The sequence below is a fragment of the Microtus pennsylvanicus genome, chromosome 9 (assembly GCF_037038515.1).
Source record: "Microtus pennsylvanicus isolate mMicPen1 chromosome 9, mMicPen1.hap1, whole genome shotgun sequence".
In the NCBI taxonomy this organism is placed as follows: Eukaryota; Metazoa; Chordata; class Mammalia; order Rodentia; family Cricetidae; genus Microtus; species Microtus pennsylvanicus.
In genome coordinates, this window is record NC_134587.1 from 26959789 (window position 1) to 27031877 (window position 72089).

The 72089-nt window shown below is 40.3% G+C and overlaps 2 protein-coding genes across 8 annotated transcripts in view; both read right to left on the reverse strand.

The window, feature by feature from the left end:
* Positions 1-487: 487 nt before the first annotated feature.
* Rif1 (replication timing regulatory factor 1) lies at positions 488-52276 on the reverse strand. 7 transcript variants are annotated; one of them, XM_075985247.1, is made up of 36 exons: positions 52186-52276; positions 51533-51646; positions 50027-50105; positions 48265-48361; positions 46705-46832; positions 46528-46622; positions 44198-44387; positions 40585-40677; positions 39395-39533; positions 39115-39266; positions 37299-37425; positions 36329-36487; positions 36006-36116; positions 33805-33867; positions 33485-33585; positions 32067-32153; positions 30979-31052; positions 29786-29966; positions 28154-28261; positions 27684-27833; positions 21170-21269; positions 20362-20626; positions 18871-18913; positions 17604-17806; positions 15813-15912; positions 15373-15492; positions 14602-14753; positions 14134-14217; positions 14013-14055; positions 10431-13553; positions 7707-7853; positions 7366-7443; positions 7158-7276; positions 5283-5436; positions 3181-3289; positions 488-2879 (listed from the first exon to the last, which is right to left on the reverse strand). In XM_075985247.1, exons 2-36 carry the CDS (start codon positions 51634-51636, stop codon positions 2668-2670), a joined length of 7290 nt encoding a protein of 2429 aa, XP_075841362.1. In that variant the 5' UTR covers positions 51637-51646; positions 52186-52276; the 3' UTR covers positions 488-2667. The 7 variants fall into 7 exon arrangements, with proteins under 7 accessions (XP_075841362.1, XP_075841364.1, XP_075841360.1 ...); XM_075985249.1 differs by lacking the exon at positions 52186-52276 and adding an exon at positions 51921-52027 and having other exon boundaries at positions 32091-32153; XM_075985245.1 differs by lacking the exon at positions 52186-52276 and adding an exon at positions 51921-52027.
* A 16184-nt stretch (positions 52277-68460) lies between these two features.
* Positions 68461-72089, reverse strand: part of Tnfaip6 (TNF alpha induced protein 6) — a 16881-nt gene continuing 13252 nt past the window's right edge. The window contains exon 6 of the mRNA XM_075984412.1: positions 68461-69147. Within this exon, the coding sequence (XP_075840527.1) occupies positions 68984-69147 (164 nt within the window). The 3' untranslated portion in view covers positions 68461-68983. The remainder of the gene's footprint in view (positions 69148-72089) is intronic.

Here is a 72089-nt window from a genome sequence, read left to right on the forward strand (position 1 = left end):
TAATGACCCTTAAATATGTAAGTGGATTTCCAGCTACATTCAAGTTCCATTGAAAAAAGAATCCAAAAGGTATTGTCATTTAACAACTACTTTTAAACTTTAGATTTAAATCCTATTTTTAAACTGTTATTAATCTGATGAATTGGACTCATAACCCACTATTTGAAATACAAAGACCCTGCAGTGATGAGATTAATTTGCTGAAACAGAACAACACCTTCAATAATAAACTCAGTCCGAACATCAAAATCTACTATGTTCAGAAATGAAAAATTATTTTGCACACTACTAGCTTCTCTTTAAAAATAGATTTTAAAGGCTCAGTAGTTAACATGGATTTGGTTCCGAGCACCCACAGGGTAGTTTATACCTATATAACTTTGGTTTTCCCAGGAATCTGATGCCTTCTTTTGGCCATCATGAGCACCAAGCACACACATGGTACACATATACACATACAGGCAAAACATTCATGCACAGAAAATAGTAAATTTTTAAAATTACTTTTATTTGTTGTATGTGTTATGTGTGGGTCCTACCACATGGGTCTCAGGGTTTGTGGAAAGGACTGCATCTTCTGGGCCATCAAACCAGCTACAGACTTGTTTCAATACATACAACAATCAGGGCATCACACTGGAATGTCACTTTTTTATTATCCATTAGAAAAAAAAAACTGAAGAAAGGCTTCCATGTAAAAGTGAAACAATACATTGGAGTCGAATTCAGAATAATACCTTTTTTCTAGTTTAGGAATTAATGTGGAAATTTGCCCAAAAAAGTTAAGCCAAGAATACTGAAATAAACTGAATCAACCTTATTTTTTCTATAAACTGAACTAAGTATCAAATAATATTTTAAAACACAATCTCACTGGTCATCTGTGCTTCAAGCAAATCATCATTCTGGTCACATTCCTGCTGTTCTTTGAGCTCCCCAAGAACTCTGCTGTGCCTACACGTGAGTAGACAAGAGTTAAGGAATGCGGTTGTGAAATGAGCACTCCACCCACCCCACATACTCTTCTGGCTAATCAGTCCTGCTCACTGAACGTTCATCCACACCTCTTAATACTTAAATAGAACGACCGACAATGCAATCCACCATTATCAATGTTTTTAAAAGACAGTCTTTTCCTCATTAGTTATTGACTTAGGTCCTTAAAGTCCAACAGAAAAATATCTATTTATGATAATGAAAAATGTTACCAATTTTATTTACTAGGTCTCTGCTGGAAATAAAAGGAAACCTTAAAAAACAAAAGGAACTGGCTTTACAACTGCAATGTCCAAGCAGCATTTAAACTAAGTTTGAAACTAAGATCATCCACTGATTTTATTCAAAAAAACAAGCAAAACATAAAATATAGCCAGGTGTGGTAGCAAACACCTGCAACCCCAAAACTCTGGAAGCAGAAGCAGGAGGATCATAGAAGTTCAAGGCTAATCTGGGCTACACAGAGAAACCATATCTTCATAAACAAAAACAAAAAACCCAGGTGAAACAAATACGTGAAGCCAGGCACTAACTACTTGGTAAGATTTACCCACAGTTTAATTATATATCCTATTTTTTTAAGCCAGACAAAACATATATATAAAGGGCAGATTCAAATTTAGTTTTCAGCGTGTGTGATAAAACCAGGTTATGTCTATAGAGGTTTTATAGTACAACCTACAATGAAAATATCCAGGCTAACTCTCCATTAAGAAGAAACATATGAGGCACATTTTCTAGTGGCTGGGATCCTCTTCCAAACCAAAAGAAAAAAAAAAAGGTAGCGGCATGTAGTATTTTCTGGTTCTGATAATTTTAATTATTCTGGACACTTTAGAAAATAAACTCATGTTTTAACTAAATACAAAACTATCTGTTGCTTTATTTGTAGATACAGACGCCTACAAATATCCACAGTAAGTCATGAAGTACTTTTACTATCCAAATGGATATTTTGATATTAACTATATACAAATGTTTTTATTAAACAAAAAAAATGGTATTCACAAGAAGCTGCAGAAACTCATGCAATTAATGAAGGCTGAACTTTATAAATTAAAAAAGTCTTCTATACATAATGTACAAACAGTCATGCATTTAAGAATACTATACCTCATAAGAGCACATTTTCAGAGGCAAATGCTGTTGCTATTTGTCAATACCAAATGAATGGAATGTTAGTAAAAGAAGCATTGTTATTTTAACTACCAACAAGTTGAAAGGGTATTTCTTCAAGTAGTCTACATTATCTACACGTCTGAAGGAAATGCTCTCTTCTGTTTCACCAGACACAACAAATATAAATATTTTGGAAAAATATAAACACCTTTCAGTTCAATAAAGTGTAAATAAAACTTCTCTTCTTACTTAAAATATCTGTATTATGAGCTACACCAAAATATGCATGAGTTAAAGTATGAAAAAAAAGGTATGTATATCATTTGCTTTCAAGTTTCAGTAACATTTCTTAAAAAACTATGTATACTGGCCAAGAAAATACAGTAGGGAGTATCTTTACTAATGAACTTGTAAAATTGACCTAATAATTCATCATCTTCAGGATTTGATATCTTATCAACTTTGCAAAGTTTCTTTTTAAATGGTGCAGATTTCTAAAAGCCAAAAAATAAAAATCTGGTGGTGAAAAACTTTACAATTCTCTATAAAATACTAAGAACTTTCATGGGCTGGTGATCTCCAACGTGACTGTAGATTTCTTATTATAGAGTTTGCCATGGTACCAAGTTTCTCATGCATTTCAAATAGCTGGCTTCCAGAGTAACTGTAGAGATCTTCTGAATCCAGTTGAAGAGCAAGAGCACTAATCTGTGCCACAAGATTTTTAGGCAATGGGGTGTCTAAGGTCACAGGATCAACCAAATCTAGAAAAAAAGCAAAACACATTAAAGCTATACCAGTTTTTTAAAAAAATGATCTGTATCTCCAATCAAATTGAAAAGGAGAGAAAATAGGCTAAGGTATACATTTGCTCAAGAAAACAAAAAGCCAGAAAAGTCTACCTCAGATTGTTATTCTGTATATAACTGAACAAAATTTCAAAGTCCTTATTTACACCTTGACGGACAAACTTTTTTTTTTTTTAATGTAAAGACGTGAAGAAAGTTAAGGTTTTTTCAAGAATATTTGTTTTCCAAAAGAAGCTATCATACTTGGATAGCATACCTGAGGCAAGTCGTTCTTCATCAGTTGAGAGGGGCTTGCTTTCTACTCCATTTACTGCCCTTTCAGAAAGATCAAAAACTGGTATCTCTTCAAGTCCACGAGATTTCATCTTGATTATACATTAACATCAGTAAAAAAGAGAAATAAAAAACAAAACTTTTAACTGGAATGACATGAAAGCCCCACAGTCCATAATCCATAACCCACACTACTAACTACACAAAGATAGTATCACAGCAAACATGGTGGAGCAATTCTGTAATCCCAGCACTCTGGAAACAAATGCAGGTGCATCTGTAAGTTAGATGCCAACCAGGGATAAAGTCAGTCTTGACCCAAGTATTTCCTCAAAGAGCACAGAAACTTATATTAATTTCTTAAGAAACAGCAATAATTACCTAAGTTCAGGAATGTAGAAAAAAATAACTACGGCTAAATAATCAGTGGCTATACTTTATTTTCAAAGCTACCGACAATTCACTAGCAGAGCACTGCCCAGCATGAATGAGGTCCTGGTCAAGGGCCAAAACCAGAATGAAACTCTCAAGGTAGTCTCAGGTTTCAGGGAGCACTGCTCAAAGAAACTATTATTTAAAAAGTTGTCATGACTCCACAATCCTATTGAAAGGCACAAACAATGTGAAAACACCGCCACATAAAAACTTAGATATGAACTGTGGGAGGATTTCTTATGAAAACCAAAGAAGCAAACCAGAAGTCCATCAATTGAGGAACGAGTAAAGAAGATGTGGTATACCCATGGAATACAGATCAGCCATAAAGAGAGTAACATTCTGACATATTGTAGTAATAATAAACCTAGAAACTGAAGTGCACATGCACGCACACACACAAATTTATAAAAACTTCCTGAGATTGCAAATTACTCACATAGTGTCTGGGTTTTGCTTGCTTCTTTATACAGTTAACATGGTCAACAAAAATGTTTTTAAGTATCAGAAATACAAAAATCAAGTAATTTCAAGAATACAGTACATAGTACATATCCTAAATAGATGTTTGAGAATCTAAACTTTGTCCCAAGATAAATAAAATATGGATGGGAAGAATTATGAAAGTCATACACGTACTATGTTTTAAAAAGGGGGGGGGGAGCCGGAGAGATGGCTCAGCGGTTAAGAGCATTGCCTGCTCTTCCAAAGGTCATGAGTTCAATTCCCAGCAACCACATGGTGGCTCACAACCATCTGTAATGAGGTCTGGTGCCCTCTTCTGGCCTGCAGGCATACACACAGACAGAACATTGTATACATAATAAATAAATAAATATTTTTTTTAAAAAAAAGCTAGAGCTTGTCATCTCAATTACACACATACCAAAAAAAAAAAAGAAAGAGGAAAAAAAAAGAGCCGATGTGATGGTGAATGCCTTTAATCCCAGCAGAGGGAAGCGGATCTCTGTGAGTTCAATGGGAACCTGAGTGAGTTGCAGAACAGCCAAAGATATGCAGAGAAAACTTGTCTCGAAAACATAAAACAAAAGACCAATGCATAAATTTGCAATAGTCTTAGACACATTTGGATTTGAGCACCTACGTCTCAGGAATACTTTAGCCATGGAGCCACCAGTTGACAAAAATTAAAAAGGAGAAAAGATTTTTGAATAAAATTTAAAAGTGAGTCTAGGATACAGTACATAAAAACAGAATAAAAAAATAAAGCTCCCACTGAGGCACAGAAAGGGTTTTGAACAATAGTCTAAATGCAAGCTTTTATTACTTTGGTAGAGCTCTTTTTGCTGGGTTCTCTCTCTCGCTCTGTGACCCAGACTGTACTCAAGAAGGGTTGATCCAACTATCTCTGCTTCTTAGGTACTGAGATTAGAGAGCATAGTACCACTTCCAGATGAATCACTTATTAAAATATGACTCTTGGGCTGGACAGAGAGGTCAGCAGTTATGAGCACTGGCTGGTTTTTCAGAGAACATTGGTTTGTTTCTCAGAACCTCCAGGACTGCTCACAAACATCTGTAACTCCAGTTCCAAGGCATCTGGTGCCCTGTTCTGGCCTCTGTAAACACTGCACACATGCGGTACACAAGAACACACGTACGCAAAACACTCAAATAACAAGTTTTTACCTGTTGCTCGTGGTATACCCTGAGAGCCTTTTTTACATTAAACACCTTTGGAGAGCGAATAGGGAGAGTTTTTATTTCAGATGCGGTAAGAGTACTCAAATCACCAATTGTTTTTATATTCTTGGCTCTGATAAGTTGTCCTAGACCTCTTGCCCTTTTGAAGAAAAAAAAAAGAGAAAACATAATTATGCTTTTAACTGATATCTGTGAGCACTTCTCCATTTAAACTCAAAGAGTTTATTATTCATATAGTCCACCCAGCCCACACAAGCTGGGTGAACAAGCATCTGGGGAATTTAAAATGAAACTAGAATCTTAATGTGTACCTGGCTTAATAACTAATGGAAATCCAGTAATTCTCTGTAGTCTACATTTTAGTAACAGCACAGCTGTGTTCCACTGCTGCAGTGGAACAGAGGCAGGAATAGCAGGATGGGAAACTCGTTTTCACACCACAGCTTCCGGTCTATGGCTCAGACATTTCATCAACTGTAAGCTATTTCCATTTAACTTATCCTATCCTAGATCCTTTTTAATGTGACTTCCTTCTATGTACATGTCTGAAACAATTTTTTAGAGGAATATAAGGAATGTCTTAATTAGGAATTATGCAGTGGTTCAGACTAGTAATTTAAAAAATTACCATTTAACAAACAAGTTATGTGTAACAATTCTCTTAAGACTTAGCAGTCCGGGGCTAGAGAATGCTCAGTGGTTAAGAGCACTTGCTGCACTTCCGGAGGACCCAGATCAATTTCCAGTATCCACGTGTCAGCTCAATGGAGCAAATCTAGTTCTAACATATATAATACCCTCTTCAAGTCTCCTATGGTACCAGGATTACATAATATACAGACATACATGCAAGCAAAAAACTCATAGGTAAATTCAAAATGATATGAATTATATTTCTAAGACCTATAACAGGATATAATTGAAGCACAAACAAAAGACCTTCTCTACACGACAACTTCCTTAGCTATGCAATGTTTATACACTAACCTTTCTAAGCTTCTACTTTACGATGCTTCTGCTCCTCAGGTTTACAATGGGACAGAACCAGATATGTATACAAAACATGCCAACACCGTGGGAAATACTAAGCACTTATTCCTATTAGGATGCAATGCCTAGTTTTACTTCTATAGCAAAGTGTGAGAGTAAATGCCAATTAATTCTAAATGTGAGAAGCCTGACCATTAAGACATTAAGTCAGGCCTGGCAATTCAATCCTATGTAACAGCATGGAGGAAGGGGGACAAGAGGATCCATAATTAAAGGACACAGAACCTGTGTGTGAAGCATAGGGTTCATACAGGTAAAGCTCATGAAGGTATTTTATTTTTGTGACCCTCCACATAGTCTTTGAAATTTAGTCCTTGTGGGTCAACAATCCACAGGGTCACAAAGTTCTGGCTGACATCAAACTGTGTGCTGCTGTGTAACAGAGGATGCCCATGCCCTTGCCCTTGAAATTCCCTAAGAATTACAGAGGTCTCAGATCACCTCAAGCTCATGGACTGTGTCTCCAGGAATGCTCTTGAACTGGCCCTAACGTTCCTACACCAGCACTTCTGGCTTATGTAGTACTCAGGCTGAAACCCATACCTTCATTAATGCTAAGCAAGCACTCGCACCAACTGAGCCTCGACCCTAGCCCCAGATTACCCTCATCATTACTGCAAAAAACTAAAATGTCATCCCAAGCAGGCCAATGAACTGGTAATCCACCTGGCTCAGTTTTCCTTAGTAGTTGGACTACATCCTCAAACTGGAAGTCTTAGCAAAACTATGGCACAAAATAAAGTAGAAAAACAAAAACAACAACAAAAATCCCTTCACCTCAGAGTATGAACTATAAACTTGACCACTCACCACATGTTTGATGTAATCTGAGGTAAAATGATGTCGACTGATGCTGCACAGTTCACCAAAGCTGGGTAAACGCTCTCTGTTGTTGGGGATAGCATGGGTTCTTTGGCCATTTCTGTAATCTTAAAATAAATGTCCAAAGTCATTAAGCAGAGGTTACAAGACTGAACATGAAAGTATAAAGTTACATAAAAACTAAAACACTTCTTACTAAACACTTCTTTGAGCTCTTAAATCTAGAGCTCTGTGATCCTGGGGACAGAAATCCTTTGGCTGAAGTGGTATTATGCTAGATAGAAGAAAGTAGAGGGAAAAAAAATTCAGAACCCCAGACAACTAAAATGTTACAACTTAAATTGTACAACTAAAAGCCTCTGTAAATTTTTAGGAAATGAAAATGGAACAGGATAACCTAATGATTTACCTGTGGGATAGCTGACTGGCCTTAAGCCTCTACAGGAAAAGCAATCCATCAAAGCAAAGCAATCTTAAAATACACGTTTTATTTACAGACAGACATACATAACATATATTTTAAAGTCCATAGCTTACCTTAGAGTGTGAAGTAGGTGAAGTTTTAGCACTTTTTACTAAGGGAGAGCTATTTGAAGAATGAGGCCTAGCAACAGAGCAGCGCCTATCAATGTCATCTGCCAATCCTGCTTGGTATATTGGATCTGCAAACGAAACACGCCTAACCTGGAAGTACAAGTTTTCATTAAGAACAAACCAAATTTTCATTAAGAAAAACTTAATGTGTTGAGTTTTTGCAAAAGCAAAGCAAGACAGTGTTTCTAAGCTTACTTCACTAAAAGCCTCCTGCACAGTTGTTCCATCTTTTAGATACTGCTTAATACTGCAGATCATTCTAATTATACCCTCCACTATCTCTGCAGTGACAGAAGTTAAAAACGTGATGGTTCAAACCTTTTAATCCCAGCACTCAGGGGGCCTTAAAGGCAGGTAGATTTCTCTGAGTGTGAGGTCAGTCTGGTCTACATAGTGTAGACTTTCAAGTTTCAAGTCAGTTAGGGCTACATACTAAGACCCCACATTAAAAAAAAAAAAAATTCCAGGATTGGTGGTACTCATGTAAACTCAGCAACTGGGAGACTGAGGCAGGAGATCTCCAAAGGGAAGCCAGTCTGGGGCTACCTTTGCCTCAAAATCAAAACAAGGGCTAAAGAGACAGTTTAGTGGCTAAAAGTATTGCTGCATAATCATGACATCCAGAGTTCAAATCCAAGCACCAACATTAATGAGTCGTTCTACAAAAGTCTAACTCCGGCTCCAAGGGTCTTGATTTGCTCTCTTCTGGCCTCACCAGCACTGGCTTGTGCATAAACACACACACACACACACACACACACACACACACACACACACACACACACACACACACGGATTATTCCTTTATGCTGATGTGTCACTAAGACTGGTTTAATAAAAAGCAACACAGCCAGTAGCTAGAAAGGAGGTGTAGGTGGGATTTCTGAACAGGGAAAGCTCTGGGGAAGAAAGAGTTGACAGCGGCCAGATGTGGAATAACCAGGATGAGCGTAATAAAGATGAGGTTCATAAAGAACATAGATTTAAAAATATGGGTTAAATTGTAAGAGCTAGTTAGAAACAAGCCTAAATAAGGCTGAGCTTTCATAATAAGTTTGTGTCATCTTTCATGAGCTGATGGCCCTAAAAGGGAGGTCAGTCTACATGTACACACATACACAAAATCTGTAAGAATACTGTATAATTTGCATAGCCAATTGGTTTACAGACTACAGACAATAACAACTGGCTTTAGTCATTCTCCTATGATGAAGGAAGGTCATTGGCTAATAAAGGAACGGCCTTGGCCCATTTCATTGGTTAGAAGTTAGGTGGGAGGAGTAGACAGAACAAAACGCTGGGAGGAAGAGGAAGCGAGCTCAGACTCGACAGCTCTCCTCTTGGAAGCAGACGCCTTCAGAGAGACACCATGCTCCCAGCTCCCAGGCAGACGCAAGCAATGACGCAGCCCCGCCGCTCCTTATTACTACACTCCTAAACTTGTGAAAGTGTGTGTGTGCACATATACACACTGACCCATGACTATATGTAGAGATCAGAGAACAACTTTGAAGGGAAGGGGGTTGTTCCTCAGATCTTGTACAACTTATTTTTGTGAGATGGAGCCTCTCATTGGCCTAGAACTCCCTAATACACTAGGTTTACTGAGCAGCAGATCACATGCCACCAAAGCCCAGGATTTTTATCTTCAGTGTAGGTTCTGGGAATTGAACTCAGGTCCTCATGCTTGCCTTGCAAGCACTTTACCTATTTTCCTACCCCTGCTCTAAACTCTTTGAAAGCAATACAAGTATCGTGGTCACAAGGCAGCAATCTTAACTATTTTAACCTCACTGTGGCTAATTTATTTGGCTTCTCTAAAGGTCTACAATATGTTCACATTGAGCTACAAATTTTTATCAAAGAACTCATAATTATTAATATCATTCCATATCATCTAGGATTGATTTTCAAGAATGGGCAACATCTAAGTATCTACAATATCCTGTTTTGCCTTGGGCAATAAACCTGTCCTAAGGTATAATAAGACTTTAATCCCAGCACTCAGAAAGCAGAGGCAGGATGAAGATGTCTGGTCTACAGAGATGGTTCCAGAACAGACTGAGAAACCCTGTCAAAAAGACCTAAAACAAACAAAAAGAAAACATCACACTGTACTTTTAAGGTTTCAGCACCCACATCAAGCAGCTTACAACTCCCGATGCCTCTAGTTTTCATAGGCTCCTGCACTCCTGTGCAGACCCTAAAACATACATATAACATATACATAAGTATAAAAATAAACCTAAAAAAATGTGCCTGCTAGCCAATTTCCAAAAGACTATAACCCTAGCTAGTTGAGGGCCATATATGTATATGCATGGATTAGAGTGACCTTTAAGGCATGTTTAAGAACATATGAAGTAAGTGCTAAGCCTTTCAATCGACAGCAATCATGATGCCTAGCTCCTTAAAACTGGTTCCATATATTTTATCACAGAGAAAGGTACTAATAGGACCCATTCAGTATGCTAACAGTGGCCCACAAACACACCTGCATCAAGTTGAGTGTGGACAAAAGACTACTTGAAAGGCTTCCTGTCCTTTCCATAGCACATAACCAGTGAGTGACCACGACCCTTACACCCTTACCCTTTACTAGGTTTCACCCAGTGACCACATATTCCAAGCAAACGCTAGACTCATTACTGTCAGCAACATTCCTACCTTGTTAACTGGTGATGATAGCTCATCTTCGTGGGATCTTTTGAGTCCTCTCTTTAAGATGCTTGTGGACGGAGAAGCCAGTGGCGACCAGACACACCGTGCTTGCATACCACTAGGACTTTCAGTTGCTGATCCAAGGGAGGGATCCAGCTCTCCTAATTTTTCAGGAGAAGCATTACTACTTTCTGCTACCAGTTCAAAAGTCACTTCGGATGTCAGAGACCGTGGGAATTCCTCCACTTTCTCTGAAGTGAAACAAACTTTCTGCAGAATATCACTACCCATTACAGTCTGATTGTCACTTGATTTTGTCTCATCCAATTGATTAAGTTCAACTTTTGTTTCAGTTTTGTAATAAACAGTTCCTTCTTCAGAACTCTTATCAAGTGCGTCACAAACAAAGCTTTCAGTTCTGACATCTAGTCTTCCAACTGGTGCTTCTTCAGGTGCAGGGGTGCTAACAATCATGTCCCTATCCTCTTCCCCAGCGTTGTCAACTTCAGTCCTCAATTGAGCTATCACTGGTGCTTTGTAATTTTCCATTTCTTTGTTCATTTCCTCACATGAGCCTGAATCAGATTTAACACTATCCCCCTCTAGTTCTGCTCTCGCAGGATGCACAGTCTGAACAGTCCTTTTGCTTAAAGGTGTCATGTTATCACAAAGACTCATACCAGAATTAAAACCCTCAGGGGCTTTTCCTTCAGCATTCATTTCAGTTGTGACTGTTTCAAATTCATCTTTATCATCTTCCTCTGGTGCCATATCTACAGAAATATCCATTTGGGCACTCTCTTCAGAGACGGCAGTTCCAAATGTATCATTTCCTAGATCTAATTCCATAGCTTCAACACCCTCTGAACTGGATTCTGCTATTACTTTGGATACCCTCCCTAAGTCACTAACATCAAATTCTTTTTTCAGAATTGCTTCTGAACTTTCTACTTTGTTATCTAAAGAATATTTCTCTGAAATATCCTTGGAATCACTTAAGCATGGGTCTTCAGCATTAAACTCATTATATGACTTTTGGATTTCAGATAGTGTTTCACTAGAATCTGTACCATGAGGGTTTTCTTTTACCATTTCAGATGGCAGATTTTTTCTATCTTCTTCCAACCCAGTTTCAGATCTAATTAAATCACTAGTACCATTCTCTTCTTTAAGATCCAAATGAAAACTCATACCAGGATGTTCATCTACCAACTTTGTTTCAGCAAGCTCATTAGCTTCACAAGTTTCAGGTGTGGTTTCAGGTACTTGTGTATCTGTCGTCTTTGTCTCCATGCCTTTCATAGCACAACTTTCTGTGTTCTTTAACCCAATAAATGTCTTTTCCTGATATTGTGATTTTTCCCCACAGCAGTCACAACCCTTCGATCTCCTGACTCTCCTGCTTCTCTTGTGTTGACATTCAACTGCTTGGCTCCATTTCTCAGAAGGCACAGAAATGTCTGAGGTCTCCATTTTTGAGCAGTCTCCCACACCACTATCAGTATCTCGTAATCTCTTAATGGCATTCCTAGTCCTGAGATTTGATTCAGGCACAGGAGTAACTGCAAGCGAGTTACTTACGCATTTGCTAGTCTTACTTGTGTCCTCAGTTGTAACTGGCGGATCAGTAACTTGCAGTGAATCTGAAGACCCAATAGACTCCTGAAGAATCACTCTATTTGTACTTTCTTCAAAAACCTGAGCCGCTGTTTCTACATCAACTTCATGTGTCTCGTCTGCAGTTTTTTTTATACATTCATCTTTGACCACCTTTTCTTCTTGTTCTTCAGTATCAACACTGTCACTGCTTTTATTTTTCCATTTCCCAGATCGTTTCTTTCTAGAAATTTCTTCCTTTGCCTCCGAACTATCAGATTCTGAGTTTTCAACACTGGAAAGCAACCCCTGAGATGCTCTTCTAGTTTGGTAACGTGTACGTCCTCTCAAAGGTTTCTCAGATGACTTATCTACACTGTCCTGGGTACCACCTCCCTCGGAACTAATGTTCTCCTGGTTTGGCTTTCTTTTATTTTGATCAACTTCAGCATTACCACTGGGTTCCTCTAAAGTTTTATCATGTGAACCATTTCCCTTTTCAGTCAAATTTTCCTGTGTAAGGGATTCAGCAGTTAGTTTTTGCTTAGGCAACTTGTCATCTTTTATATGTAGAGGACTCTTCGAAATTGTTTTCTCTTCTTCCTTCCGTCTTTCCTTTTTTTGTTGAATGTTATCCTTCTCTTGGCTGTCCGTGGAAGACTCTACTATATCTGAACGCCTCCTTGAAGACCGTCTGAGGGTTTTTGGATTTGGAGCTACTGCAGCTTGACTATCTTCATTCACTATTTGATCTGCTGGTGCTGGAACTGGGAGTTTATTTTCTTTAGATCCCGTATTAATGCCTATGTTTTTCTCTTCTGTTGAGGCTTCTAATAAAGCATTTTCTACCACAGGTTTGGGATTTCTATCTTCATGCTCTAAGGTAGCACCAGAATGATGATTGTGATTATCTGACACACATTCTGCTTGACTGAGCAAATCAGAAGGGTTATTTTCTAATGCATGTTCCTCCTGTTCAGATCTCAGTGAAGGCTTAGACGTTTTATTAGTCAACTGCTCAACTTTACCCCACCTCCGGCCTGATTTCTTACCACCATTCACTAATTTTTCTGAATCAGATTTTGAGTGCATCATTTCTCTTTTCCTTGCTTTTAGTGACATATCAGTTTTAGTTGTGTTTTCTTGGTTGTTTCTCACTGTAATGGTGGATGACATGTTATTCAAAGGGGATGGGCTAAAAGGTCTATTTTCTGAACCATCAAATTTTTCCAGAGTAATAAAGGTTTGTCTCCGACTCACAGGCTGTGGAGGAGTTCCAGAAACGGTGGCATTAGAAACTGAACTACTGCTGACCACCAGTGAACTTTCTATACTAGAACGTTCAGCTGACACTATCTTTGATGAAATTAACATGTTTTCTGTCGCATCAATATCGGGGCTCAGTGCTTCTGAATTGGTTCCAGCAACAGAACAAGAGTCATTTGGTAAAGAAGCCTTTTCAGGATGTACACCCATACCAGAGTTTTCCACGGCATCTTGAGAGATGAAAACAGTGCTCTCCGTTTGTTCTTCCTAGAGAAAAACATACAAATAACAGTAAAACATTAGTTTTTTTTGGAAAATTTAAATATAATACAGTGGTAATAAAGATTTTCTTGGAAAACTTAAGCGTAAACTTTGGTAATTTAATATACTAACTTTTAAAATATTGCAAAAGTTTCAAAATCAGCAAAGAACTGTCAGACAGTGTTCAATTGAAGTTACAACTGAGGCCAGGATTACTGGGAGGCAGAGGCAGAAGTCTGAGAAGAACCACTCCACAGGAACTCCAGGCCATCCTGGACTTCAGTTCCAGAAGTTACACATATTTATGTGCGATTAATTCATTAGCGTACAGCTCAAAGTTAGGAGATTGTAATTTTATCAATGAAACAAAGATCTACAACAACCTTATAATTTACTAGACCTCAAAACAGAAGGATGACTGATTTTTGAAAAACACCAAAGCATCAAATGTTGCTTATACCTTACCTTGGCATCTTCTTTTGGTTTTTCAGTTAAAGTGTGGCTTTCCCTAAGATAAACAATTGTACAAATTAGATTATTTTTAATTAAGTAATTATGAAACTAGTCATAAAAGTTTTGTACTTACATAGATTCTTCTTGACTAAACTGAGCAGAAAATAAGGTGTCTTGTGAAACATCCAGATTATTATACAAGGCAGGAATATCACACCTAGAAAAAAAAATCTTATAAATAAAAATCTAAAAACCTGGTGATATTCCCGCTATCAAGTAAAAGTTATAATTCTACCAAAGTGTATTTAATAATCATATAAGGACAGATTTTTCTCCTTCAAAGCTTAGAAACAGTGGGCATATTACTGGAAAGATAAAATGCTATTAAATGCTACCATGTATAGTTCCATCATCTGCCATTAAAATTTAGTATGCTCTGGCTAGATCTGGCTAGATGTGGCCCAGTGGTAGAGCACTTAGCTACCATTACTAATGTCCTAAGATTTCCAAGGCACCCCCCAAAAAAACACACCTGACACAGACACATTATCTTAGTTCTCACAGAAGTGAGATAGAGGTCAAGATAAAAATGCCCACAAACCGTTTTGTCTTGAGAACTTCTTTCTGGTGCTCAGTCAAAATCCTTGACTTTGCCTCTTTTTCTTCAGGAGGTATGAACACAAAGTCAGTAGATTCTTCCTCTTCCAAAAGCTTATTACTCCTTAATTTTGGAGATGAAGATTCTAATTTCAGCTGTGGGTTTTTAAAAAGATGTGAGTTTCCAGATTATTTTCTAATTTTTCTGTCTTCTATCACTATGGTATTAATTCTGATTACACAGTTTGAAATTGACATACATCCTTCTGATCTGAAGATAAGGTTAAACTGAACATGAAATTCTATCTCAGACTACAACTGTTAAGACTAGAAGCACACAAAACAATATTCACAATAAGAAATGCCCTTGGCTTTCTCCTACCTCTAATATTCAGAAGATATAGTAGTAAGCCTTTTAGGAGGCAATTCTATGCAATTAGATATACAAGTTTTACTAGGCAACATAAAGTTCTAATCAAAGGATCAAAATTATTGTCATGCAATACTCTGTGCTGTTGATTCATCCTTTCAGCTCTCCTCAGGAAAGATGCCTACATATAATACTGAGAATGACCATGAGGATAAGCATCACACAGATCTGTCATTACTAAGAAGAAATCACTACAGGTTCTATCAGGCCTGTATTTAACATTATACCACAAACCCAAAATGTTATTTGGTCTTCCACAGCTCTTTCCTCCAAATAAGAGGGTTTGTGTCCTAAAGCTAGCCAACATTATTTAAAATTCCAGTAAATATACTTTTGAAAACATACTTTGGCCGACAGCTTTGTATTTTCTTTTCTATCCTTAGTCCGTGCCAAAAAGGAGTATCTTTTTCCACTTGATTTTCTTTCCATGCCACTTATCTTGACATTTAATTGTGAATTTTCTGTCTATTAAGAAAAAAAATGAACATATTAAGTATGTCTACTCTTTGCTTCTTTTCATTATCAAAATTTCGGTCTAATGATTATTCATTTAAACTGGTATAAAATTTCTTACTATCACTAGGTGGAGAACATAAACATATTCAGCACATTTTTCTCTTACAGCAGGATAGAGAATTTGACATGCTAAATTATGTTGAACAAATAGTAATAAGCTGTTTTCTCTGGTGAGAATACTTTAGACAAAACAAAAACCCCACAGTAAACCTCTGTTCAAATTCTTACTTAAACCAAACTACTCAAATTGAAGTAAAAAGTCAACTTACTGCATCTGAATATGGCCCACTGATTTCATCCATCATTTCAACGTTTTCCAAACCAGGCAACAGAAGCAAAACTTTTTGCTTGGCTTCTCTTAATATTGGTCTTTAAAAATAAGTACAAAGATATTAAGTAAAGTACACTCATAATGTTAAAAATACTAATTATGAATCAGGTTCTCATGAATCTCAGGCTGGCCTCCAACTTGTGATTTAGCTCTATAACCTTGAATTTCTTTCTGAATCCATCATGTAGAGTTTATGCTGTGCTGGCAATAAAGCCCACGGTTTCAGGTACACTAAGGAAATACAGTGCCAGTCCTATTTATAATTGTTATGTAGCAATTATACTTAGTTTATGTCTCTTACTTACACGTATACAACACTGAAAAACTAGAAAATATTTGAGTTTTTCCTCTATACTACCTTTCACAGCTTAACTTTCAAGCAAGGCATAGCAGGCTTTGTACCTTTAATTCCAGCATACTAGAAGGTGAGACAGATCACGAATGTTCAACAAGCTATGCTGTAAGTATGAAACCTTATCTCAAAATAAACTCAAAATGATAAAAACAAGCAAACAAACCCCCCACCCGCAAACCCATGAGAGTAGTGGACTGATGGCTTAATGGTTAAAAGCACTGATTGCTCTGACCCTGGTTCAATCTCCAGGTGGCCCCACCATTCATTAACTCCAGTTCCAGGAAATGCAATGCCCTCTTTAGTCTCCAAAACCACCAGGCATGCACACTGTATAAGAATATACTTGCTTGAAAAATACCCATACACAGTCTTAAAAAAATATATCAGAGTTTTCAAACATTAGGGATTAGTGAGGTGACTGCTCTTCCAAGGGACCTACCTAGCAGCAAGCAAGCAGTCTAACCCCAGTTCAAGAAAGACCCAATGAAAGACCTCTCTGGCCTCCACAATGATCAGACATGGAGTTGGTACACAGACCACATACGGAAAACATTCATATAAAACAATTTTTTCTCGGGGCTGGAGTGATGGCTCAGTGGTTAAGAGCATTGCCTGCTCTTCCAAAGGTCCTGAGTTCAATTCCCAGCAACCACATGGTGGCTCACAACCATCTGTAAAGAGGTCTGGCGCCCTCTTCTGGCCTTCAGGCATATACACTGACAGAATATTGTATACATAATAAATAAATATTTAAAAAAAAGAATGGGGAATAAATAAATATTTAAAAAAATAATTTTTTCTCAGTTTGGTTTTAGGATATGCTAGACATTGTGGCAAATGCCTTTAATCCCAGGACTCAGGAGGCAGGGACAAATGAATATGGGTTTGAAGACAGCCCATCTACATGAATTCTAGGACAGTCAGGGTTATATATAAATTTTTAAAAATTTAAAAGTTTTACTATGAGGCCGGGCAGTGGTGGCGCACGCCTTTAATCCCAGCACTTGGGAGGCAGAGGCAGGTGGATCTCTGGGAGTTCTAGGCCAGCCTGGTCTATAAGAGCTAGTTCCAGGAAGGGCACCAAAACTACAGAGAAACCCTGTCTTGAAAAAAAAAAGTTTTACTATACTATTACTACTCCCCATGTCTGGCTTTAACAACCTGCAACTCTCTGCCCTTGTTTATTTAAGGATTTTTCTGTTGCACATACTGGTTTCACAAAATGTGAAGTCTAATAAAAGTCAACCCAAGTTTAATGGTTACTACATAGTCTGGGAATACAATTAAACTGCACAGGTTGTACTAGAACCCAAAGACAGGTTTACATAATCATAATGGATTAAGCAGGTATAGGAAGTTGCAATGCTAACATACTTTAATTCCTCAGGATAAACCAGAGTTGTTGATTTAGCAAATGTAGCGTTCCACAACAGAGCACTCTGCTTTCGAATCTGTTTGTTCTTGTGAAGAAATATTATGCACAGAAGTGGAGAAAGTTGTCCAAGAAGTTCACTGTCATAGGCCCCAGGATAGTTGTGCTGTAGACAAGCAACAATTTCTCCTAATAGCTTTTCTAACTAGGAAAGAGAGGGAGAAGCAAAATGTATATTAAACACAATTTTGCGAGACATGTATTTCAATTTTAAAAATAGCAACCATCTTTAAGCAACACCGTGGGTACCATACATATATACTCCTCTTTAAAAACAATCAGGTAAATTTACTTTAAATACTAATACTGTAATTTGATTTGAAGTTATTTTTTAACATGTTTTCTTATTAATTGCAATAGCAATTAATAACTGCCTATGCAATTTATAAAATATTATAGCCAACCCTAACATAAAGAGTTAATACCTGAGGATTACATGAGCTCGAAATAGTCAATTCTAAAGAAAAAACCCAACTACTAAAGAATGTATCCATGCCCTATTATTTTATGACCATTAAAAATTGAAGCAATGGAAAGGGCAATGGTGGAGCAACTTTTAATCCCAGCACTTGGGTGGCAGAGGCAGGTGGATCGCTTTCAATTTGAGGCCAGCCTGGTCTACAGAGCAAGTTTGAGGACAGCCAGGTCTAGTACACAGAGAAATCCTGTCTCAAAATGACCCCACACAAAAAAAAAATGGAGCAATGGGGCTGGGAATTCAGTGGTTAACAGCACTCACAGTGTCAACTCCAGAGAGATGACACCTTTTCTGACCTCTAAGATAGCATACATTTATCCAAGGAGTGAAGGCACTTGACATTAAAGCTCATAGGCTTAATTTCAGTCCTGGATTCTACACGGTAGGAAGACAACCAACTCCTGCACATGTCCTCTGACTTCCACTCACACCACGGCATGCATTTAACATCAATTATGTTTAAGAAAGATAACTACAGGGGGCTGGAGAGATGGCTCAGCGGTTAAGAGCATTGCCTGCTCTTCCAAAGGTCCTGAGTTCAATTCCCAGCAACCACATGGTGGCTCACAACCATCTGGAATGAGGTCTGGCGCCCTCTTCTGGCCTGCAGACATACATACAGACATAATATTGTATGCATAATAAATATTAAAAAAAAAAAGAAAGATAACTACAGAAACTGTATGTTGTCCTTAGTGATAAAGTGTATTTTATGGACACTATCTACTTACCTTGTTGTTCAGACTACTACACACTTTAGGAACTTCATCAAGCCTGAGAAGACAGATATAAAATCGTTAATATTTCAAGATGCCATTGCTGCACTAGTTATCAAGCTCAGTCTCAAAGAGAAGACACAGAGCCACAAAAAAATAAGGAAAAACAGTCACACAGTAAAATATCCCAAGAATCAAATATCAAAAATGAAGTAAACATAACACATAGAAAACAAATCTTTAAAAGCACCTAGAACAGACTTCAAGTGCCTGTGATTAACTACCTGTCCAAGTCCTGTCATTTATGCATAGTTAGGTCTGTGTACACTAGGTTAGTGCTGTACTAAGCTATTTCAACAGAACCACACACACATTTAAGTGTGGGCAGGTGCCTGTGGAGGTCAGGGAAGAGGCAGAGGTCAAAAGAAGCAACAGTTGAAGTTAGGATTACCAGCAGTTTAAGCCTACCCAATGTGGATGCTGAAAGCTACACTCCAATCTTCAACACTCTTAACTGCTTCAGCCACTGCTCTGGCTTCTCCTTATATTCTAAAATAAAATGTTCTAAATCATTTAAATCATAATAATGATTTTAAAAAAATGTGGCCAGGTGGTGATGTACACTTTTGATCCAAGCTCTTGAGAGGCATAGGCGGCTGAAATCTCTTGACTTTGAGCCCAGCCTGGTCTACAAATTGAATTTCAGGATAGTAAACAGATCTTGTCTCAAAAACAAACAAAGAAAACAAAGAACCTTGGCTTAACAGACATTATGGTCAATACAAACAATGATATATGGGCAAATAATGCTTAAATGTTATGACAGACAAGGCTGGATATAGAACCAATGGAGTCCACTGATCAGAAACTGGGATTAAGAGAATGAGGTTTTCATGTATGTAACTACAGTGTATTATTCAATTGCATAGTATCAAGTAAAATAGATCTGTATTATGTATAATAAGCATGTTTGTGTAAATAAATATGAAAAATATCACATGTAAAATTGAAAATTGCAGGGAGAGAAAAAAGTCAAATGAAATAGTTCTAAGTCCTTTCTATTGGAAATTTTTACATTTTAGAATACATACAGATATATTCTAGGAATTTCATCCAGGACAAAAAAGCCAACACGAAAGCAAAAAATTACTTATTATACTTAAATTACACGTAATAGGCTGAGAAGACAGGCTCTGTTGGTTAAGTATTATCACACAAACATGAGGACCTGAGTGAATTTGGATCCCTAGAACCTGAATACAAAGCCAGATGAGGACACAGACTTGCAAACCTAGCACTAAAGAGGATATCCTGGTGCTTCCTAGAGTTTGCAGCTGGAATTAATGAGCTGAAAGTTAGTGAGAGGCCCTGTCTCAAAAAGCAAGGTAGGTAGTTAATAAAATGTGTTAAAATGCATAACACATTCAATAAACCATGTACACAAAAATCACACCAAAATTTAAAAAAAAATCATATACTTAACGTGAATAAGCTGAAAATACTTACTTTGAGTTTTCATACAGTAAAGCCAGAGGTCTTGTGAAAGTTGCAAATATTTCTCGGATCATAGAAGGCAAGGAAATGTGTCCAAATATATTAGAAAGCATGCTGATGACAGAGTTAACAATATTAACCAGCGTATCAGAATACGTTTCCTTGAAGCTCAGAGTGTGGAAAGAATGGATCACTCTCACAATTAGCTTAAATAAAGAAGCCAATTTCCCAAGGGGTTCCTTCTTCTTTCTGGACCATTCTGAAGATCTCTGTAGTGCTAAGACAAAATTGGATTGAGTTTGCAATATATCACTCACTTTTACATTTTGCATTCAAATGCTAACTACATCAAATACACATGTTCTTGTTATCTACATCCTCAGATAAGCCTTCAAATAATAAACTATTACCGAATAAATATCGCTAGACTAACATTAGAATTGAAAATCAGGTCAGGTGGTGGTGGCATACACCTTTAATCCCAGCACTTGGGAGGCAGAGGCAAGTGGATCTCTGTGAGTTCTAGGCCAGGCTGGTCTACAAGAGCTTAGTTCCAGGACAGGCACCAAAAGCTACAGAGATACCCTGTCTCGAAAAATCAAAAAAACTGGCAAATCTCAAATAATCCCACCAAAAAAGGAACTTCAAAGAAATTATAAAATACATTTTGGTTTCTGCTATCCCTCAGAATTCCACAACTATTTTACAATTACTAAATCATACAACTGAAATACAAAGAATCCCAGCCTTGAAAAACCAAACAAATTTTCCCTGAAATGCTATGAAATACTGTATAAACAATGGTAAAGAAAATACTTACATTTGATTTTGGGCTGATATTTAATATTATACGGTGAAAAGTCGATACAATCAACCATTACCATAATAATTTGAGAGATCCTATCCAAGAATAACAAATCCTAGGAAAAAATTAAGTACCACAATCAGAAACCCTTACTACAGGAATAGTATTCAAGTGCCAATTCACATACAAAAATTTTATTATGCTACAAATACATGGTCATTAAGTACTTCCCAGTTAGGTGTTCTATGGCAAACACTGTGCTTCTCAACACTCAGAGAAAATTATTGATCTTTACAGTACCAAAAATAAGTCATATCCACTAATAAATCCCATTTATTTATTTATTTGTTTGTTTGTTGACTGATTGGGATATATGCAAGGTCTTAGCCATAGCTCCACCTAAAACCCCACCCTCAAAACTAGAGTGCCAATTCAACTGTGGAGGTGCAGAAAAATAATACACCTACAGGAGGAGGTTCCAGGGTATCAAACAGCCACTTCCATTCTCCATGGGCACCAGCGCTAACACATGTGCTCTCTCACTCTCTCACATACACACACACACACACACACACACACACACACACACACACCCCTACATAATTCCAAGTCTTGAAAATTGATAACATTAAGCCCCATGAATACAAACCCAATGACAGCCGCTAACTAACGCTCAATAAGCTCCTCTACATTTCTTCCTCATCCTTAACAAAAGAAATAACAGAATCTAAAAATGTGAGGCAGAAAGACTGGTAGACAACACAGAGCTTTCCCCTCCCACAACATCTACAGCTACTACTTTTCCAGGCATGAGGTACACCTCCAACAAAAAATTTGAGTACAGAGAAGACAAAGGTATTCTCCACCAAGAGGATGAACTATCGACATTCAAAAGACTTCCATGGAATGCATGGGATTCAGAGAGTATCTCTTAAGCACTTTCAGAGATCCAAATATATCCATGAGAGACAGGATTCAATAGTGGGAACTGATACCAGGCTCAACAAAGCAATCTAGGTCCAATAAATCAAAAGTATTCACCATCATATCCAAATGTCCAAAAACTAAGAGGATATGGATTCACCAAACAAGCACTGTGCTTAATCGATGCCCTCATTAATTCAAAATGTTCAAAAATCTAACAACAGCCCGGTGTGATGTTGGCCCATGTTGGGGGCTGCAGACCCCTGGCCCCTTGACTTTCTTTGCCCGCCTCAAACTCTTTGTCTGCTGGAGTGAACAGAGTAAACAACTTATTTCCTATGCCTGCAGCTGCTTTGAGTAGGAAACCCTAATGAGTTCCGGTTTTGTAGCTGGGCAAGGCTATCAGTTAAGGATCCAGATATAAGCTTCCCTGGAGCACAATGAAGTTGTCATACTTAGCTTTCTTGTTTCAAGGATGTCTCCATGTCTCTGTGTGTCTCCAGCCTAGCTCCCAGCTTGCATAGAGCAGGCACTACAGGCCCACACCTTTAAACCCAGAACATAGGGGAACAGAGCCAGGTAGATCTCCTGAGTTCAAGGCGAGCTTGGACTACAGAGTAAGCTCCAGGTCAGGAGCTACACAAAGAAACCCTGTCTGAAAAATGCAAAACTCTAAGAAGGCTAGTGAGATGGCTCAGTGGGTAAAAGCGCTTACCACCAAAGCTAACAGTCTGAGTTTAATCCTAGGAACCATATAGTGGAAGGAGAACCGACTCCCACAGTTGCCCTCTGACTCAACAGGTACACTAACACGCATGCATGTGCTGTGTAGATTAGAACCGCTAATCAAAGTTATAAAACGGTAACAAACAAAACAGAAGAGTCAGGCACAGTAACCAAGGCTTGGAATGTCAGCAATATAAAGCCTTACCTATGTAAATTCTATTAAATTGGAATCCAGTCAGGGCTACAGTGTTTCCTTGTCTCAAAACACACACACAACTGAGGTTGGATGCACACACCTGTAACCCAGCACTGTGAGGAACAGAGTCAGGAAGATAGCTTGGGCTTGCTGGCTGACAGTCAAACAGGAAACTCCAGGTTCAGTAAGAGACTTAAGAGAATAAAATGGAATTATAGACCAAGACAGCTAAAACTCTCCTTTGACGTGTACATGCACATAGGTATCACACTCCACACCCCCATCCGACACTATGTCCTCATGTGAACCCACCAAGGAGAAGGGTTTAAGATGGCTCAGGAAATAAGAGCAATTGCCCCACAAAACTGACCCCAGAACCTATTGTGGAAGGGAAAGACCAACTCCCAAAGGTTGGCCTTGACTTCTACAACACAGGTTCCCATGTTCCCACCCTCATATTAATATTAATTTCTAAAATAAAATCAATGGAAGATTAATTAGGACAGTTGGTATGGTAGAGTCCCTGAATAGCGTGTATGAAGCCTGACCAAGTAAACCGGGTATGGTAAGTCACACCTGTAATAACAGCACTCATGAGGTGGAGAGAGAAATAATCCATAGGACAGACAGACAAGTGATCTCTAGTCTTTGACCCTCCAGCCCAGTTACCCAGTCCTCAGACCCTCAACCCCACACCCAAACTTCCATTCAAAGTAACTATAGATGCTAAGTCCCAGCACAGAAACAAAAAGGCAGAAGTCCAAGACAGCGTCTGTTCTCTAAAAATAAAATCTTATTTTAATGGATCCAAATAATAATCTGGAAGGGCTTCCAAAAAAATTTAAAACTGGTTATATTCCAAGAGAAAGAAAACAAAGATCAATGAAATGAAGCTGCCAATATAAGACATAAAAAAAAAATAATTCAATAAAAGGATATAATTTACTACTGCAGTGGTAGCTCACATCTTTAATCCCAGCACTTGGGAGGAAGAGGCAGGCAGATCTCTGAGAGTTCAAGGCCAGCCTGGCCTACAAGAGTTCCAGGACAGGTCACAAAGTTATACAGAGAAACTCTGTCTCGAAAAACAACAACAAAAGATAAAGATGTCAATTACTGAAGAAAAGCCAAGCTGAAATGGTGCTGGAAAAAGTTCTGTGAACCAATAAAAATCTCAGTGGAAAGCGTTACTAACAGACTACTTACTAATAAAGAAAACACAAGGTAGAGAATTTGGACTACTCAAATCCACAAATGTACTTTGGGACACCATGGAAAGACCTAGCTTTTGAGTTATGGCCATAAAAAGACTACTTTACCTAAGTCAGAGTATCATTTTCAATAATTATAAAGGAAAATTTTTTTGTTGTTGTTTTGGTTTGGTTTTGGTTTTTCGAGACAGGGTTTCTCTGTGGCTTTGGAGCCTATCCTGGAACTAGCTCTGTAGACCAGGCTGGTCTCGAACTCAGAGATCCGCCTGCCTCTGCCTCCCGAGTGCTGGGATTAAAGGCGTGCGCCACCATCGCCCAGCTAAAGGAAAATTTTCTACACCAAGAGAAAAGGATGCCCATCAGGCAAAAGCCTATAGAATTCCAAACAGAACCAAAAAATAAAATTGCCCATAACAGTTTAAATAATTCAGCTGGGCGCTGGTGGCATAACACGTTTAATCCCAGCACCTGGGAGGTGGAGACAGGCGGGTGGATCTGAGTTTGACGCCAGCCTCTTCTACAAAGCTGGTTCCAGGACAGCCAAGGCTATACAAAGAAACCCTGTCCTGGGGGAAAGGGACGTGGGAAGAGGGCAGAATAAAAGAAAGCATATTGAAAAGCTACTAAAGGGGCAATTCAAGTCTCAAACTAACACCTAATTATGTGACAGAAAAGCCCAAAGCCAGAAGTGCCTAGAAAGACACATTCCCAGTCAACAAAGACTATTATACCCAGCAAAACTCTAAAAATCAAAATGCTGGACATGGTAGCATCACTTTTAATCCCAGCACTGAGTAGACAGAAGCAGGATTTCTTTTATATTTTTTTTAAGATTTATTTATTTATTATTTATACAGCATTCTGCATGCCTGTATGCCAGAAGAGGGCACCAGATCTCATTATAGGTACCTGGGAGGCACCATGTGGTTGCTGGGAATTGAACTCATGACCTCTGGAAGAATAGCTAGTGCTCTTTACCTCTGAGCCATCTCTCCAGCCCGCAGGAGGATTTCTTTAGTGAAACTGCTATCACCCCTCCCTGAAATAAAAGATATAAAAACTTTTCATAATAAACACAGATTCAAGAAATTTCTGACCACAAAGTGAGTTCTACAAGGTAAATACTTCAATTTGAATACAACCAAGAGGTCTCAAGGAACAAAAAAGCAATACTTGGATAAAAAGATCAGAAAATGCCATACCAGAGCTGGAGAGATGGCTCAGTGGTTAAGAGCACTGTCTGCTCTTCCAAAGGTCCTGAGTTTAATTCCCAGCAACCACATGATGGTTCATAACCACCTGAAATGAGACCTGGTGCCCTCTTCTGGCCTGCAAGCATGCATGCATGCAGACCACTGTATACTTAATAAAAAAAAGAAAAAAGAAAAATGCCTTACCAAACAAATAAAAGGCCAGTACTCAGGAGGCAGAGGCAGGCGGATCTTTGAGTTCAAGGCCAGCCTAGTCTACCGAGCAAGTTCCCAGACAGCCAAAGCTACAGAGCTGCCCTGTCTCAAAATAAAAGGGCGGTGGGGGAGACGAGCAGAAATTAACATAAATCTTTCAAAACTCTGAACACCCGACTTTCTCAATTCTTCAACAAAGTGGTAAGACTAGGCCAGGAGAGGTGGCCCAGAGGCTAAGAACATTTGCAGCACAGCTCTTCTAGAGCAAGCACCCACAGGGAGGTAGGTTAGCAATCTAGCTCCAGGTCCAGTTCCTTCCTCTATGGGCAGTACATGCAGATAGTACAGACATACATGGAGGCAAAAAACACCTACTCACCTGCATTTAAGAAAGAGAAAAACTGAGGAGCACAGGGTGTTAAAAAAAATAGGATCCATCTCTGCTGCCTCTAAGAAACATACTTCACCAAAGACAGAAACAACTTTAAGGTAAAAGAGGTATTCCAAACAGATTTAGGAAACAAGTATATTCTAGTATCTGACGCGACTCAAACCAAAATAACTCAAATGAGATAAGGTCACTTCATAAAATACACCAAGAGGAAGGATAGTACAATCCTAAATATATGCACATACACAAGTATACCCATTTGATAAATGGGTATTTTTTAGATGTAAAACCACAGATAACCCCAACACTAAGATAATAATAGGTGACTTGAATAGAACACTCAGCAAAAGACAGGTCATCTAGACAAAAACTAAACAATCAAACTCCATACAGCAAATGGACTCAACACTACAGATTGACAAAAACACTGACGAATAACTCTTCTCGGCAGAGTCCACGATTTTCCTCCAAAACTGACCACCAATTAGATCACAAAGGAAGCCTCAACAGATAACAAAATTAAAATATCCTGTATTCTAAAGCTAGGTATCAGTAGCAAAACTATAAAAAAAAGAAAAGTGAAAATTGAAGAAAAATTTAACACACCAAATCTATGGGACATAACAGTCATGAGGAAAAGTATTAAAGACCTAATATCAAAATGTGAGATCATATTAATAACTTAATGATGCTCCAAAAGACCCAAGAAAAACAGGAACAATCCAAACCCCACAACAGTAAATAAGGATAATCAAAATCAGATAACAAACATCAACACAAAGAATCAAAAGGAAGAGCTTGAGCTTTGAAAATAATGACCAATGGCAGCTGGCTCTGCTGTAGAGTCTGCCTTTAATCCCAGCTATGGGACAGAAGCAACAATTATTGTATTGCCATTTCAGTAACTGCTTTCTAGTTGGATTTGACATGTACTTTACAAAGAGGTAATTTCATGCCTGGTCAAAAGTCCATGGCTGGTGAAGTCGTACAGGGGTTCGGGCCTGCTCACCAGAATGCCAAAGTCCTGAGGCATCAATCAAGTGGCAAAAGAGAACACAGTGAAGTTGCCAACCCAAGTGCTGCAGGACAGTTTGACTCAGCAATCACATCCCTCTCTAACAGTCAAAGCCCATAAACTTTCTCTCTGATGTCAGAAACAGGCAAAAGCTGTGCTTCTCCCCCAACCCCAAGAAAGCTGCAGGTTCTGGAATTTTGATCCATTCAAAAGGAAAAAAACTGTTCAATATGCTTTCCTTTCCATGCCAACTACTTCCACCCAGTAAATTCTACAAAGAAAGATAATTTCACATTATCTATAGCAAGAAAGGGAGACACACACAGAGCTCCATGCAGACACACTCAGCAGATTGCATTCTCCTTTTCACATAGGAATTTTAACTCAGGCCTAATCAAGATTCATACTTTGATGTAGAGAAAAGTTCGTAACTAATCTGTACGGAGGTGCGTACACAGACACTGTAGTTAAAATAAGGAGGCACACCCCAAGGTAAAGACTTGTGTTTCTCTAGATCAACTGGACCTCTAGTACAGAAGCTTTAGTAAACGACTTGTGTTTCTCTAGATCAACTGGACCTCTAGTACAGAAGCTTTAGTAAACTTCATTTTTTCATGTTATCTCCAATTTACAAAATATATAGTACAGGGGGAAACTCACTGAAAATACTTCGTCTTCCACACTGCAGAGTATTTTAGAAGAAAGCTCTTCACAGCACAAATTCTCTTCTGCTGTTGCCACCAAAGCAGCACAGCGTGCAAATGCTCTATATAATTCTGACCAAGTTTTAAGTAAAGTCTTCATGGTAGCCTAATAACAAAACAGAAGTTAGGTAAACCGACACCAGCATATTAAAAATAACAGGATTAATACATTTGAGACTGTGAAAAGTGAGACATCTAAGGTGTCAGAGGGACCTGTTATAACTCCCTATTATAGTCTATGTGAACAGTATCAGAAATTACCAAAGGTCAAAAGTCAAAAAAGCCTATTTCACCGTCTTTGCCTTCGCACAAGTATTCCTCCACCCCACAATACTAATTTCAAGAAAAATTAGAGTTGGTGCTAATCACATATAAAGGTAGTATTTCCAGAAAGGAAACCCTTACAGAAGCAATATACATTCTTACCATGGGAAATGTCTGAGCTGAAAAAATGTGGCTTATTGGTAAAGTCAATGCACCATAGATGGCACTAAAGTTATGTTCTAAGGCATCACCTTGATTAACTTCATTAGTCTGAAATACAAAATATGGAATTAGACATATTACCATCTAATTCAAATCCCACCAGGCCTTAGCCTAGATAAAGTATGACCTCAGTGAGATGAACTAAAACCCTATGCAGACTCAAGATGGGATCACATTCAAGTATGGTGAGGTCACATACAAACAAATAGCAATCCACCTGCCATGGCAGACGGCTGAAATTATGTGGATACTATTCCAGGTATGGTATGGACTGCTGGCTACCACTATTAACAGATGAAGGCCAGATTCTCTCAGGGCTCCAAAACTGAAAACCAGACTCCTAGTCTTCAGAATTCTGATAGTAGAGGTTTATTTATTTATTATTTATTATTGGAGCTAGAAGTAGAGCCCAGTGACCTGGAAAGGTAGTACTTTTTTTCTTGGGCTTCACTCTAGTATAATATAAAACAGTTAATTTAAAAAACAAACATTCTCTTGTTTTCACCACCTGTTCATGTGAATTTGTTCTCCAAAACTTTTGGAAACTGAGACATGGAAGAGAAACAGACAGGGACAGGGAGACTCTACGACCCCCAGAAAACAGTATATTGATTGTGGTGTTTTGAAAGAAAACCGCCCCTGAAAGGAGTGGTACTAGTGGGTGTGGCTTTGTTGGATTAGGTGTGGCCCTGTTAGAGGAAGTGTCACTGCAGGGGTGGGCTTTGAGGTCTCCTTTGCTCAAGCCTCCTTCAGTGAGGCACAGTCCACTTTCTGTTGCCTTCTAATCAAGATTGTAGTCAGCACCATGTCTGCCAGCATGCCGCCATGCTCCCCACCATGATAATAGACTTAAATCTCTGAAAATGTAAGCCACCCCAGTTAAAAACTTTTTTTTATGAGTGCTGTGGTCATGGTGTGCCTTCACAGCAATAAAAACCTTAACTGAGACACTGATTTTAAATTCTGAAACAACCCTAAGCTCCCAAGCTGTAAGTTATACTTCACACATGTTATCACAGCATTTAGAAAGCTGAGGAAAGAAGACTATGAGTCTGAGGCCAGCCTGTTCTAAAGAAAGCTGCTATAGAGGGACACCATCTAAACACACAGAACCTCAAATATTTCATAAGAAATTAGTCAGAGGGGGCTGGAGAGATGGCTCAGAGGTTAAGAGCATTGCCTGCTCTTCCCAAGGTTCTGAGTTCAATTCCCAGCAACCACATGGTGGCTCACAACCATCTGCAATGGGGTCTGATGCCCTCTCCTGGCCTGCAGGCATATACACAGACAGAACGTATACATAAAAAAATAAATATTTTTAAAAATTATTTCTTGGCTGTAAGGAAAGACTTTAAAAAAAAAGAAATTAGACAAATTAACTAATAAAAGCCCCTGCTACCATTCAAAAAAAATTAAGTATTTTTAATTTTTATTTAAACACATTACTTTCAAAATAGGGGGAAACTAACATGGTGGTAGCAGAGGCAGGGGACTGTGCCAAGCACAAGTTCAACCTGATCTACAAAGGTTAGTCCAGACCCCAGGGAGGGAGCCACAGCAGCTGTGCAGTACCTGATGAATCACATCAGTCAGAGGAGTGACTATAATACTCCACATTCTCCAGAGATGCTCCTTGTTTGCCAACTGCTTCGCATTCTGATTAATCACACTCAGTACAGAATCACTAAAAGCCAATGGCGAAGTTGGACCAGAAAGTACACATCCTACAAGTGTTTCCAGATTGAGAAAAAACCTAAAAAATTAGAACAATGTATCAGAATGAGTACTTCATCCAGAAAGACATTTATGCATTAGCAAAATTCTAAAATTAACAATTGAACACAAGAAATGGTGAAGTTGTCTGTTTTTTATTTATCTCCCGAGGCTCTAACACAACTACCAGCCTCTAATCACAACCAGCTACCCACGTATCCCAAATATCAAATTATGACACAAGAGCTAGAGAGAAAACTCAAGAGCACTTGTTTTTTCCAAAATCTGGGTCACAGTTTCCTGCCCCACACTGCCACCATCCATGATTCCACATCCAAGTGATTTGACATGGAATCTGGCCTCCAAAGGCAGTAAGTCATATACATGGTGCAGACACACATGCAGGCAAAACACACACATACACGCATACACACACAAATATCTTTTAACACAAGACCTGGTGACAAACCCCAGCATTGGGGAATCAGACACAAAAAGATCTACAATAAGATGGCCCTGGGCTACAAAGCCACATCACAAAACACAAAATGACCAACTGAGCTTAGTGGGTTATCTATCTGTAACCTAGCAATTAGGAGGTGGAGGCAGAACTGCCACAAGTTTAAGGCCAACTTTGGCTGTATATAGACAGGATGTTTAAATAAAGAAAAACTTTTTAATTCTAAAACCAATTTTAAACTCATTCATTATATAATCATCTTTCATGAAAAAGAAAAGAGGGAAAAACCAGGCAAGGGACTGGATTAGTTGTACAGTTTAATCCCAGCGGAGATAGGCAGATCTGAGCTCAAGCACAGCCTGTTCTACATAGCCAGGTTAAACATGATGCTAAATAAAAACACGGTCTAAATAAAAACGCTGAAAAACAAAAAGGCCACAGTGATTGATACACTTCTATCCTAGAAATTAGCAAGTGGAGAAAGGAGAAATCAGTTCAAGTCAGTCTCTTTACATAGTGATTCGAGGCCACCGTGATTGATACTCATGCAACCGTGACAGGACTTAAAATAAAAAGCAAGGTGCAAACTTACTTTTCATCTGCAACACCACATTCTAAAAGATTGTTGTTAAAAATTAACTGGATTAAGAACAAAGCTGGAGTTCCCTGAAAAGAAAACAAAGTCACAATTCCCAATAAAAAGAACAGTTTGTTTTCTACAAGCATTTAATATGATTTATTTTAGAATGAAAACTTTTAGCCTTAGAGTATGATGCCAACAGCAGTTTATTTCAAAAACTACACAGTGCAAGGCATAGCGGCACACACTTTTAATTGTAACAGCCAGTAAACTGAAGGGGAAGAATCTTGAGTTCAAGGCTAGTGTGGGATACCTAATGAGACTCTGTCTTCAAAACAAAACAAGCCAGGTATGACGATGGCACTATGTATGAGTTTGAGATTTAGAAGCAAGCCTGGTTTACAGAGCATGCCCTAGGCCAACTAGGGCTAAAAAGACAGTCTTAATTTTTTTCTTTTGAAAAAAAGATAGCTCTGTAGTTAAGAGTGTTCTGCTCTTACAAAGGACCAGGCTTCAGTTCCCAGTACCCTCATTAGGTGGATCACAACCACCTGTAAATTAGCTGCAGGAGAATCTAACACCTTCTCCTGGCATCTCAAAGTACTGCTATCCCACATTATTGAGATACAAAGAAGCTAATAAAATTAAATGAACAGTAAAGAAAAATTAAAAAAAAAAAAACCCAAATCCAATGCTATTCTCTGATCATAGTTCTCCCACGAGAAATCAAAGATGGTGAGGCATCAGATGACACACCCTAGAACTTGCTGGACTCAGAAAACCCATGTTTCAAACAACAAAGTATATTTCACACTACTAAGCTAATTATTATTAAGCTTTCAAATACTTTAGTAGTAGCCAGTAATATTACTCCATACAAACAAACGGAAAACATTCTTTCGAGTCCACTAATAAACCCAGGGAAGAAAAAAGGTCATCTGCTGGCACAATACCATCTTTTATTTTTCACAGCAATCTATTATTCTGCATAAAAGGTTTTTAACGTAACCAACCAACTTCAATTGTCATTTAAGAAATCTAAAGGAATTTTTGTTTTGCCAATCTTTATCATATCACTACACTACATTTAAGATACTTGCATTAAGAATATCCATATTAGCAACCTGATATGCTGGTGAACCTAATACTTTCTGAGGAAGTTCTTTAACTGTAATTTCCATGAGAACCTAAGAAAGAAAGATTTTACAATAGTTAGCGATAAAAACCTGTTCCTAAGTAAAAACTTTACATCATCTATGTTTCTAACTTAAGTAATCATCACTTGTAATTTATTATAGTATATTCCTAATATATATTTACATTGTGATTCATTACAGTATATTCATAGACTATTTTGTATAATATATTTACATTATATTCAAATTATTGTTTATGTTTACCTTATTTCAAACGTTCAAAGAGAAAATATGGAAGAACTACTTTTACAAGTTTTTGTTATAGAATAAAAAGCATATATGAACAAATATCCATAATTTAACTATTTTTCTAAAAATGGACCTTCATAGTAGTTCACTGTTATAAGAAACTCTGCAAGTTAGGTGGTGGTGGTGGTGCTCGCCTTTTAACACCAGCACTCAGGAGGCAGAGGAAGGTAAATCTCTGAGTTCGAGGGCAGCCTGGTCTATAGAGTTCCAGGACAGGCTCTAAAGCTACCCTGTCTCGAAAAACAAACAAAAAATCACATACACACCAAACAGGCCTAAAAGGCCTATTTAAACAGCTTGTTAGCTTAACTACAAGTCAATTCTCAGATTATAAATCCAAAGATGCTAGAGTCTCCTAAACTGTTCCAAGTCTTCCTGTGCTTGTAATAATATGAACTACAAGGTGTTAAGTGTCATTAATAGTTACCTTAGTAAAGACATTTTTAGCCAATTTTGGAAATACACTAAAGCTGACAATATTAATTTGTGCCTTGTCCAGACTGCTTTGTAAACATAAACTCATTTAACTATTTAAACTACTAAGTACACTTTTTACAAATACAAATTCAGAACTGATATGCCACATAAGCAAGGCAATTAATTGTCCAAATTCCCTTAGTTAGACAAAGATTCAACCTAATTTGTTCTAGAGTCCTTAATACCATCTACTATGCTATACCAGCACAGTGTATTTAACGATATTATTTGTTACACTATTATAAAAACTACGTTATTTTTTCCAACTTATTTTTTTCATTCCTACTATTGAAGTTTTTAAAGAATACTGAAAAACTGACAGTTTGCTATTGTTACCAAGCACCATAAACATTGAAATTTGTTCAGTTTAAGTTGCATGTCTCCCTTTAACAACACTGTAGATGTCTATAGCTGCTACTGCTACAGCTATTTACTATGCAGGCTTCAAATGACACTTGAATGGCAGTTACAATAAATACAGTTAAATTACTAGTCAATATTTGGTTTTATAGGTCTGTGCCAAACATTAACTAAACAGTATCAATATAAACTGAATCTCAGAATTAGACTTTAAGGCAATTTATAAATATATTTACCAGTGTTTTTGGTACAGGAAATACTTCTGACTTCACTATGTTTTCCAAAGATTTTAGTAAGAGAGTCAAAACTTCAGAACCTGATCTTTCTTTTCTGTTTCCTATGAAAGAATAAAAGAAAGGCTATAATTCCAAACATGTTTTAGATGAGTATATCTACTAAGAGCTATGAAAATTTCATTTTAATTAAACAATTTAAGCAACTTGTTAAAGGATTAAAAGATTAATTTCATAAACATAATACAAATAAGGTTTATACTGGCAAGTGAAGCACTGCACTTGCACCTGTGAAGGTCACTTAGCAATGTAATAGTACTTACCTGACTCAGTAACTGACTTCACCAAGCTAATTAGCGCCTTCCAGATAGCACTAACTACAGCATCTGTCAAGGAAACAAAATTTTTTCAGATAAGGTTCAGTTCCTAGTAACCCATGTCTAACTCCAGTTTCAAGGAATCTGATGTCCTCTTCTAACCTCCTTCAGCACCAGGCTCTAGTACACATATATACACAGGCAAAATACTCGTATATATAAAATAACTCTAAGAAAACAAGAAAGCAAAACCTATTCTGCGGTTCCTTATACTAACAGCAAAATGAGAATTTGACTATTTATAAAACCACCATTTCAATCTTTCTTTATAGAAATTAAGCCTTTTAAAAAAGGACGTGTTAACAATGGGCCTGTCCTATAACAAAGAATAAATGTTTTCACTTTTATCTGTATTTTCTAGGTTGAATGCCCATCACTTCTGCAAGAAGGAAAACAATGATTTAAATGGTAAGTCATGCCTGGTGTACACACTTATCCATTTCACTTAAGAGTAAGAGACAAGCCGGGCAGCGCACGCCTTTAATCCCAGCACTCAGGAGGCAGAAGCAGACGGATCTCAGTGAGTTCAAAGCCAACCTAGTCTACAAAAGCTAGTTTCAGGACAGGCTCCAAAGCTGCAGAGAAACCCTGTCTCGAAGTCAAAGACAAGAGGACTACCACTGGTTTCAGGTCAGATGATTTCCAAAGAATACAAATTTCCCCAGCCTAGACTCCATAGCTACACCTTTTATTAAATAAACAGTATCCTTTTATTTATTGAAAACAAAATAAATAAAAAGAACCAAAACAAAATAAAATGTCTCAGCAGGCACTTTTGCCAAATCTGATAACCTGAGTTTAATCCTGAGACACAACTGACATTAGTGGAGGAAAGAACTTCCAAAATTTGTCCCGTCTTTCACACATGTGCCGTGGAAAAGCCTTAATGCACACATACATGCATAATAGGAGAAAATATGCTTTATTTTACCTACTTATTTTTGGGTGACAGGCTTTATGTTTGAAAATTGGGTCTACCTTAAGTGAGTGACCCATTTTTCTCAGCTTCTCCAATGCTCGGATCATGTTTGCCACCATACTCATTTTGAAGCACGGTATCTTTGTTGTCTAGGGTGGCATCAAACGTTTGGCAGTCTTCCAAACCATAGAGGTCTTACCACCTCTATTATGCATTATCTATCTCTTAGTACAATCCAACTATTTTCTTTTCCTATGTAGTCTTGGGTGTCTGAAACATGCTAGATAGACAATGCAGGCATCAAATATCAGACTAGCCTGCCTCTCCCTCCCCAGTGCTGTCAGCCACTCCTGTCTCCCAGTTATAATGGTTTAACACAAGTTACTTCAAGGAAAAAAATAAGCTTTTCTGGTGCACAAATAAATATTTGGTTTTGTTTGTTATTTGAGACAGGATTTCTTTGTGTAACACTTGCTGTCCTCGAACTGGCTCTGTAGCCCAGGCTGGCCTTGAACTCAAGATCCAAATCCCTCGGCCTTAGGAGTGCTGTGTCGTAAAGGTGTGTCACACCAAAACTCAGTATTATTTTTTTTCTTTTCTTTAAAGGGCTGGGGAGATGGCTCAATGGGTAAAGGTTCCTGCTTCCAACCCTGAGAGCCTAAATTCCCAGGACCCACATGGTGAAGAACTTGAGTACTAAAAAGTTGTTCCAACATCCCCATGTGTTGTCGTACGTGTAGGGCCAAACACATGGGAACACATAAATGGTTAAAAAAAATAAACGAGACTTTTGAGTTTAAAATGTCCTAAATTTGGGCTGGAGAGATGGCTCAGTGGTTAAGAGCATTGCCTGCTCTTCCCAAGGTCCTGAGTTCAATTCCCAGCAACCACATGGTGGCTCACAACCATCTGTAATGAGGTCTGGTGCCCTCTTCTGGCCTGCAGGCACACATGCAGACAGAATATTGTATACATAATAAATAAATTAAAAAATAATGACTATAAAAAAATGTCCTAAATTTATGCCAGGAGGTGGTGGCACATGCCTTTAATCCCAGCACTCGGGAAACAGAGGCAAGCGGATCTCTGTGAGTTCGAAGCCAGCATGGTCTACAAGAGTTAGTTCCAGGACAGGCACCAAAAACTACAGAGAAACCCTGTTTCAAAAATCAAAAAAAAAATAAAAATAAAAAAATAATAATAATAATTGTAATAATCCTAAACTTACCTGAAGCATCTTTTCCAACTGCAACAAAGCTATCATGAACAGCAGTGATAAGTGTATGTGCATGCTTAGAGAAGAAAGAAGGGCTGCTGATTAGTGGGTACTCCAGTGGCTCTAAAGGAGAAAATAAAGCAATCAAGTCAAAGATTTACGGAGCAAAATTTTCAACAAAAAAAAAATTATCTAAAAAATGCTTTTACTTAAATTTATACTTATTTCACTCAACAATATCACTATTAAGTTGTTGAGAACGAGGCCTCTCCTCCATCCACCACAGTAAGTTTTAGATTGTTTCAAACACATGAAATTATTTCCAAAACAAATACCTAAGCTTAATACAAGCTTGTGTTGCTTAGCAAAATTCAAGACTTCTGGACCCAACAAAAAATGAAGCATCATTTCCAGTCCCAAAAGCTGAATGGAAGGGATTGAAGCCATTCCACCAATATTTGAACTCGGACTCATGCGTGGTGTTGCAGGAACTCCTTTAAAACAAATACAAAATCATTCAAGTTATACTTCCTAGCAATACAATATACCTTCAGAAACATGACAGACACCCTGAAATTAATATTCAAGCCTTTCTGAAACTTGAATAGAAAATCTAAAACGCTGAAAAAGGTTGACATATATTAAAGACAAATAATTGCTTTCTAAGGCCGCTTTAAGTGTCTTTTAAGGTCCATTTTCAATGCAAGCAAGTAAATTTTTGCTACTTTCTTAGTCATTCCGAGTTGTTTATTGGCATCAATTCGTGTAGCATGAAATGAGCTGGGTCTGACTATACACCTTTGCAATCCCAACAACTGCAGGAGGACTTTTGTCAGTTCAAAGCTAAGCGGGTCAACACAGTGGGTTCCAGGCTAGCCAGAACTGGATAGTGAGAGCATGTCTCAAAACATAAAGAGCTCTCATCAGTCTTAAATAACAGGGGGGGAATTTCAAATTTGGGCTATATACAAAGATAAAAAGAAAACCGAAAAAAAATATTTTCCAACCACCCAAGCAATCCAATTAAAAGGTGCAAAATCAGTAACAAAATGACTAACAATCAATAACAAAGAGCATAGATAAGAATGCATTAGAGGTGTGCCCTCTAATCCCAATATTTGAAAGGTAGAGGTCGTCTTGAATCAGCAATTTAGGACTAGCCTCAACAAGTTCTGAGACAGGCTAAGTTATAGGAGATTCTCAAAAAAACAAAAAGAACATTTTGCTTAAAGGTCACCAGATGAAAGTGCAACAACTCCTTCAAAGACTTTTCAAAAGAAAAGGAAAGAAATCTCTTTCTCTCACCTTTATGTCCAGGAGTCAGTGGACTCAGTGGACTTAAGCCAGGAGACGTAGATCCTCGAGATGAACTGCCTTGCGGTGAAGCAACACTATCAACACTTATTGTACTCTGAATCAAAGGCACACAAACCTAACAGATGAAAAGACAAAACAGCAATAGTTTCATTGTCAAGTGTGTAAAAGTTTTACAAGTTATGTGCTTTTTTTGAGGCGGGATTTCAATGTGCAGTTCAATGTGCAGTCCTGTGTGCCCTGGATCTCACTCTGTAGACCAGGATGAGCTTCAACTCAGAGATCCACCTGCCTCTGCCTCCAAAGTGCTAAAGGAATATGTCACCAACCAGCAAGATATATATTTTCTCAAGAAGCAATCTTAATTCTCCTGATATGGCGATAGAGCAGGTCAATTAAAAATTTAAGATCTTCTACGTTCTAAACACAAAACTGTTTTTAAATCTAAACATGACTCAAGTTCCAGGCCAGGAGAGACACATTGGTTAAAAAAAAAAAAAAACTGAAATGCAAGACAAGTTTTCTTTTTCTTTCTCTTTTGGTTTTGTTTTGGTTACTTTGGAGACAGGGTTTCTCTGTCTAGCTCTAGCTGTCCTGGAACTCACTGAGGGCAGGAGCCCTTGAAGAGATCCCCCTGCCTCTTGTCTCTCAAGTGCTCAATTTAAAGGCATGTGCCACCACAACTTGGCAAAGAACAAGATTTCTATACTTGTATTTATTTGCCTGGGATATGTGTTTTAGTTAGTTCTATATTCTAAACAAAATTGCACACATTAACTTTGGCAAACAAATTCTGAGTTAGCTGCACATGCTACTGGTGCATTTGTTGTAGTTTTCCTCCCCAGACAAGGTTGCCTACATCCCAGGCTTTCCTGGAACTCAACATACAACTTCTTTTGCCTTTACTTCTTGGGTGCTAGAGATAAAGACATGCACCAGCACACTCCACTTTTTGTGGTCCAGAAGTTTGACTCTAGGGCAACAAGCATAATGAGCAAGTATCCTGTCAATTTATGTACACCCTCATACTTTAAGTTTTTAAATTCTTCTTTGTTGTTGACTATTAAACAAATGGTTAGGTACAGTCTAATCATAGTCCCTACCACTAAGCAATATAACCCCTGCTGTGCAAAGCTTCTGAGAAAAGTAACATTAGAAAATAAAGACAGACAGGGCTAGAGAGATGGTTCTTTAATTCCAATCCCAGAGATCCAACAAACACCTTTCTGGTCACCTCTGAGATGAGGCACAAAAGGAATGTAGACATACACGCAGGCAAAACACAAAAAACGCTGGAGATGGTTCGGCAATGAAGCACTGGCTGCTCTTCTAGGACCTAAATTGGATTCCCCACATCCGTAGTACTCACACTCTGATAACCCCTGTTCAAGGATCTGAAGCTTCTTCTGGCATCAGAGGGTACAAACACACTACACTATGTAGGCAAAACACCCATACATAGAACAAATGAGATAATTTTTAAATGAATATTCTACACTGGTATGTTGGCATTTGCTGACTAGCGGTTTATGGGTACTCCATCTTAGGCCTCTGGAGAATAGTGTGCAATAAAGAATAAAAGACCTTTAAAAATAGATACCTAACAAAAAAAACACTTCTGAAATTAGAACGGTTAGAAATTAAGGACACATGTCAGGCATGCTGGTGAATACTTCTAATGGCCAGCTTGATCTACATAGGGAGTTCCAGCCCAGCAAAGTGCTACAAAATTAAGACCCTATCACAGGAAACAAAAATCTACAAAGACACATGAATCTAAGTTAATGGTTAATAATTACGATGTTACCTGTTCAAAGTTGCCAGGAAGTTGAGGTCCGAGTCTTATCAGTAAATACCACCAGACTTCTAGTTTTGTTAATGCTAATGTTTCTGCTCTCACATGGATGGAACTCAAAGGCTGCATTAACAACTTGAGTCTTTTTGCACTACAAAGTATATCTTAAAAGAAAATATGGATAAAGTAAAAGATTACTATACCAAAAAAATACAGAATAAACTCACTTTGACAAACTCTAGTACTGCTGGACGAAAGACAAAGAAGAAAGAATTTAAAGCTATTTACATACCTGGGTTTAAAGCAAAATTATCTATTAAGCTTTTCCAAGCAATGAAAGCTATCTTTTTAATCATGGGTGTTCCACTACGGAAGCCCAGTTCTTCCAACTGTAACAAAGAATTGATGAAACTCCCACTTCGGTGCAAGGCCTAGAAAAGAGAAAACGCATCAAAATAATTCATTTATTCACTTGATACCATGTTCTTGGCTCATAATCAGTAAACAAAGGTCACATTGCATACAACATAAAAGACCTTTAACATGAGTAATGAGGATGTTTTAAGCAAATTAAAAACAAGCTAAAGGTATGGGGGAAACAGACAGCTTGTTCAATAAAGTGCTTGTGCATTGATAAGGACTCAAATTAAATCAATCCTCAGAACCCAGGTTCAAAAGCTAGGCAGCTGGATGTGGTTGAATATAGAAGGCAGAGGCAGGCAAATCTGCCTTCAAGGTAATTCTGAGGAACAGAGCTCTAGCCTAGACAGGACTACATAATAAGAGCATGTCTCAAAAAACAACCCTGGACAGAAAGGCCCATGAGAAGGCTCAGCACAAAACCCTGAAAACCTGAGTTTAATCTCCAGTAGCAGGAAAGAAAAACTTAACAAAGTTGCCTTGACCTCCATGTACACACCGACATTTCTGTGAGTGCACGGACATATAACACATACACCACATATGCTGTTGTAAGGACAGACATGGTGGCAAAGACTTGTAATCCCATTGCTAGAAAGAAGCCTGCCTCAAAGACAGATGTTAGGAGATAGTAACAGATGCCTTTAACACCAGCAGAGAGGCAGGTGGATCTGCCACCCTGAGTTCACTGGGAGCCTATAATGAAGGTATGAACAACTCCCTCAAAGAGTCCCAATGAGTCTGATGGGTGTCGTTTCTCAACACATCATTCACACAAATAAATATAATAAAGAATCGTTTAAAAAAAAGGCACATGGCACTTAATGGCACCACCTGAAGTTGAGTTCCGGCCTCCACATGAATGTGCACGTTAATGTGCATCAGTGCACACATAAGCATGCACACCCACACATAAGCTGGGCACAGTGGTGTCCTGGGCTTGTGCTATGGTGGTGAGCAGTGAGCTCCAGAGCAGCCTGAGTGTGGGATACTCTTAATGTAAAAATTCTGGCATATTCAAATTATGAAACTATCAACTAGTTCTTTATCTGTGGTACTTACCTTTCCAAGAAGTTTGACAAACAAAGGCCACAATTTTAATACATAAGTTTCATTTTTACTCATGAACAGCTTTTGGAGTTCTGAGATTAATTTCTGTAAACAAAGGTAATTATTAAAAGTATTATCAATACTTCAAAAAGCAAAAATATCCACAAGTCTAAAAAATTTTCAAGCATTAATTTATTGAACCAAATAACCTTTCCAAGTGTGAACAAACACATCCTCCACAGAAAGCAAAAGCTGCAGCATAGCAATGTGAAGAAGCTAATAGTTAAAAAAAATCTACAAATACCAGTTTCATGTTCATCTGACCATCCACATTATTCTTTATTATACACATGATTAACTAGAATTCAAATGACACTATAGTGATCTTACACTAAGAGCTTCATAGTAACAGATGTCTAAAAGCTCAAGAGCCTATGAAACAGCTCAGTGGGCAAAGGCACTTACTGCTCAAACCTTACCATCTGCAAGCCTACCAATGAGACACCCAATTTGCCCTCTTATTGGGCATGGTGACACATGTCTTTTAAATTCATTACTCAGGAGGCATAGGCAAGCTGATCTCTGTAAATTCAAGATATATCTGGTCTACACAATGAATGTCATATTGAGACTGTATCCAAAAATAAAAGCTATCATTTGATCCTATGTGCACCCAAACATGTATATCCTTGCACCCAAGCATGTACATCCTAGCATTCACAATATACACAGAATAAATCTGAAAAGCAATTTAAAAAAAAATAAATGTTTTCACTCAAATGTATATATAGATCGGTCTATGTGGAGAATTAGTAATAAAAATTGACCTATAAGGAGAAAGCACATTAGTGAAAGTCTTAAGGGATCTTTCCATAGCTCCTTCCAAATCTCTGCTTCCAGTACAATATTATGACTTTTAGCCGGGCGATGGTGGCGCACGCCTTTAATCCCAGCACTCGGGAGGCAGATGCAGGCGGATCTCTGTGAGTTCGAGACCAGCCTGGTCTACAAGAGCTAGTGCCAGGACAGGCTCCAAAGCCACAGAGAAACCCTGTCTCGAAAAACCAAAAAAATAAATAAATAAAAATAAAAAAAAATTATGACTTTTAGTTTGATTTTTTTCTCAAGATGAAGTCCCACTATACTGGTGTGGATGACCTATTACTTTCTATTGGGGTGGAATAATTTTTCGTACAGTTAAGATGTATCACTCAGATTGGTTTAATAAAAAGTTGAACTCCAATCAGTAGGCAGGATTTTCAGGGCAGAGAGGATGCTGGGAAGAATAAAGGGAAGCCAGACGCAGAGGAAGTAAGGCAGGAGGAGAGGTGAAAGCCACGAGGCAATATATAAGTAGAAATACATTAATTTAAGCTATAAGAGTTAGTTAGAAACAAGCCTAAGCTATTGGCCAAGCTTTCATAATTAATAATAAATCTTCACGTCATGATTTGGGAGCTGGGTGGCAGGACAGAGAACTCCTCCTACATGCTAATGAAAACCAACTTTAACTCACAGAGATCCTTCTTATCAATGCCTTTCAAATTCAGGGATTACAGGTGTGTGCCGCACACTGTGAGAAGCAGCATATACTCTGCTATACACGCCTGCCACCATAAAGTTCATGATTAAAAACATGCACGGTACTAATTAACCAAATGTGCACCCTAAAGAAATCTTTCTCAAGCTTATTCGTTTTCTCTTTCTTGATGTTCTTGAGAGTCTATGCATATTCTTCTAAATATTACATCAAAGCAATAAGTAATTAACATGTGGCATTCCATATAAATTATGGTACCAATAAAAACTTCATGGGCTGGTATAGGGCTTGCAAGACAAGAAGGAAGACCTAGATTTGATCCCCAGAACCTTTGTTTTAAAAAAAAATTTGTACATGTTTGAAATCCCAAAGTTGGAAAGATGGAGAAAAGAGGACCCATCAGGGGCTGGAGAGATGGCGAAGAGGTTAAGAGCACTGCCTGTTCTTCCAAAGGTCCTGAGTTCAATTCCCAGCAATCACATGGTGGCTCACAACCATCTGTAATAAGATCTGGCGCCCTCTTCTGGCCTGCAGGCATACATGGAGGCTGGAAATGTGTACATAATAAATCTTAAAAAAAAAAAAAGAGGATCCATCAAGTACCAGGCCAGTGAATAGTCTTCAGAAGAAAAGAGGGGGAGGAGGAATTGGGGAATTAAGAAACTGTGCCTGAAGAACACCAGAGAGATTGTCCTTTGGGCCTCTCATGCATGTGTATCCATGCAAACACAAACATTCACAGAAAAGTCAATAACTATAAGTCTTGGTCACACATGCCTTTAATCCCAGACTCAGGAGGCAGAAAGTCTGAATTCAAGGCCAGCCTCGTGTACACAAACAGCTCCAGTCCACTCAGGATTTACCCAGTCCTATAAAATGAAATCCTATCTCCAAACAAAAACCAACTTACAATAGTCCTCAAGTCCTATTCCTATGTGATTAGGTGCTCTGTATCTGTCATTCTCTTCCACTGAAGAAAAGAATCCACAACATTCCCTGAAAACCAATTGGGTGCACAAAGGGGCCCTTGGCACTCATGATTTTCTCACCTAAAATGAGCTGACACTATTATTAATTATACTTAATAATTATCATTTTAGAGTCAATTCTTATACGTTTAATCACTGCTCATATCTAATTCTAACCTTTTCTTCATACTATTATGTCTTATCTGTTTTGTTACTGTAGGAAATAAACCTCAGAGGTTTACACATTACCACTAACAATGCCTTTATAACAATTCACCTTAACACACATAAACACACAAAAACAAATACTCAACAGATGTTGTGAAGAATAGAGGTTGGTGAACATAAGACTTGAAACAGGAGTTAGGAAACTACATTTACACGAGCTTATACGCATTAAATGTTTATTGACTGAGATGCTATACTAACAACTGAATCCATTACAAATTTTTCCCTTTTCAGAAATATAATCCCTCGCCGGGCGGTGGTGGTGCACACCTTTAATCCCAGCACTCTGGAGGCAGAGGCAGGCGGATCTCTGTGAGTTTGAGACCAGCCTGGTCTACAAGAGCTAGTTCCAGGACAGGCTCCAAAGCCACAGAGAAACCCTGTCTCAAAAAACAAAAAAAAACAAACAAACAGAAATATAATCCCTCTTTATTCATCATTCACTAGAGAAGTGATAAAACATCTCGATTTCTAAATTAAAACACTTAACTTATGAGTAATTTGAATGTTAACATTTCTACATTTGATTTTATCTGATAATTAAGACTGCACACAAGACATTGTGCATGCTAAGCTAGCAATCTACCAGTGAGCCTAAATCTTTGTTTTGATTTAAAACTAAACTCCTCAGCCATGGTGTAACTACAATAATTCAGGCTGAATTTGTTGTTTTTTTTTTTGAAACAGGGATTCTTTGGAGCCTGTCCTGGAACTAGCACTGTAGACCAGGCTGTCCTAGAACTCAGATCTCCACCTGCCTCTGCCTCCAGAGTACTGGGATCAAAGGCATGCACCACTATCACCTAGTATCTGATTTCAGGCTGAATTTTAAACTCCAGGTAAAAGCCACCAATACAGAATTCAGCAAACATACAAAGGCAACACTTACAGTAGTCATAAGGTGCTCTGTAATTAAGGCTATTTCTTGTTGTTTCTGGAGCAGCAACGGCATCCCCATTTCCAAAGCAGTGGCTCCTCGCAAATGGACCTTTTGCGCCGAGTGAACAACTAATGGTATGACCAATTTGGCCCACCTCACAGACTCTTCTCCCATTTGAACTGGGGCTTGCTCAATTAGCCTACAATAGAGAAATCAGTAACTAAATTAAACTTAAAAAAAAAAAGAGGTCAAGTTAAATCATCAAGAAGCAAAGCCAGGTCAAGTGGTGGTCTTGAAAAAAAAAAAAAGAAAAAGCAAAGCCAGGTGATACAGGCCTATAAATCCAACTGTTCAACAGGTTATGATCACAAGTTACAAGGCCTACCTGAACTACACGCTGTATTAAGTCCAGCCCTAGGCAAGTTGGTGAAAATGTCTCAGATTTGTTTATTTTTTGTTTGTTTTTCCAGACAAGGTTTCTGTGTTGCTTTGGACCCAGTCCTGAAACTAGCTCTTGTAGACCAGGCTCCCCTTGAACTCACAGAGATCCGCCTGCCTCTCTTGGGATTAAAGGCGTTTGCCACCACTGCCTGGCTGTCTCAAATTTAAAAAAAAAGAAAAAGGACATCTGGTTTGGGGGATGCAATTTAAGCGGTAGAGCATTTACCTAATATGCTCAAATCACTCCCTAACACTACAAAAGAACTAACCAGAAAAATGAGCACACAGGATAACTTGACCCAATTATTTCAAAATGTATACATCTCAAATGTATCATCTGTACAGAAATACAAAACGTGTATACAGAGAAATAGATTAAATTGTACCTGCATACATCTGTATTGCCCATGTGCATATGCCCTGGAATTCTGTTTTGATATGTTTTTTTCTTGCAGCACTAGTGACTAAAGCTAGCACCTCATGCTTAAAAAGCACTCTACCACTGACTTTCAGGAAGGACACTTCTAGATTTTTCACAATCTTCATCTTAGATAACGACTTTTGTTTCCAAGTCAAAGCTGATGAGATGCTTCAATGGGTAAAGGTGCTTGCTGGGAACCCTGATGACCTGAGTTGTGAAACTCACACTGTGGGAGAAAAGAACTTAATCCTTCATTTGTCCTCTAACCTCCACAAAGGCACACTAGTATGCACAAACCAAGAATTGTAACTATACTATCAAATTGAACATTATTAAAGGTGATCATAATCTACCAAGTCAGTCATATAGCACCAGAACACAAAGCAAACAGCTGAACAACTAAAAAAACTTAGAAAATTAAACTATGGGCTGGAGAGATGGCTTAGTGGTTAAGAGCACTGGCTGCTCTTCCAGAGGTCGTGAGTTCAATTCCCAGCAACCACATGGTGGCTCACAACCATCTGTAATGAGATCTGGCGCCCTCTTCTGGCATGTGAGCAGACATGAAGGCAGAATGTTGTATGCACAATAAATAAACAAATAAAATCTTTAAAAAAAAAAAAAAGAAAGAAAATTAAACTATGTAAAATGTGCTGCCAGAATGTCTATGAGAAAGTGCAACAATGCTCCTGGCTAGCTCACTTAAGACTCTAAAAGCCTTTACATACAATTTTTTAGGACCAAAATATATTACCAACAGAAATATAGCCAAGACTATTTCAGTAAAATATAAGAACAGCAACTTACAGCCCAGGGAGACCTAGCAGGGCGGGGGACGCGAGGAGCCATGGGGGACGCAAGCGGGCAGAGCGGGGCACCTTGGGCTATGCCTGCCAGGTGATGATGCCAGGCTGCACCCGAGGGCTTCTTGGGGAGGCGCTTTTGTTTGTTTAATCTCAGCACTAGGGTGGCAGAGGCAGGTGGATCTCTGAGAGTTCGAGGCCAGCCTGGTATACAAGAGCTAGTTCCAGAACTAAGCATAATGATAATAAATTCAATCCCAGAACTCCAGTGGTAGATGGACTACTCCAAGTTGCTCTCTGACCTTGAGTGTAGGTGCACACACACCAAGTAAATACCTTCCTAAATGGGAAAAACTACAAATTTTTTCATCTTATTACCTTTCTCTTGCTTGGTGTGGGTCTAAAGGATATTCACCTTTGTTTTTTTAAACCTTACTCTTAAGTTTTTTCCTGTGTGCGTATGTGTACATGTACCAGCATTTATGTCTACACATCCAGAGTGCTTGGAGGTCAGAGAACTTGCAGGAATAGGTCTCTCCTTTCACATGGGTACTAGGGATTGAACTCTGGTTGTCAGGCTTGGTAGCAAACTGCCAACTCCATTGTTTAATATCTATATCTCACGATATATACAAACCCCTAAGCAAAAATTTATACAAGAACAAACTGCATACCTTATAATAACATTTAATGCTTCAAAATCAACAACAGCAGAATGTATCTCTCCTTTACTTAGTAGCACTTCCAATGAATCAATAATACTGGATACCTAAACGACAGAAAAAATACACACGAATCAAATGAGGCAGAACAGTTTTATTAGCATATAATTCCAATGCCCCAGTACTCACCATTTTGCTAATAACTTCAGTAGGAAACGTCTGTTTGGATAATACCCACAGTGCCCTGGTACACACATTTTTGTCTGAACTCTTAATGATATCATTCAAAGTTAAAAGCAGTTGTTGAATATTTGCCTCTGAAAAACACGCAAGTTTTAATTTCAATTATGTACCATAGTTTAAAATCTTTAAAATCTCAAACACAAAATAAAACAAAGACAGATGAGGGGATCAGAAATCCCAATTTCTTATACGTGTGACATGATGATTGGACAATCTGCAGAGACAGATATCACAATTCTTGTCAAAATACAAAATCCTGACTAAAGCAGAAGACAGTAAAGAAAACAGACAGTAGCTGACTGCAAACCTTTTATCTCACACAACTCAATTAACTACTGTCATCTTCGGATGCTAACAAGTCTTATGCAAGAGAAAAAACTGCAACACTTCACTGAGGGGAAGATAATAACAACTTCACGATATCCTTATTGCCCACCTCTCAATTCTTAACATGTAAGCTGTAGGTTTCCTTTCCAATTGCAGACAATAAAGCAATAGAATTACTTAACACCTGGAAAATATCAAGCTCTATACTTTCAATACTACTTCCAAACTAACATTTACCATAGTATACAAGACCTCTTCATCTCATTAAGTTCCTTAGGAAATATGCCTGTCACATGAATCAGATAAATTACTGTTAACTTCAAATTTAAAAAATATAAGCCGGGCGGTGGTGGCGCACGCCTGTAATCCCAGCACTCGGGAGGCAGGGGCAGGCGGATCTCTGTGAGTTCGAGGCCAGCCTGGTCTACTAAGGGAGTTCCAGGAAAGGCTCCAATGCTACAGAGAAACCCTGTCTAGAAAAAAAAAAAAAAATTCTGGTGGTGGTGAAGGCGCACAACTTTAATGCCAGCACTCAGGAGTGGAGTTCAAGGCCAGCCTGGTCTAGAGAGCAAGTTCTAGGACATCCAGAGCTATGTAACATAAGGAGACCCTGTTTCGAAAAACCAAAAAGGGGAAAAATTATATATATGTATATATATACATACACACAACTTTTGTAGGATGTGTAATTTTAAATATTTAATTTTAGCCGGGCGGTGGTGGCGCATGCCTTTAATCCCAGCACAGAGGCAGAGGGAGGCGGCCCTCCGTGAGTTCGAGGCCAGCCTGGTCTAGAAGAGCTACAGGAACCAAAAAGCTACAGAGAAGCCCTGTCTCGAAAATCAAAAAAATAATAATAATAAATAAATATTTAATTTTTAGTGGGTGTGTGTGTGTGTGTCCTACTAAAAAAGAGTTTGGGACCAATCCAAGACTAAGCCAGAAAGGCCCTTGTCATTAAGCATGATAATAAATTCAATCCCAGAACTCCCTTGGTAGATGAACTACTCCAAGTTGCTCTCTGACCCTGAGTGTAGGTGCACACACACCAAGTAAATACCTTCCTAAATGGGGGAAAACTACAAATTGTAAAATTAATCAACAAATAACAGTACTTTAACTGCATTAAACTATACTTTAAACTTAACAGATATCAATAGCTATAATCATTTTACCTACCTGATAATCCTGAGGTAATTTTGGGATTATATAAGCAAAATCCCAAGGCTTGTAGAGCAGCACTACTCAATTCTGAGTTCTGGCTGGAAATGTGAGCCTACAAAATCAAAATAACACTCACAGCAGAGAAACTGTTTCTAGAATCAAATCCAACTGCAACCCAAATTCAATGCATTTTAATCCAATCAATCAAGCAACCTTTTGGGAGTTAAGTGAAAACAGGCAATGTCTGGCAAAGGAGAAGGAACTAGAAAAAGATCGACTGGAAGGGGTTGGAAAGATGATAGCTCAGCAGTTACTCTGGTAGAATGTCTTGATTTGGATCCCAGTGCCCACATGGCAGCTCACAACCTGCCTGTTAACTCCAATTCATGGGGTTCTGACACCCTCTTCTGGCTTCTATGGTCAAAGCACAGGTACACAGACATACATGCAGGTATTAAAATTTTTTAAATCAACTGAAAGAACATTTTTTAAAAAAGATAAATGACATCTCATGCAAAAACAAAGAAAAGGCCAACAAATGAAAGATGTTAAAATTATTAGACAGGAAACAAATGTGGGCATATCTCCACAATGAGTAAGCGAAGTCTCAAATGAAAAGTTGCCATCCTAGGTTTAGAATGGAGCAATGCCTTCTTCCTCTAAGACTAGGAGAGGGAAGCAGTTGCAGTGTAGCAATTCCCAAGTATCTACTATATATCAGGCATTTTATCTCAATCCTAAAGTTAAAAAAAAAATAAAGAAATTTGGGCTGGGGATGTACTTTTCAGTTGGTATAGTACTCGTCTAGCATGCATGAAGCCCTGGGATCAATCCCCGGCACTGCGTAAATGCGAAGTGGTGGCACGTGCCTGTAATCCCAGCACTGGGGGGGCAGGAGGATCAGAAGTTCAAGGTCATCCTCAGCTATATAGAAGTCCAAGGCAAGCCTGGACTAGAGACCCTGTCAAAAAAAATAGTAATAATTTCAATGAGGTTGGGATATTTAATTCAATATTTTCATTCTAAAAACAAAGTATTTGTTGAAAAATGTTGATGGCACGTCATGAAGTCACTAAGTGGTGGAGAGGCTAAGACTACAGACTGCCCGATAGTAACTATGACCACTAAATAAAAGAGGAGCAAGCCAACTATATATTTAACAATTTTTTAAGCAGGTATAATTATCAAAAATTGATCATGAATGAAAACAAATTAACATGTACTGTGGGTTTTGCTAGTCCCAGCCTATAATCCTAATATTTGAGCGGCAGAGGCAGGAGGATTGTCACCTAACTACCTGGCTTAAGGCCACGGCTTTACTGGAAAAATGTCCCAAACTCCCTTGCTCCACCAAAAACATGTATAATTGCCATTTTCAGATAACATACTTGTATACTTGCAAAAGGCAAAGAGATTTTATCTGTGACGACTGTTTTAGGCTTTGAATTAAGGCAGTCCTGAAGACTTCAGCAAACAAACCAGTTTCCTGACCTGCTGCGGGTATAGCTTGATGGTACATAGAAAGCACTTCACTAGCATGCCAGAGGCCCTAGAGTACGGAAATTAAAGTGAGAGAACACAGAAGGTAATTAACAGTACCTGGTGAACCATACTTAATAAAAAAGAGAGAGCAATCCTGTTAATATAACCGCTGCTATGGTGTATTTGGGGTTAAAAATGCACTGGGTGATGCTAGAGCCCAAGTGAAGAATCATTTACTGGAAAGACAGTCAGGAGTTGCACCTGGAATCCCAAAGATTCAAAAATAAACACAGACCTTCAAAACTGTATAGAGCCGAGGAAGATTTTTCTCAATTTCTGCAATGACTTCTTTTCCTTCTTGTCCAGTCATACGACTTTAAAAGGAAACAGAACACAAGCTTAGGCAAAAAGGACAAACAGAAAAGTACTGTTATCACTTTTAAGAATTACTTTCAGAAGAAGCCCCGCAGTGGTGGTGCATGCCTTTAATCCCAGCACTCGGGAGGCAGAGGCAAGCGGATCTCTGGGAGTTTGAGGCCAGCCTGGTCTACAAGAGCTAGTTCCAGGACAGGCTCCAAAGCTACAGAGAAACCCTGTCTCGAAAAACCAAAATAGAAAAAAATAAATAAATAAATAAATTTCAGGATTGAAGAGGCAATTCAGTGGTTAAGAACTTAGAACTTATACCACTCTGGCAAAGGGCCCACCGTTCAATTCCTAGCACCTGTCAGGTGGCTCACAACCACCTGTAGCTCAGGTTCCAGAGTCACTCAACACTAGTATCAATATTAAGAACTTTTAAGTTTCTGAAGATTGCTTTCAAGCCCTTGGAAAAAAAATCAATTCCTTAAAAATGCTTTACAGTCTATAGAAAACATACTGTAAACTAATAAAAATAAACGGTAACTTGATCCAGGCAGTGGTGGCTCACGCCTTTAATCCCAGTACTCCTGAGGCAGAGGCAGGCGGATCTCTGAGTTCGAGGCCAGCCTGGTCTACAAGAGCTAGTTCCGGGACAGGAACCAAAAGCTACGGAGAAACCCTGTCTCGAAAAACCAAAAAGAACGAATAAGCGATAACTTGCACAATTTATTCAATTTTTGACTCTTTTAGAAGAGAAAAGGAAATGACTATCCCTTTCCCTAGTCACATATTTTCTAATTTTTAAATCATTTGCAAAATTTTAGAAAATCTCTTTAGTCTTTTAAGTAAAATAAAAACCAGGTTCCTGGCTCTATGGGGAGGGGGTAAGTAGACGGGCAGAGGTGGCGCTTGCCTTTTATCCCTGCACTCGGAGGCAGAGGCAGGAGGATCTCAGAGTTCCAGGCCACCAGGTCCCCGGGTCAGCCAAGGCTATGACACAGGAGAACCCTTTCTAAAGGGGGGGAGGCAATTCTGGGAACGACTTGAAGGCTCGCGCACCTACACCCTCAACCCCGAGAAGGCGTCCGCAGGACCCTAACTTGGGGGCGAGCGGGGGACCCCCTGTCCCTAACTACAGCAAACTATCCCGGACCGCCAACTTTCGCACGGCGTCCCGGGCTTGCCGGGAGAAGCGCGGCTCTCTTCGAACTCCTTCCCAGCTCAAACTTTTCCTCAAAGCTCCCGCTTGCCAGTCAAACAAAACAAAACAACAACAACAAAAAAAAAAAACGCCTCCCCAAGAAGCCCTCAGGCGCCGCCGCAGCGCCCCGCACCGTCACCTGGCAGGCATGGCCAGGGGCGCCCCGCGCTACCCGCTCGCGTCCCCCACGGCTCCCCGCGTCCCCCGCCCCGGCTCGGTCTCCCCGGGCGGCCTCACCTGGTCAGAGTTAGGTAGGCGTCCGTCTGCTCGCCGGGAGACGCCGAGGGGTCCTCCCAAGTCTCCAGGAGCGGCTCCAGGGGGCTGCGACCCGCGGCCGTCATCTCGGCCACCCTGAAGCGAGGCCGGAAGACACCGGTGACCGGTGGCACGGCTCGCGCGGCGCCCTCACCTGCACGCCGGGCCGCGCGCTCGCAAGGCCGCCCTCCCGCTCGTCCGCCCGCCTACCCGGTTCCCGCCGCCGCTTCTCTCAGGACGGCGCGGCCGCGAGGGGGCAGAGGCAGCGCCGGCCGAACCTCCCTCCCGCGCCTCACCCCACGCGGGAAGTCCGCTCCGCCGCTCTCCGCCCAGGGCCGCCGTCCGCTCCCGGCTCGCGCTATTTACTCACGCGTGCCGCCCGCTCCTCCAGGACCAAGATGGCGGCGGGGGGCGGGCCCACAGCGGCGCGCGGGAGCCGGGCAGGCCTGGCGGGAGAGGCTCGAGCCAATCCAACGGGCGGCGCGGCGCGCCGGGCTGCTCGATGGCCTGCCGCCCGCCCCCGCCCCCTGGGTCACTTTCAGGTGGGGGGGGTAGCCCCGGGGGCGGGGCTGGAAATCGGGGGTGGGTGGGGGCGCTCGACTCCACCTGATCCAATCCTGGGCTCCTCCGCCGACCAAGTTTGCAAACTCCCGAGGACGGTGTTTTCTAGAATGAGCGAGCCAATTTGATTGAAAAGTCGATGGCAGGCTGTTAGGCTTGTTGTTGTTGTTGTTGGGTTTTTTGTTTCCTGGGGGTCCAATGCTGAGCCTTGCGCCTTGCAACCCCAGCTATTTCTAAGCCACACGCCCGAGCCCTAGGGGTAAGTCGCGGGCACACCTCCAGCGAGCCTACTTGGAAGCGACGGGCAGCGAGTTTAACAGATTGATAACAGCTCAGTTTTTTTTCCTCTAGCACCTTTCTCTGCAAAGAAGAAGTGTGGGGGAGGCCAACGTCGTGCATAACAAAGGCCTGGAGAAGGGCGGTATTGAAGTGCAGATTTCAGAATACCGCCCTTCGGCCTTGGGATTCCTCAGATTGAGGCCGCTGCCTAGAATCTTCCTTCGATTTGACCCCAGGTGTGGAGGGTGAGCTTCCCTCGGCTTTCCACAGGTGTCGGGGAAACTACACTACTGAACGGTTTTTCTCATGAAAAGCCTTCCGCGTGCCTCTAAACACGCTCCACATCCTGCAGAGTTGTCTCAACTAAATGCCCAGAAGGTCCAGGAAGCAGGACCTTGCAGGACCTTGGCTCACGCCTTTACTCCCTACTCCCAAGACGGAGTACGCCGAGACGGGCAGATGAGTTCAAGGCCCCCTGGTCAACATGGGGAGTTCCAGGCCAACAGGGCTATAGAATGAAACTCTGTCTCAAAAAGAAAAAAAAAACTTAAAACAACAAAAAATGCTAAGTCGGCCCAGGCCTGGTTCGGTAAGCAGAGTACTAGCCTAGCATACACGAAGCACGAGGGGTTCCAACTTCGACACAGTTGTCAACAATCCACCAAAACTTTTTTTCTTCTTCGTGAAGAACCATTATTTTTAGAAAGATTCCTTTTCAAGAATTATGGTCCATTAAGCATGGTGGTACACCCCTCTATCCCAGCATTCAGGAGGCTGAAGTAGACAAGATCCACAGTTCCAACTCAAACTGACCTAGTCACAAAAGCAAAATATACCCTGAGTGCTCAGTTTAGGAGGATTTGAAACCCACTCTTGAGATGAAATTCTTCCCTCATTTACACTTTTACCACCCACATTCCTTCCATAGAGATTTAAATCCTGCTGCAGCCACGCTAAAACTTACCTAGACCCGCCAGGCTCTGGCTCCCCGTGCTGGGATCAAAGGCGTGTGCCACCACACCTGACCTCCTAAAATGACTTTAATTTTGTGCGGTCTGGTCGCGGGCACTCGCAGCAGAAATATTGAGAAGTGTTGAATTTAAGTAGAGTGAGATCCAGCTAATCTCACAATCCAAACAATCTCAGTGGGGTCCCTGCACTGCTCTTTGGTGTCGTTTTTCTGTTTTATCTAAAAAGCTTAAAGATTAAAAAAAAATAGCCGGGGGGGGGGGGGGTGGTGGCGCACACCTTTAATCCCTTCACTCGGAAGGCTGAGGAGGGCGGATCTCTGTGAGTTGAAGGCCAGCCTGGTCTACAAGAGCTAGTTCTAGGACAGGCTCCAAAGCTACAGAGAAACCCTGTCTTGGAAAAACAAAAAACAAAAAAAAAAAAAACACCTCGGCACACGGACTCTTCCACACAGCTTCTGAAATGCTGGCTACCTCCAAGCTTCTCTTTTCTAGAAAACCTAGTCAACACAAATCTGTAATCGCAACACTTACAAGTCTGAGGCAGTAGAATGGCTGTGAGTTCCAGACCCACCTGGGATGTATAATGAATACCATGCCAGTCAGAGCTAGGAAGAAAGACCGTTCGTGTCTCCACAAAACAAGCCAGGTGTGCTGGTGCACGCATTTATTTTTATTTTTTTATTTTTTATCTTTTTTGGTTTTTCCAGACAGGGTTTCTCTGTAGCTTTGGAGCCTGTCCTGGAACTAGCTCTTGTAGACCAGGCTGGTCTCGAACTCACAGAGATCCGCCTACCTCTGCCTCCCGAGTGCTGGGATTAAAGGCGTGCGCCACCACCGCCCAGCTTGGTGCAAGCATTTAATCCCAGCACTTGGGAGGCAGAGGCAGGTGGATCTCTGAGTTCGCACTTGGGAGCAGAGGCAGGTGGATCTCTGAGTTCGAGACCAGCCTGATGATAAACACAGCAAGTTCCAGAATAGCCATAGCTACATAGAAAGAACCTGTTTAAAAATTAAAGATTTTATACTTATATATATATATATATATACATAAATATAAAAATTAAAATATATTTATGTAAAAACTATGTAATGCATCTATTAATATCTATATGTTTACGTATACATGTATCTTTCAGAAGAGTCAGGCATAGTGGAGGGCCATGCGCTTGGGAAGTGGAGGCAGAAGGATCAGGAATTCATCCTCAACTAAACAGTATGCTAGGAAAGAATTCACCTATGCATAACAGAAATTTTTTTTTTAATTTTTTCATTCTTTTTGTTGTTGGTGGTGGTGGTGGGGGACAGAGCTGAGACTGGATTTCACGGCATAGCTTTTGCTGGCCTAGAGCTTAAACTCATAGTAGTCTGTTTGCTTCTGCCTCCTAAATGCTGAGATTAAAAGCATGTGCCCCCACACTCAGCTTTTCCTAACTTTTTAAGGTGTGTGTGTGTGTGTGTGTGTGTGTGTGTGTGTGTGTTTGAAAAAGAAATGTAAGTCAGACAGTTTGAGGTAGATGGTTCTCTCCACCATGTGAGCTCCAGGCCTCCAACCCAGATTGTTAAGCTTGCTAATAAACACTTTTACTTGATGAGTCAACTCACCAACCCCCTTTTTCTGTATCTTAAATGTATTGGGGTGGGGGGGGGATTTGGAATCTCAAGAGCTACAAAAATAATCGGAACTGACAATCTTGAGAAGAGAAAAAGCTGTTTTATTAGGTGTTGGGCCTTCTGAAAGAACAAACTTAAGAGAATGAACTTAAGTCCTCATCCCTAGGAAAGTGAACGGGTAATATTAAACTTTGTTTTGATGGGGTCTCATAACATATCCTGGGCTAGCCTCAATCTCCTGCCTCCATCTCTTGAGCGCTAGAATTACGGGTCCGTGCCACTGTGTCAGGGGTCAATCTTTTTTGATTGTCAGATGAAGAGTATTTTTCTTGGGCTGGAAGGTAGCTCCACGGATAAAGTGCTGTCTATAATCGTGAGAACTGGAGTTCAGATCTGGGTGGAGTGGCATATATCCATTCTAGCAGTGGGTGGGGGCAGGAATGAGCTATTTGTCTGTGATTCTAGTGGAAGTAGAGGCAGGAGAATCAGGTGTTCAAGGCCATCCTGGTACATACTTGGTTCTAGAACAGCCTGAGCCACGTGAGACATTCTCCCAATCCCTCTGTCTGCCCCACACAGACACACACACACAAAGAAAAGGCCAAACACGCCGGGCAGTGGTGGCACATGCCTTTAATCCCAGCACGTGGGAGGCAGAGGCAGGCGGATCTCTGTGAGTTCGAGACCAGCCTGGTCTACAAGAGTGATTCCAGGACAGGCTCCAAAACCACAGAGAAACCCTGTCTCAAAAAACAAAACAACAGGGGCTGGAGAGATGGCTCAACTGGTTAAGAGCATTGCCTGCTCTTCCAAAGGTCCAGAGTTCAGTTCCCGGCAACCACATGGTGGCTCACAGCCATCTGTAATGAGGTCTGGTGCCCTCTTCTGGCCTGCAGACATACACACAGACAGAATATTGTATACATAATAAATAAATATTTTGCCGGGCGGTGGTGGCGCACGCCTTTAATCCCAGCACTCGGGAGGCAGAGGCAGGCGGATCTCTGTGAGTTCGAGACCAGCCTGGTCTACAAGAGCTAGTTCCAGGACAGGCTCCAAAGCCACAGAGAAACCCTGTCTCGAAAAAAAAAAAAAAAAAAAAAAAAAAAAAAAAAAAAAAAAAAAAAAAAAAAACAAACAACAACAAAAAACAGAAAAGGCCAAACACATGTTAATATAAATGCCATATTGTATTTGTTTTCAAGACAGGGTCTCTCTGTTTAGCAGCTTTGGCTGTCACTCGGTAGACCAGGCTGGCCTCAAACTTACAGAGACTGACCTGCCTCTGCCTCTGGAGTGCAGGGATTAAAGGTGTGTGCCACCACCACCCAGCTATTCTTTTGGGTTTTTTTGTTTTGTTTTGTTTTGTTTTTTGATACAGATCTTGGTTGGCCTTGAACTCACAGCTGTTCTCCTTCCTCAAACACACACACACACACACACACACACACATAATGCTGGGATTGCAAGTGTTCGATGCTTCTAACCCTTTTAAAGCACTTTATTTTGAGGCAGGGTTTTGATCAATCAGTGCAATCTGACCTTAAACTTGTGATCCTCCCACCTCAGCCTCCTGAGTAGCTGAGATCAGAAAGCTGGGCATTAACGCCCAGATTAATTTTTTAAAAGTTTATTGGTATATAGTAATTAAATAAAACAACTGGTTTCCTTATGTCATTTTATACATGTATGTAATGTAATTTGATCATATCCAGGCCCCATTACCTCTTCCTGTCTTTTTTCCTGCTTTCCACTGTTCCCAAAGAGATACTTTTCTAGTCTCATAAAATTTTCTCCTCTCCTTAAGTCTGGATTCTGTGCATTAAATAAATAATAAATAAATAAATAACTTGATGTTAATAACAAATAAGTGTTTTTCTGAGTCTGGCTTCATGTGACAGGAAGGTCTCTAGTTCCACCCATCTTCCTGCAAACATGATTTCACTCTTTATTATGGTTAGATCATGGGGGTTAAGGATATAGCTAGATGTTGGATGTTAGAGCTCTTGCATGGTGCTATGCTATCATCTTATCCTGGAATGGCTAAGATCAGGAAAAATAAGTACCAGTTCATGCTGGAGAGGATGGGGAGCAAGAAGAACATTCTTCCATCACTGGTGGGAGGGTAAACTTGTATAGACACTATGAAAATCAATATGGGTTTGTGATTCAATCAACCACAAGACCTAGCTATACCACTCTGGGCATATACCCAAAGTACAATTCATCCTACCGCTAGGACACTTGTTTATTGATGCTCTATTCATAATAGCCAGAAATTGGAATCAGTCTAGCTCTCTCAATAGAAGAATGGATAAAGAAAATGTGGTTCATTTTCACAATGAAGTATTGTTTTAAAAAAAATGGCATCATGAAATTTGCAGACAAATGGATGGAACTAGAAAAAAAAACCCAGACCCAGAAAAATAAATACGGTATGTATTTATATGTAGATATTAGCTGTTAGATAAATGATAACAAAATTATAACCTATAAATCCAAAGAGGTTAGGCATGGAGGAAAGAACGAGAAGGAACACTTAAATATCCCTGACAGGGAGAAATAGAATAAGTTTTGTGGGTGGACTGGGGATGGGTTGGGGAGATGGGAGGGTCACATGGACATGGGGAAGAGGGACTCAGGAATGGAATGTGGTGAGAGACAGAATTGAGGGGCATCTGAGGAAGGTAGGGAAATGTAGTACAGTAGAAACTCCCTAAAATATATGAAGGTAATCCTAGTGAAATCTCCAAATAATGAGGGAGATGGGGCCCCAACTGGTCATCTCTGGTCACCAAACTAGACTTCCATTACTAGGACTGGGTTATACCTAATTGAGTGGTTGACCAAAAGGGTCCCATGGAAATCCTCAAAAAAATCTAGGCTATTGGCAAGACAATAGGTAGCTCTCCATAAAATAGCAAGTCCCCTTTGCTGAAGATAACACCCTTACAACTCATTGAACATGGAGAGATAATGCTAGTGCCTACATAGAACCTCCACCCCCTTGTTCTAGTGTCTTTGGTATAGGAAGGTACTCTGCAGGCTACAAAAGAGAAGCATGGACATCAGTCCAGCCACAAACCCTGTGATCTACAATCTGTCCCGCCTGCAAAATCTGTTAGGGCAATCTTGACACATAGTTTGGGGGAGTAGCCAAGCAATGTCTGATTTGACTGAAAACCCACTCTAAGAGATGGAACCCACACCAGACACCTCTTGGATGACCAAGAACCAGAGACAAAATAGTCCAGAGAGGTAGGGCAAAACCAAACACTACTAGCCTAAAAAAAAAAAATCAATAAAATGACCTCTGATGCTCTGATGATATTCTCCTATACTCATAGCCATCGTCAGAGAGGTTTCCTCCTACAGCAGATGAGAATGTTGGACACTAGCGTCCAAATACCGAAGAGGAGTCACCCCCAGAGACCACCTCACACGCCACATCTGATGCAAAAGCATGAGGATTTTATTAATTCTGTCATGACAGGGTCCCCCAGCATTCAGGAAGTCGAGAGATCTCGAATACAGTCTACTTTTAAAGGGGCCACAGAAGCAAGGGGGTTTGTTCTTTGACTATTCTGATTGGCTTATTCGAAAGGGCTATTACCAATAATTGACTGGAGAGCTGTTGCCAGATTAGATGAGGTAAGAGGTCATTTTGACCCCGTTTCCCAGGGGACCGAATCAAAACATACGTATATGGGTAATTGTTCAGGAACTGAGTACGTGCATGTGTAGCTGTTAGGTCCTTGGTTCCCAGGGGAGGAGGGGAAGCACTATGGCACGGAGGCTGAGAGGATTCAGAATTGTCAGAAATGGCTTCAGAATTGTCTAAAAGTCTTACAAGAACAAATAGAGAGACTCATAGCCAGACATTATGAAGAGGGAGAGACCTTGGAACACACAACTCTAAAGGAGATGTTGCCATCAAATCCCTCCACCCGTGGCTCAGGGAATCTAGCAGAAGAGGAGGCAGAAGGAGTTGGGAAGCCAGAGGGGATGGAGAACACCAGGAGAACAAAGCCCTCTGAATCAACTGAGCAAAGCTCATATGAACTCACAGAGACTGCAGCAGCAATCACAGAGCCTACACAGGTCTGCACCAGGTCTTCTGTGTATATTTCAGCTCTCAGTTTAGTACCTTTATGGGACTCTTGTGTGTGTGTTTGAGTGGGTCTCTGATTCTTGTGCCTTCTCCTGGGGCTCTTCCTTCTGTTGGTTTGCCTTGTCCAACTTCACTGTGATGATTTTTGTTTTGTCTGATTACATCTTAATTTGTTATTTTTTTGTTTAAAAAATAGGAAATTAAAAAATTAAAACATGGAAAAAAAAAACTAATGCCCTCTGCTGCCAAGCATGCCCCTGTATTCTCATGGGATGTGACCTATGATTGGCCGACTGAGGAAAAGGAGACTAGGGTCTGGTTTACTGATGGCTCTGAATGTTACTCAGGCAGGCATCACCCAGAGTAGACAGCTGCAGTATTACAGTGCCTTTCAGGGACAAAAGACAAAGGAAATCTCCACAGTGGGCAGAACTTCTTGTGGTACACATGCAGTTTCATTTTGTTTGGAAGGAGAAATGGCATATGTGCAATTGTTCACTGATTCAGGGCTGCAACCAATGGACCAGGGACTTGGGAAGAGCATCATTGGAATACTAGAAGATAACTGGGGAAAAAGTATGTAGATAGATCTCTCCAAATGGACAAGGAATGTGAAGCTGCTTGTGTTCCAATGTAAATGCTCACCAAAAGATGATATCAGCTTAGGAGAAGGTCAGTAATCAAGTAGGTAGGAGGACCCATTCTGTGGACAGTCCACCGCTTTCCTTGCTACTCCTGTCATTGCTCAGCAGGCTCGTGAGCAAAGTGGCCATGGTGGCAGAGATAGGCATGATGCATGGGCTTAACAACAATGGCCTTCCACTTGACAAGGCTGACCTAACTACAGCTGCTGCCGAGAGCCAGATCTGCCAACAGCAGAGACCAACACTTAACCCCAGATAAGGCACCATTCCCCAGGGTGACCAGCCAAAGACCTGGTGGCAGGTTGACCACATTGGACTACTTCTTCTATGGAAAGAACATTTTGTCTTACTGGAGCAGATATTTATTCTGGTTATGGATTTGCATTTTCTGCACATAATGCTTCTGCCAACATCACCATCCATGGACTTAAAGGATGCCTTATCCATCGTCATGGTATTCCACACACTACTGCTTCAAACCAAGGAGTTTATTTCACAGCCAGAGAAATATGACAGTGGGCCCATGATTATATAATCCACTGGTCTTACCATGTTCCCCATCATCCTGAAGCAACTGCGCTGATAGAAAGATAAAGTGGCCTTTCAAAGACACAGTTACAGTTCCAATTAGGTGATAGCAGGCTGGAGGGTGTGGGTAAGTCAATATATGCTTTGAATCAGCATCCGATATATAGTACAGTGTCTGTGATAGCCAGGATACACAGGTCCAGGAATCAAGGGGTAGAAAAAGGGAATAAAAAAGAAAAAAGGCAAAAAAGAAAGAAAGGAAGGAAGGAAGGAAGGAAGGAAGGAAGGAAGGAAGAAAGAAGAAAGGTAGATCTAGAGATCATGTGACTTAAAGGAAAGGAAACATTACTGTATTCAAGTAAAGTCTAAAGTCCCTACAATGAGCCTTCAAGTTTGGGTACCAAACTATTTTTAGAGCACTTGCCAGCATCTCTGCTTCTGCCCTTCCCTCTCTCTAGACCAGAAGTTCTCAACTCTTCAAATGCTGTGACCCTTTATTGCAATTCGTCTTCTTGTGCTGACCCCGAACCATAAAATCATTTTATTGCTACTTCATAACTGAAACTTTGCTACTTTTATGAATCATAATTTAAGTATCTGATATGGGACCCCAAGGGGGTCATGACCCACAAGTTGAGAATTGCTGCCCTGGACTGTTTTTACCCAGCAGCAGTCAGCAAGGTGAACAAATCCTTCTGGAAATTGTGCACAAATGACGAGCTATTGGCGTTAAAGTGGGTTCACATGTACGTGGCCTTTAGTAACATTTAAGCACATTTTCTTGAACTATTGGCAAGAAGAGATAAATATGCTTTATAACAATGTCAGAAGGTTTAAAATTCAGGGTCCAACCAATTCCTAACAATTTCTCTGTAACTTCAAGCTTTAAAAAAAAAATTGTTTTGGTTTTTCCGATACAGGGTTTTTCTGTGTAGTCCTGGCTGGCCTGGAACTCACTCTGTAGACCAGTTGGCCTCAAACTCAGAGATTTGCCTGACTCTGCCTCTGGGATTAAAGGCATGTGTCCCCACTACCTGACTAGCTTCAAGCTTTAATACTATAGAATTTATGCAAATAACATTAAAGAACTTGAGCTTGGCAAACTGTACCCCAGCAGGATATTAAGTTAGATAGATATGCAGAATGCCAATAATGCAGGATATAAGAGTTCAAGACATCTTTGGCATTAGTAATGAATCAATGGCATTAAAATTGCTTCTGCCCTTCCCAGTCAATAAACTGTGCTTTTACCAACAGTACTCCCTGAGGTAAATAAATCCTTTACTGAGGATACTTAAGGAAACTGTGGGCAAATAGCACGCTTGACTAGCATGCTCAAAGCCTTGAGTTCAGTACCCAATATTACTTTTCAAGCATGTGGTGCATTCCTGTACTTCCAACACTTGGAAAGCCAAGCAGGAAGGTCAAGAGTTGAAGGTTATGCTTGGCTGCAAAGTAAGCCTGAGGCTACCTTGGGCTAGTGGAGGTGCCTTCTCAACAAAACCAAAACCATTCACTTGGAGATTAAGGGCACTAGAAAAGGTTTAGCAAAATAATCACACCACTTTACCTAGAAATCAACCACAGACAGAAATGAATAGGAGTTCCAAACCCTGTCTCTTTATGGAATCTTTAACCACTTACTAAAAGTTATATGAGAATTTGAAGGATCAGAGTCTCCTATGATGTGAATGATAAAAACCCAGAGATAGATACTGGGGTTCAAACTGAAGATCAGAAAAGCAAAATAGGCCGGGCAACAGTGGCACAAGCCTTTAATTCCAGCGCTCAGGAGGCAGAGGCAGGTGGATATCTGTGAGTTCAGACCAGTCTGTGGTCTACAGAGTTGAGTTCCAGGACAGGCTCCAAAGCTACACAGAGAAAACAAAAAGTAAAAACTGAAAAAGAAAGAAAGAAAGAAAGAAAGAAAGAAAGAAAGAAAGAAAGAAAGAAAGAAAGAAAGAAAGGAAGGAAGGAAGGAAGGAAGAAAGAAAGAGCCGGGCGGTGGTGGCGCACACCTTTAATCCCAGCACTCGGGAGGTAAAGGCAGGTGGATCTCTGTGAGTTTGAGGCCAGCCTGCTCTACAAGAGCTAGTTCCAGGACAGGAACCAAAAGCTACGGAGAAACCCTGTCTCAAAAAATCCAAAAAAAAAAGAAAGAAAGAGTGAATGAAAGAAGAAAGAAAAGCAAAACAGCCAAGTCACTAGAGAAGTCTTATCTCTACCAAACCTGGGCGACTGCCAACTAAGCCCTGAGCTTTTGTCTCCTCCTATCTTATATTCCCCTTTAGTGCTGGAATTAAAGGTTGTAACTCCCCTACTTGGGTTAGAGGTGTGAGCCACCACCACCTGCATCTGTTTCTGCATTGATCTTGTGTAGCCCAGGGTGGCCTTGAACTCACAGAGATCCACCTGCTTCTGCCACCCAAGTACTGGGATTAAAGGCTTGCGCCACTACTACCCAGCAAAGTAAGCCACTTTTACCCATATTTCCAATATGAGGAATGACCATATTGGAGCTGGAATGCTACTGGGATCTTCTAATAGGGTTGTCAAGAGAGTGACCCTATCTCTCCTTAAACAGCATATGCTGTAAAAACTCTGCTGCACTTTGTGATGAAAAGGCTCTTGCCTTGGCTTCTCTATCTGGAATTTACTCTGTTGCCCATTCCTTGCTGTCATTTACACATAAACTCTATCCCAGTGGTGAAGTCATATACTGGTTGCAGCCTCTGTAGCAATAAGCATGATTGGCAATGTCTGTGTTGCTGCTGCTGCTGCTGCTTGCTGCATTTGGCTAGGCATAAGAAGGCCCGTCAGTGCCAGGGCCGACGGCTCCTCTGCTTGCTATTTTCATGATTACAACCACAGGCAGAACATACTGTCGTGTAGATCTTTAGACTTAACTCCTTCTGAATCAGTGCTCTTTCCCTAACATCATTTTCCCTTGAGCATCTAGAATGTCACATTTTAGTGCCCATCTAGTATAAGACATAGGATCAAAGGCCCAACCAACTAAGGGATGTCATCCTTTGCATAATTCATTCTCAGAAGAAGAAATGAAAGATGCGGCCATCTTATACAAACACTGCTGAAAAACAGCAAAAGCAGTTCTAAAATATACTTACTGTCCAATGAGATGTGGCTCGTGGAAGCAAGTATATAAAGCTACAGCAGCCGAGTATCCACCTGTACATAAGACTACAGCAGCTGAATATCCATCTTTAGGGTTGGGAATGTAGCTCAGCTAATAGCTTACCTAGCATACAAGAAATACTGGGTACCATTCCCAGCACTGCAGAAAACCGGGCGTGGTGGTGATCACTTGTAATCCCAGCACTTGGGAGGTAGAGAGAGAAGTCAGGAACTCAAGGTCCCTCCTTGGCCATTTAGCAAGTTTGAGGTAGCGTGAAATTCTATCTCAAACAAGTAAACAACACAATGGTGGTGGTGGCAGTATCATATATTGTACCCGACTCTGTCTGTACTAGCTGAGCACAGGATCTGTCTTTGGTTGATAGTTTTTGCAGTATTTGTCAGAGACTGAGCCCATAGCATAGATCCTCTGCTTCAGGTCCTTGCATTTGAAGGTGGATTAACTTTGTATTTGAATGTGAACTGACTCTGAATTTTACTTCATCATGTTCTCTACTTTCTCCACTGAAATGAACTCTCTAATTACTGAGGATGGGCCAGGAAGTTCTGTGACTCTCTAGAGACAGGAATGTCTCCTTTAGGAAGTTTGGCACCAGACTCTCTGTTCTGGCCAGTCTGGCCTTGTTGGTCTCCCTCCAACACAGAGTTCAGTTCCTTCTGCTCCAGTCTTTCTGGATGACCTCTGAGGACTGTCGTTCTTGCTTCTCCAGCTACATGTCCTTCTGTTTCAGCTTACCCAACGCTTTGAGCTCTCCTAAGCATTGCCTTCTCAAGACATGCTCTTCTGCAAAAAAGGGTTCTCAAGAGTTTCTTCGGGGCTGGAGAGATGACTCAGTAGTTAAGAGCACTTGTTGCTCTTGCAGAGGATCCGGGTTCAATTCCCAGCACCCACATGGTGGCTCACAACCGTCCATGACTCCAGTTGCGGGACCAGGCATGCATGTGGCTTACAGATATACATGTAGCAAAACATTCGCACGTATAAAATAAATAAATCTAAAAAAACTTTAGGGAAAGAATTTCTTCAACTGAGGTGAATGATAAGTCTTCAAATTAATTTCATTGTCATAATGACATTTAATTAATATTCTAGCTGGACTGAACCTCCAAGCTTGCTATTTTGCTTGCCATTGAGGATGATATTGACTGGCTTCAGATTCCCAAGAAGTATGGTATGATCAACGTCTTTTGTCTGTAAGGTTCTTTTAGCACCAGTGTCTGATGTGGGAGTCCGCACTGTGTGCTCTGTTCACCATTAATGAATAAAGACACTGCCTTGGCCTGTTGATAGGGCAGAACTTAGGTAGGCGGAGAAGACGGAACTCAGTGCTGGGAGGAAGAAGGCAGAGTCAGATACAGCATGATCCAACACCAGAGATAGACGTGCTGAAACGACCTCGTGGTAATACACAGATTAATAGAAATGGGTTAAATTAAGATGTAAGAGTTAACCAATAAGAAGCTATAGCTAATGGGCCAAACAGTGTTTTAATTAATATAGTTTCTGTGTGGTTATTTCGGTTTTGGGTGGCTGGGACGAACAAGCAGCCCTCTCCTGTAACAAGTGTCAAAAGAGTAATATAGTTGTGTTAATGAGATCAAGTGATGGTTTGAAAGAGAATAGCTCCATAGGCTCATATATTCGAACGCTTGGTCCCCAGTTGGTAGAACTGTTTGGGAAGAATTAGGAGGGTCAAGAACTTTCCAGACTGCTCTTTTGGCATCTGCCTGCCTTGGTATCTTTGGCAGCAGTTATAGGAATCCCTGGTGACACTGGAACTTCCCACAGCCTTTGCCTGGAGTCAGCAGGGCAGGCCACCTGCAGTACAAGTTAAGGAAGCTGCAGCAGTGTTCGAGAGGTTTCAGAAGTTGTCTGAGACTCTGAGGAACCAGTCCAATGTGGGAAGTAGGTGCTACTGGAGCTCCCAAAATATTAGAACTATAGGTGCCGCCTCACTGGACTTGCATCTATCTATCTATCTATCTATCTATCTATCTATCTATCTATCTATCTACTATCTGTCTATCTATCTATCTATCTATCTATCTATCTATCTATCTATCTACTATCTGTCTATCTATCTATCTATCTGTTATCTGTCTGTCTATCTATCTACTATCTGTCTGTCTGTCTATCTATCTATCTATCTATCTATCTATCTATCTATCTACTATCTGTCTGTCTATCTATCTACTATCTGTCTGTCTATATATCTACTATCTATCTATCTATTTATCTATCTATCTATCTATCTATCTATCTATCTATCTATCTATCTATCTATCTATCTGCTCCTAGCTACTCTGCTTGCATTACTAGTGTTGATAGATGTTTTATTCTCTTGGCTCTTTAGCCTTTTGACTTTCCTTGGGGAGGGGGAGCACCACCCAGCTCCCTAATAAACACACAGAGGCTTATTATTGCTTATAAATGTTATTACTTATAAATGCCTTGCCTTAACTTGGCTTGCTTCCAGCCAGTTTTTCTTAACCTAAATGATCCCATCTACCTTTCGCCTCTGGGCTTTTTCCTTTTCTTACTTCTGTATGCCTTACTTTCACTCTTACTCTGTGGCTGGCTGACTGGGTGACTGGGTGGCTGGGTGGCTGACTGGGTGGCTGACTGGGTGGCTGGGTGGCTGGGTGGCTGGGTGACTGGGTGGCTGACTGGGTGGCTGGGTGGCTGACTGGGTGGCTGGGTGGCTGACTGGGTGGCTGGGTGGCTGGGTGGCTGGGTGACTGGGTGGCTGGGTGGCTGGCTGACTGGGTGGCTGACTGGGTGGCTGGGTGGCTGGGTGGCTGGGTGGCTGACTGGGTGGCTGGGTGGCTGACTGGGTGGCTGACTGGGTGGCTGGGTGGCTGGGTGGCTGGGTGGCTGGGTGACTGGGTGGCTGGGTGGCTGACTGGGTGGCTGACTGGGTGGCTGACTGGGTGGCTGGGTGGCTGACTGGGTGGCTGGGTGGCTGGGTGGCTGGGTGACTGGGTGGCTGGGTGGCTGGCCCCGAGCAGCTTCTCTCCTTGTTCTCCTGTTCTTTCTTCCTTCTCCCAGATTTCTCCCATTTATTCTCTCTGCCTGTCAGCCCACGTATCCTTGCTCCTGTCCCACTATTGGCCATTCAGCTCTTTATTAGGCCGCCAGGTGTTTTAGACAGGCAAAGAATCACAGCCTCGCAGAGTTAAACAAATGCACCATCATCAAAAGCGATGCATCTTTACCGCATTAAAACAAATGTTCCACAGCATAGACAAAAATAATTCTGCTTAAAATTATATTCTACAACAAGTACTATTCCATGTTGCCCTGCGTAATGGTCCATTTTGAATGTTTTCCTTTTCAATTTATTGTGCTGTGTCTGTCTTCTGAGTGGACCAGACTGATCGATATAAAACATGCGTGCTACAGTCCTCGGTGTTCAGAATATGGATTGGGGGCCGGGCGGTGGTGGCGCACGCCTTTAATCCCAGCACTTGGGAGGCAGAGGCAGGCGGATCTCTGTGAGTTCGAGACCAGCCTGGTCTACAAGAGCTAGTTCCAGGACAGGCTCCAAAGCTACAGAGAAACCCTGTCTCGAAAAACCAAAAAAAAAAAAAAAAAAAAAAAAGAAGAAGAATATGGATCGGGATTGCTTATATTAACCCAAACTTTCATTGTCAAGCTGTGCTGATTTTTTAAGCTGATTACTTCATTTGGGGCACGGGAATAATGCTAATCCTTTGTTCCGTTTCATTGTCCCTCTGCATGTCAGCCTTTATGGAGAAGGTGCGGGTGCAGCCATGCCAGAGAGCCACTGCTTTTAATGAAGCTTTCACTGTAGTGAGGGAGAGAAAGGAAGGAAAATGCATTGAACGACGACTGGGGATCAGTTCTAGGGTTAAAGAAAATAGGGGAGAGAGGTTTGAAATAAAATACCCAGAAAGGCCTCTATGGGACTTGTGATGGAAAGCGAGTGGAGATTGAAGCAATCTGGGGACTGCTCATTTCAAGAGAATTGCAGCAGAACCGGTGAGCGAGTGGAGATTGAAGTAATCTGGGGACTGGTCATTTCAAGAGAATTGCAGCAGAACCAGTGAGCGAGTGGAGATTGAAGTAATCTGGGGACTGGTCATTTCAAGAGAACAGCAGAACCGGTGAGCGACGAGCACACCCTTTGGGAGCCTTTTCCGCTCAATTGGAAGGGCGCTCGCATGTTACTTCGGATCACGGAAGTAGTCATGATTCATGGTCTCTCTCTTCCACCCTCTCCCGACTTGTTTTACTTGTTTTGTAGGCTTCTGATTAACTTTGCTTTCTCAGCCCCGTCCTACATAACTAGTTTATAATCTATGACTTTCTTGTTAATTATTCTCCCCCATACCCCTTCTCCTACCTTGTCCCCCCTTCCCCACTGTATTTTTTTTTTTTTTTTTTGGTTTTTCGAGACAGGGTTTCTCTGTGGCTTTGGAGCCTGTCCTGGAACTAGCTCTTGTAGACCAGGCTGGTCTTGAACTCACAGAGATCCACCTGCCTCTGCCTCCCGAGTGCTGGGATTAAAAAAAAGAGAGAGATGTGGCTCAGTGGTTAACAACACTTGTTTTCAGAGGACCTGTGTTCCCGTCCCAGAACCCACATGGCAGCTCACAATTGTTTGTAAATGGATCTGATATCTCTTGGATCTTCTGACTTTCACAGGCTCCTGTATATTCATGGTGTGTGCGAATACACACACACACACACACACACACACACACACACACACACAACTCAACAAATAAACTTTTAAAAAATATTCCATTTTAATTAGCTTCTGTTTTGTATTTCTTTTTTTTAAAAGCTTTATTTTATTATTTTGTATACTGTGTTCTGCCTGCATGTATGAACGTATGCCAGAAGAGGGCGCCAGATCTCATTATAGAAGGATCTGAGCCACCATGTGGTTGCTGGGAGTTGAACTCAGGACCTCTGCGAGAGCAGCCAGTGCTCTTCACCTCTGAGCCATGTCTCCAGCCCTGTTTCGTATTTCTTTATCTAGGCCCATGTTCCCATAAAATTAAAGACCTGCAAGATATTTATCTCCAAGGGTATTTATTACAGCAATATTTATGAAAACAACCTAAAATCCATATATAGATTTGACTTAAATAAAGCAGGAAATAATCATACCAGGGGATATTTACAGCTACTCAAAGTCCCATTTTATAGAAAACGCAGCGATCTTGGGAATTGCTCAAGCTATAAATGTTAACGTTAAAAATACCTGGTTTTAAAACAATACATAATGCAGAATGCCAAAATTTAAAAAAAATACATATAGTTACATATATACATATAACAAGTAGAAAAACAAATGAATGATAATTACTGAAAAATCTTAACACTGGTTACTTCTATGTAGTAGAATTACGAGATTTTTTTGTTTACTCATTTGAAGTTTTCTGCGTTTTTTTCCATTTTTCCCCACAGTTACACATTGCTTTCACATTTGGAAAAGTAATAAATACATGTTAATAATAAAAACAATACAAAAGTGAGAACAAAGGAAGTCAAAGACCGCAAACATAAATACTGTATGTTTTGAATATCTTTTAAAAAAATTTATAGATGGCTAAATCGTCCAGCTAAGAATTTTCTATTCCCAGTAGTACTTGTGTTTTTGGCTTGGCTGGATTTGGATGCAGGATCCACTGTGACGTATTTAATCTGGAAACCTCCAGCTGTGACTGAGGCGTCACTCAGAAACTTCAGGGTCATGACGTTGCCTGGGGAGGGGGGAGGCACACGTTAGAACAAAAAGACACTCCAGTTTGTTTTGTCTGACAGTTCAATGACAGATCATCTCACAGAAGAATACATAAGATGGGAATAAGACAGAGTCCAGAAGTAGAGTCTCAAGTTTTATAGTCCGTCTTTGTCTCTCCCAGTAGAGTCAGTGAGGGTTTCTTTGTGTAGCCCTGGCTATCTTGAAACTGGTTCTATAGATCTCACTGGCCTCAAAACCCAGAGATCTGCCTCCCTCTGCCTCCTGAATGCTAGGATCAAAGGCCTAGACACCAAAGCCTGGTGAGGGACCTTTATATTTAACTCTGAGACTCTAATCTCACGTGGGAAATGTCTTTTCTATTTCAGAAGATTCTCCAGGGCTCAGTGCTCCTGGACTATTCCACCCCTGAAATAAAATAAATAAATAAAATTTTAAAGTAGGGTGCTTGCCTAGCACATTGGGGTTCTACATATGATCTCTAGCACCACAAGGGGAAAAAAATCTCCACAGAATTATTAGAACATAACAGTAGTTCAAGCTCATGAGGTGTGGATGGGCTGTTTACTAAAAAACTGATGGGGAGCAATCAGCCTTACATTATTAAGAAGCAAACTTAGGGCCAAGTGTGGTGGCACATGCTTCTGCCAGACGGAAGTCTGTGAGTTCAAGGCTTAGCCTTGTCCATATAGTGATTTCCAGGCCAGATAGGTCTACATGGTGAGAAATAGTCTGTCTCAAAAAGTAAAATCAATCAATCAACTAATTAATAGAAAACAAAAAAAAAGAAGAAAAGCAAACCAAGAAATAAACCTAGATGTCTGCTTCTCAGAGTGAACTCAAAATTTACCTTAACATGTGGACCAGAAAATGCCCAAATACCATATAGGAATATTTCAAGGAAAAAGATTTAATAAAACATTTATTACTATTATTATTACGTATATGGATGTGTTATTGATGCTTATATGTGTGAGAGCTTGCCACGGGGTGCATGTGAAATCAGAGGACAACTTTGTGGAGGTTTCTTTCCTCCCACTTTTACCTGCTGAGCCATCTTTAAAAGTTTTTATTTTAGCTGGGCGGTGGTGGCGCACGCCTTTAATCCCAGCACTTGGGAGGCAGAGGCAGGCGGATCTCTGTGAGTTCGAGACCAGCCTGGTCTACAGAGCTAGTTCCAGGACAGGCTCCAAAGCCACAGAGAAACCCTGTCTCGAAAAACCAAAAAAAAAATTATTTTATTTTTGTATTTACTTGTGTTGTTTTATATGCATGCGTGTTTGTCTGCGTGTATGTATGTGTGTGCACTACACGAACGCCTGGTATACTCCAAGGAAGAGTCAGAAGAGGGCATCAGAGCCTCTGGAATTGGAGTTACAGATGTTTGTAAGTCACCAAGTGAGTGCTGGGATCTGAACCTGGGACCTCTGCAAGAACAAATGCTCTTAACCTTTGAGCCATCTCGGTAGCCTTTCTTAACTTCAATTCTCAATCCATCTTCCAATTAAAGTCTAGGGGACTGGAGAGATGACTCAGTGATTAAGAGCACAGACTGCTCTTCTAGAGAACCAGGGTTCAATTCCCAGCATCCACACAGCAGCTCACAACTATCTGTCACTCCAGTTCCAGTGGACCTGACACCCTTACACAGGCACATGCGCACACCTACAAAACAAGTCTGTATATTACACGTCCTTACAGACATGACCCTGAGTCAGAGAGACCATGTGACCTTTGCCAAAGTCACACAGCAAATGTCATATAGCCGAGGCTAGCTCAAGCCCAAGCAGCCTGGCTTCCGAGTTCATTTTCCGGTTGTCATGCTGTACTTTTCTGACACTGGAAGATTTATCTGAAGATGCATATTTTGGCACTGTAGAAGAAGCCCTGGTTAGCTGGGTCTGGCTTGAACTGTGTGGACTGAGACAGGAGGGTCAGGATTTTGGCTTGAGACTAGTTTCAGCTGGAATTCAAGGTCAATCTGCCTTGGAACCCTATTTCAAAATTACTAGGTGATAGAGGAAGCAAAAGAGGAAGTAAAAACAAGAGAAAATAGTACCTCTAATATACAAAGAATAATCATGTAACCAAAGTACAAATGATTTAATAAAGGACTGCTAGACATAGTGTTCTAAAAACAGGCTGCTTTGCTTGTCCTCCATGTAAGTTACCTCTTTGGGGCTAAGCAAGGAATTAGTCAGATTTCAGACTCTTCCCACTAATGTTTTTTGTTCTTTCTGAGACAGAATCTCACTAGCCCTGAGACTCTTTATGTAGCCCAGGTTAGCCTCAAATTCCTGGGTGATCCTCTCGCTTCTGCTTCCACACCCAGCTCTGCTGGTGGTTTTTTTAAAGGAGAATTTTTATGCCCCAACTCCCTTGTAAAGCTCTAAAGCTTTACATTTTTCTGATAACATAAACCATGTCCTTGAGATAAGAGAAGTAAGAGGTTTATAGTGGGTTTCCCTTCTCGGGAAGATCGTAGCAATGACAAATTAAAAAGGTTTAAACAGTAATCATCCAAGGATAGAGCAGAGAGCTTCACAGCTTGTAAAAATGACACCCCAGAACCCAGAGTGCTGCAAGGCAGGGTGTGGGAGGCAGTTAAAAAGGACTTAGTCGGCCTGCCCGTCTCTGGAGCAACTCTGCTCTTAGGTGCGAAGAGTTGTGATAATTTTACGGCTTGGCGAGAAAACAGAACCTATCCGAATGCCAAGTCCTGGCGCTGGAAAGAGAAAGAAAACAGGGACTTCCGAGAAAACAAAGGTTTTAGCTAAAAATAAAAGTTGCTAAAAGCGGTTTAGGGTAACTTAAAGAGTAGTACGGCCTATTGCGATTTATGTTACTACGAGGGCATTTTGAAAGGGCATTACTTCTTAGAACTTAACCATATGAAATAACTCGGGGGAGGGTGTGTGTGACTTAGCAAGCGTCGCCTATAAT

Bases quoted from the DNA above. Each gene is read 5' to 3' on its own strand.
- Rif1 (XM_075985247.1), bottom strand. From the start codon at position 51,636: ATGACGGCCGCGGGTCGCAGCCCCCTGGAGCCGCTCCTGGAGACTTGG. The intron at 44,388-46,527 runs GTATGCAGTTTG...TCTCTATTGTAG, and splicing joins GCATTAAATGTTATTATAAG to GCTAATTGAGCAAGCCCCAG. The intron at 28,262-29,785 runs GTACTGCACAGC...TTTGTATTTCAG, and splicing joins TGACTGATGTGATTCATCAG to ACTAATGAAGTTAATCAAGG.